The sequence below is a fragment of the Pseudorasbora parva genome, chromosome 10, assembly GCF_024679245.1.
Source record: "Pseudorasbora parva isolate DD20220531a chromosome 10, ASM2467924v1, whole genome shotgun sequence".
NCBI classification, from domain to species: Eukaryota; Metazoa; Chordata; class Actinopteri; order Cypriniformes; family Gobionidae; genus Pseudorasbora; species Pseudorasbora parva.
Window position 1 is genome coordinate 15,449,672 of NC_090181.1, and position 72,089 is coordinate 15,521,760.

The window sequence follows — 72,089 nt, forward strand, 5'->3', positions numbered from 1 at the left end:
TGCTGCCACCTACTGGTGGTTTAATAAAACATACTCTCATTTATTATTTTGTTATTTAAAATACAAATCTCATAACATTATTTAATACAGTTTTAATTTTTCAGTTTTAATTATTTAATTTGATTGGCAATAGCCCTATAGTGTCTTATTCTAATTTAATCAAATTTAAGAATATAATATGAAACTTGAAGCACAGCCTATATTTAATACGATTAGGGAAAAATGCTCTTAATAAAAGGTAAAAATATTACAAATATGCAGATTTAAATATTTTATATTAAAATTTAATTTTAAATATATATATTTAACCCTCTATGGTACCGCGTTGTCAATGATGTGCTGTTTTAAAGTCACATGACAGTTGAATGTCTCTTTCCCTGAATTAACCTCATTTCTCATCATCTCTTCTCAAGAGGGATTTTTTTTTTGCAGCATCTTTGAAAAGCAAATTAGATATTTTTATCCACAAGTTAACTCCGTCTAGCATAGTTTTACAGTAAATTGGTAATATATCAATGTTTCCATAAGCCAGCGCTGTACACAGTGGAATCACAGTCGTGTTTTTCCCCATTGGGGTTTTATAGTAGCATCAACAATATAATTGCAGTTATTTATTTATTTAAAGGGTTTATTGTAGTATAAAGTGACATAATTATTTCTTCTTTTCAGAAAATGAAAGGGCAATAGGAAGAGTGCAGTTAGCCAAATGGGAACAATAGGGATTAAATTATACTTATTTTGGTTTCCATAAGTCACAAGTAGGCCTTTATAAATCTATCAATTTCTAAAAGAAATGTGAATTTAAATAGAAAAGAAAATCATAATTTTATACAAAAACTACCTTTTTTTCCTTTACCATTTTCCATTATGATACAGCAAGTATTTAAAAAAATGTTTTTTGGTTTGTATGATTGAAGCTATTTCATAGAATACAAACTTATTTGAAATAATATTTCATGGTTAAAAAATAATTAGTATTGTTTTGTTTTTTAAGGTAATAACCCCTCTGGACATCAATTTTAGCCACTAGGCTACTGCAAGTTATATGTAACATTATAGACAAAAGCGACTAACAACCACAGAATTATTAGCAGCAAAGAAAAAAAACAGCATTATTTTTAAACATGAATAGAAAAAAGTTCAATTTTCAGTCTTTATGACTATTATTAGTTATTAATCACATGTTATTTCTGCTCCAGTGTGTGTGTGTCTTACCCGTCGGCCGGTTCTCCTCCGCGGACACTACGCAGCTGCTCCAGACCTCCACGGACTCCATCGCGGGACAAACGGAGAAGGGTATTCCTGCACAACCGGAGGCTGCAGTTTCAGGACCCCAGTTCTAGGACCCTAGTTTTTTGTGACAGCACCACCTACCACCGAATCACCAAAACACTAATTTAAGATGGACGATGGACACCGATCAGACTGTGAGTACTGATATTCAATCAAGTTTTATTTTATAACGTTTAAACGAAACAAAAGAGCCAAAGTGAGAGCTGCTAACTATGAATTAATAATTAATTCAGACGAATTAGGAATTTGTGTGCTAGTTTTATTAACTACTTTGATGTTCTTGATCGTGGCGTGGCTGAGATTTATTAAATCCTTTTTGATTTTTAATGACTATAATACATCTAGCCAGCTGCCAGCACATTAATTAAACTTAAAAAGATGACAAAAGCATGTTGTTGTAAAGGGTGTGTACGATTACCTGTAGCTACTGTATTAGAGGGCAAACTTGCTGAACACTCATTGTTTTTCCATAGTTAAGAATAAAATATTATAACTGCGCTGACTGCCTGGTTGCACTATTAGTCTGTCTAAATGATGCATAATGTTTGACAAGTTCAGCCATTTACACTTTGGCTACGTTTTTATAGCCTGTACTGATATATTTTTGCTGTGAAGGATTAAAACGATTAAAATTAATCCTTTATTTGTTTTTTTTACATTTCTGTATGAATCTTGCACAAATGTTTTTTATATCCTTGGAGCTATACTCAAAAGACTGGGCATAATATTGCAGTGATTAATAAATGCATATTTAGCCTCTCCAAACAAATATTATTATATTCCATGTAAATTTCATAATGTAACCGAGATGGCAATGGATTTTGACATGTATGTTACCTTTTTTTTTTTTTTTGCTTTTAGGGATTGCCACGCCATCACTGTGGAAATGACTGCGGGATAAAGTCTCAGTGTTTTTTTGTTTTGTTGTTTTTACTGTTTTTTGTTTTTTTTGCCAAGTATATGCTAATATAGTATCTGTCAATGTCACACATCTTTCAGATGGACATGCCTTTCATTAGAAAGTGGTGGTGTCTTCTTCTGATGGAGCGCTTCAAAATAGAAGGGTATTATAACAATATATATTTGTATTCATCTCTGTAACAGTTGCTGGTTTTTATAAATTGTGCAGTTTTTTTATTAATTTTTCAGTTACAATTTATCTACAGTTAATTTTGTGTCATGTCTCATTTATCAAAATCACCATGTTCACCAGATTAGTATAATGACTGTCAGTCATCATCCATTTAGCTAAGTAAGGTATATAGGAAATGTTTACAGTAGTTGCCTTATGCTTTATGCATCTTCAACTGTAAAGTACCATGGTCTCCATTGGTGGATATTGCTCTTATATACTTACAAATGTGGAGTTTGGAATTAGACATGAGTAACATTAATATTCTGTTTGACTTTCTCTCTCTACAACTCCAACAGTGCACAAGTGTTAAATCTGATATATCCATTCCGTCTGTGCAGCAACTGATGAAAAAGGGGTATTTTTGGTGCTGTTGTTATTGCAAAAATGACATAAATATATATTCTTCAATCATTCTTGAGTCTTGTCTTGCCTCTCTACAACCTTTAAAATATCTGACTGTAATTTAGTGACTGCATATACTGATTCCATCTTTATTTTACCTGATTATGAACTAATTAGTTAAACTTAAGGAGGTTAATCAATATACAGTATAATTCAAGAAATTAAGATTTAAGGTACTCAACTTTTTTTTAAAGATTGATATACATTTTTCATTTATATTTTGTGTAAATTAATTTGTTTAAATTTTAAATTGTGCATCAAAGCAGGTATGACACACTTTGTAGTTAACCTCTGATGCATTTTGAATTTAAAAAATCACATAAAATATAGTCCTGAGATGAAATATCTTGATACTATGTAGGCTACTAACTAAACCACCTGGGTCATAGAACTGAGGTCCTGAAACTGCAGCACACCGCTGTATCATCCAGTTCTGTAGGTGGCGCTGTCACAAAAAACGAGGGTCCTAGAATTTCGGTCCTGAAACTGGGGTCCTGAAACTGCAGCCTCCGGTTGTGCAGGAATATACTACTGGACAAACGCGTGACAACAAACGGTCAAACTTTCTGCGAGTGTGTTGGCGTGTGGATAATATCGCTGTCAAACTTCAGTGTGTGTGTTTTCAGTGTGTGTGTGTTGTCGTGTGGATATAAAATAAAGCTGTACCGCTGTCAAACTCAATGGTTTCTGCTCAGGTGAGAGTCGTCGATTCTGACTAAACTAAAGCGACCGTTCTTACAACGCGCTCTGTGACGTAGTCTCTCCAGTGTGACGTCACAATCGATGCACTACTCTACGTTCGACACAATCGAAAACCCCTTTTTAATAAATGCCATCAAGGCATTTGGTTTTGGAAGCCCTTTCATCAACATTGTCAGCATGTTCTACAAAGATATAAATAGTTCTGTTATAATTAATCAAAATACTTCTCCACGATTTTAGATTAATAGGGGGGTCAGGCAGGGGTGCAATATTTCTCCCTTTTTATTTATCTTAGTAACCGAACTACTATCTATACACTTAGTTAAGGAAGCTCATTTTGAAGGAATAAAGATTTTTGTAAAAGAAATAAAGATCTCACAGCTGGCGGACGACACCACCATTTTTCTGAACAGGACCAGTTGAGCATTGTCTTTAAACTGGTGGAGAAATTCTCTTATGCGTCTGGTTTAAAGCTTAATTGATCCAAGTGTGAGCTGTTGCCACTTCATTGTTGTGGTGATTCTACTATTCATAACATTCCAGTTAAACAGAATGTAAAATATTTAGGTATACATGTATGTAAAAATATTATAGTTAAACAGAACTTAAATTTTTCAAAAAGGATACAGAAAACCAAATTAATTTTCGACTGCTGGCTACAAAGAGACTTGTCCGCCTTGGGAAGAGTATTACTCTCCAAGGCAGAAGGACTTTCTCGCTTCGTTTACCCTTCTTTGTATCTATTCTATTTGTAAAGGACTGAACTGCTAATCAAGTCAACAAGACTTTCTTAGATTTCATTTGGAAGAACAAATCTCACAGGCTTAAAAAGAATGTTCTCTCTAACCCAAAAGAAAAAGGAGGTCTAGAGGTTTTGGATTTTATAGATGTGGTCAACACATTCAAAATTAATTGGTTAAAAAGGTGCATTCGAAATCCTGATTCTATTTTTTTCTTCATTCCGAACTTTATTTTTAATAAGCTGGGTGGGCTCTCATTTCTTCTAAAGTGCAATTTTCTACCAAATAAACTACCTATCAAACTGTCCAACTTCCATCAACAGTCCCTCTTGGCCTGGAAATTATCCTTCAGTCACAACTTCTCACCACACAAATCTCAAAATCACAAAAAAAAAATTAGGGGCACAGTCAAAATTGTAGGAGCACTTTCTAAACAATAACACACATTCCAATTATAACTTTCCCATAACAGGATGATATGGGGACTTGAGACTTGGTGACTTGGATTCGAGTCGACTCGAGTCTCTATTTTTATGATTTGTGACTTGACAAAAAAGAAAATACTTGAGACTTATGGAAGGCCGTTTCAGCATAAAAACGTTCCAGCATTACTCGTCGTAATTATATTTTTACTAGTAGCAATTAAATTAAAGACCTCTATAATTTAATTTGTACTAGTAACAATTACAATTATAGAGCTCTATAATTCAATTTGTACTAGTAAGGATTCAATTGTAGAGCTCTATAATTGTATTATTACTAGTAACAATTATGATTATAGAGCTCTGTAATTGAATTGTTACTAGTAACAATTGAATTAGAGAGCTCTATAATTTAATTATTACTAGTAACAATTGCAATTAGAGAGCTCTACAATTGAATCCTTACTAGTACAAATTGAATTACAGAGCTCTACAATAGCAATTCTTACTAGTAACAATTGCATTACAGAGCTCTGTATTCGGAGACATATTATGCTAATCGTGCCTTATGCATATTCAACTGGGATACACAGTAAAATTGGCAGCGTCAAATTTGCAGCGTTAAAAGTTGTTTATTCCCAAATAGTTAAATTAACAATATAGAGTGTTAAAGAGTACTCCTCTTTAGTGTAATTATGGTGTTCTACATAGTGTACATTTTATTTTTACACTGAAAGTGCAAAAGTATGCTTGACTCCGCCCTTCGATGACTGCTGCCTCACCAGACGACGACGCCATTTTATATTCATGCAACCGAGCCGGTAGGTTGAATAGCTTTTCTCTTTTTTAAATGAAATAGTAAATACATTTGTTAATATTTTAGTCAAATGTGATGGTGAAAACATTTATAAATGATTAACGGCGCGTTTTGTCAGGAATAAGGAAGCTCTTCGAGTTCATGAGATGCCGAGATGTACAGAAGAATGTGAAAGTTTTTCATGCCGATTTGATTTCCTGGATGAAGGTGATTTTACGTTTAAAATAAACTTGTTGGAATGTGCTAATAATTTGTTATATATACACGTTTAGCGTTTTATGAAGTTGTTCTCGCATCCAGTCACGCAGAGGCCTGGTTTAACGCTGACTGAAGTTGACGAGGAGGTCTGAAGCAGCCCCGTTTGGTCTTTTTTCTCCGCAGGTGAGATAATTCTTTGAATTTGTTTTGAAAGCATAACGTGTGGCGTTACGTTGTGTTCTTTCATCGAAAACGGTAAAAGTGCCTCTGTTATAGTACATTAACGCGTAAAGAACAACGTTTTTGTGACACATGCACATTATTAACAGTGTGTTTAAGTGTCTTGTATCGCGCAGTTCAAACAACAAATGCAGTCTTTTTGCAGACTGAGGAGGGGAAGCGTTTAAAAACGTTTTATTCGCCCTAAGTTTAAGTGTGAATAACTTAATCTGTACGTTGCTTGTTCTTGCTTGTGCACTGAATATCGTCTGTCATGTCGTCATATCTGCGTCAAGAAAACAAACGCGGTAACGTTGCCAGCCGTTCAGTTATGACCGTTCAGTTCAAACATTGTGAAAGTGTAAATAAAATAATTTCCTAAATATTTAATCTCTCTATGTTTTATTAATATAAATCTCTATTTTCTGTTCTCATTATAAATACCATTAGTTAATAATGGTGAAATAAATTCTAGTCTAATGTAGTACACCAAGTTAATTTTAAGATCCCCTATTACTCACAATAATCATTTAAATTATATAAGTTTAATTAATAATCAGATGAAATAAATATTTAAACTTAAATATAAATATTAATTTTACAACTTGACACCCATGCCTTATAGACAGCTCTCAGCATAATCAAAATTAAGGGTAATTACAAAATATTTTACTAATTTAAATTGTAGTGCATTACTGAAATTTCGAAATATTTTAAATCCCTTTTCAATAGAATTGACCCAGACCCCTGCAGTGTCAAGTGATGGAAGCTCCTCTCGTGAGATGGCAAACTGTGAGTCTGATGACACTGTTCTTCTGAGGGATGGAAGCCCTTCAGGAAAGCAACGGAATGCTGAAGATGAATTCAGAATTGTAAGTGTCGTTATATATTATTCTATGTGCAGTACAAATTTTAAAACAAATTAACATGAAATATTAACACATTACTGGGCAACCACACAATATCTGCCTTTGTTTAGACCTGGAATTGACATGTCTTGGGTGATTGATTGTGTGTCTTGATTCATGATGACACAAAAATCACTTCTGTGTTCAGGGTCCCCGCGGAGTCTTAAAAAGTCTTAAATTTCAAAATCAAAATATAAGGCCTTAAAAAGTCTTAAATTCGTGAAAGCACTGCATTCTAGGTCGTGTTTGTGTGTGTGTGTGTTTTCCGTGGTGTTTGTAGTTCTTTCTTTCGCTAGACCAACTATTGTTCACTCTATTACAACTACAAATTAGACAAGCATGCCACTTATATTGCAGCCAATCAGCTTTCGTGTTATTGGCACGAGCCTCTTTCTGATCGTACCCCACAGACAGACGCATAAAACGGATTTTATTCTTCAGCTGAGTCTGACGGTTCTTCTAGTTTCGCGATCGTGAACGCGAAGGCGAATCTTTCACACCATCTTGCTTAATGACCAAATAAAAGTATAATATACCCGATTGCACTAAATAGAGTTAATAACAGTGATGTAAACTCCGAACTCTGATGTCAGGTTGCGTGTGTTTGCTGCCTGTCAGCGCTCGCGCGAGTGTACTGAATGTGTTATTTCTAGGCTCATTAGCCTAACGTTACTCTTGAACGATCAAATACACACATTATGCATATATCTATATCCTGATTTGAGTTAAAAAGTTTGGGACGTGTCAGTAAAGTACTGGATCTGCGCATTAGTAAGTTCTCAAAGTGAAAGCAAACTAATATAGCTTAACAACAACACAAACGGGGAAAGCACCACTTACACTTAAATTAACTTTTTTAGAAATAGGGCTTATTCAACTTTGCTACATTTAGATATGTGGGGGAAAGGCATTTTAAGCTAAGCTAGCAGCGACCCTGCCAAACTAAAACAATGCATGCACTGAGACAAACGCATTTGCCCAAATATCTAAATGTCTAAAGAAGTTGAATAAGCCCTAATTCTAAAAACGGTGGAGTGTTCCTCTTTGGAGATATGCATCTTTGTTGTATTTATTTGTCCTATTGTCATTTGTTTATAAGTATACATTTTATTACTGACCGATTACTTGATTACGTAATACTTGAAAACTTTGTACTTATATTAAGTAATTTTTGCTGTGGCTTACTTTTAAGATGTTGGTCATATTTCCCACCCCAAGCGATTGTGTTATTAAAGATAGATAGCACACCACTGAACCAGCCTTTTTTGTTTTTGTAATACCAAACAAGATTCATGCATTTTGTCAGTTTTATTGCCATGTGTGACTATTGTGCATCTAACATAATAATATGGTTAATGTTGCATCCTAATTATATCAAAAAATGTTTGCAAATCTATGGAAGTGACCACCTCAAAATAAAAACTAATTTTGGTCAATTTTATATATATACACAGGGAGTGCAGAATTATTAGGCAAGTTGTATTTTTGAGGATTAATTTTATTATTGAACAACAACCATGTTCTCAATGAACACACAATCTCATTAATATCAAAGCTGAATATTTTTGGAAGTTTTAGTTTTTAGTTTTAGCTATTTTAGCTATATCTGTGTGTGCAGGTGACTATTACTGTGCATAATTATTAGGCAACTTAACAAAAAACAAATTTATACCCATTTCAATTATTTATTTTTACCAGTGAAACCAATATAACATCTCAACATTCACAAATATACATTTCTGACATTCAAAAACCAAACAAAAACAAATCAGTGACCAATATAGCCACCTTTCTTTGCAAGGACACTCAAAAGCCTGCCATCCATGAATTCTATCAGTGTTTTGATCTGTTCACCGTCAACATTGCGTGCAGCAGCAACCACAGCCTCCCAGACACTGTTCAGAGAGGTGTACTGTTTTCCCTCCTTGTAAATCGCACATTTGATGATGGACCACTTGTGTCTTGTTCAGTGGTGGTCGACTTTCTGCCTTTCTTATCTTGGCCATGTCTCTGAGTGTTGCACACCTTGTGCTTTTGGGCACTCCAGTGATGTTGCAGCTCTGAAATATGGACAAACTGGTGGCAAGTGGCATCTTGGCAGCTGCACGCTTGACTTTTCTCAGTTCACGGGCAGTTATTTTGAGCCTTGGTTTTTCCACACGCTTCTTGCGACCCTGCTGACTATTTTGAATGAAACGCTTGATTGTTCGATGATCATGCTTCAGAAGCTTGGCTATTTTAAGACTGCTGCATCCCTCTGGAATATATCTCACTATTTTTGACTTTTCTGAGCCTGTCAAGTCCTTCTTTTGACCCATTTTGCCAAAGGAAAGGAAGTTGCCTAATAATTATGCACACCTGATATAGAGGGCCCTATCTTGCACCCAGCACAATTGACTTTGTACACCAACGCATGTGTCATTCCTATTTTGCACCCGCGCAGAGCGCGCTTTTCCCTCCACAGAAGCACGTCGCTAAACTAGTGAATGAACTTTCGCTCCCTGGGCGGTTCAGCGCAAAAAAGGAGGCGTGTTCCGGTGCAAACAATCCCTGGTGCTATTTTGCTGTTCCATTAAACAATTGCGCCACTGACCAGAAAAAACCTAGTCTAAAGTCAGTGGCGCGTTGCGCGTTGTTCATTATGCTATTTTAAGGGCGCATGCTTGACCATAATGTATAGCGTGCACAACGCGCATATTTGCTCATGTAATCTACACAGATGCAACAGTTATTTTTGGAAATCATAAATTGTTACACTAAAAAAAATATATTAACACATTGTGGTGTGCCATGAAGATGTGAAAAAATAGGAATAAAACTAGCTTACAAATTATTCAGGCTAATTGTAGTAATTAAGGATCAGACCTGTTTGCCCAAGTGGCAAGACATATACGTATATAAGGACATCTGACAAATTGGTTTGTCCGTCAAGAACCAGGAAAAAATAATAATAAATCGACTGAAAAACTGAAAACATTTTGGGTGGGTTTCTCCCATCCCCATACAACACAACTTATCTGTCTTTCACTCCCTTATGAAAGGAAAATATATTTACCAATATATTACTTTAAATATATTTTAATATATTGTAAATATATGAAATAATATATTGATGGTATTATAAAATATATTATATATTCATGTAATATATTGCAAAATATACAAATTACAAATTATATAATCGCTAGATTAATCATTTAAAAAATAATCGTTATCCCAGCCCTAATATATATATATATATATATATATATATATATATATATATATATATATATATATATATATATATATATATATATATATATATATATATATATATATATATGCTAATCCTGGTGGGATTGAGCTATGAATAATAAGTTTACGACGTTGTTCAATTTAAATAAATTAAATGAAGTTTAAGTAGCCTAATTGAGTGATTCTGCATTTCCTATGCATGTTTTTTTTATTGCGTGATATTGGTCTTAAATTTTATTCATAATGGTCTTAAAAAGGTCTTAAAAAGTCTTACATTTGACTTGGTAAAACCTGCAGATACCCTGTTACAGGAACTTTTCTTCCCCCCAGACCTGCAACTGTCTGCGTTTCCACCGCTTAATAAAGTTCCGTGAAGATTAGGCAAATTAGTCTGCTCGTGACTGCTCCTCCAAGTCAGTGACGGACAGTAATCATTTTTGCGTGTACCGATTGAAAGATTTAGTGGACTGTTTTAGGGCTGGGACAACGCGTCGACGTCATCGATGACGTCGACGCAAAAAATACGTCGACGCAAAATATGCACGTCGATTCGTCAGACTCAAAATAAAGATGGCGGCGCCGGAGAGTAGTAGCAACCATAGATGTACATAATAAAGTATATTATGTAATTAAGTATATTATTTATTATGTATATCTATGGTAGCAACACGAGTGGCTCCTCAGACTTTCAGAAGTGCAAGGCTTGCGGGTTGGCCACAGTCTATGGGGTTGGCGCGCGGTGCGCACGGAGCATCGCAGGCATGCGCGCACGCGTTTTGTTGTCACGGCTACATAAACAAATTTCTGCACACAGGAAGACAGATGTTTTGGTAATATTTGATGTATTTTAATCACAAAAACAAACGTTTGCATCAAGTGAAAGCATCGGACACATTGGCTACGTTACCTACATAATAAGCTGTTTTAAATTTAAAATGTTCAATGTCTAATCGCGCTGATGTGACCGAGGGTATCCATCCTCTAAGTGAGCAGTTTCATCCCAGGACTATTCCGGTTTTAAACGGAATATTGGCGCCCATAATGCACGCTGTATGTAACTTTTTTCACTGTCATGCCGCGGATGCGCGTGGCGTTTCTGTTGCGGGTCAGCCACGGGGCTGCGTGGCGTTTTCCCTGCCTTTGCACACTAGAAGCGTGTCTGACGCGGCGCTGCTGCTGCTATTGATGCGGAGGGAAGCCCTATTCCTAATGTTAAACATAAATAGCCTACTGATACAGCAAAGACAACGTCGGGAGTAGCATGGTATTGACGGCAAAATAGGCTACAGAATATTTCGTTCTGTATTGACAGTTGCAATATTTCAAAATCGATAATTGTTGTTCCCTTTCGGGGAACTCGAGCTGCGTCGAAACGCTGTGAGAACGCCTCTGCGTTAATGCGTCGTGAAGCGCCTGTAGAACCATTCCATCGGAAAAAAGATCGATCGTCGGCGTGATGACGTCATCGACCGGAAGCTATAAAACGTCCGTGAAAACAAACAGGAACTAGCTTCTGTGCCTTCAGTAAGCGATCTGTGTGAACCTGTCTGTCTATTTGGTGTTTTTGTCTGTCTATTGAAAGAGTTTTTCCACCCTTTGTTAAATATTCCATATATATTTACAAAAAAGAGAAAATAAAATAGATAGAGAAATGGCGAGCGAAAGCAGTAACTTTAAGAGGTGTGTTCATCCCTGCCCACGCTACATCACGAGTGGGGATACACACTCTCTTTGTGTTGCCTGCTTGGGAGCGCAGCATGCCCAGGCAGCCCTCGAGGGGGCTGCTTGCGAGCACTGTGAGCGTATGCCACTGAGAACGCTGCGCTCCCGCCGGGCACTCTTCGAGGAGGGTGCCTCGGCTCGTGTTCCCCGCGGCTCTGGTCCCGCTGCTGCCGAGGCAGAGCGGAGGCTGCAGTCGTGGGGTTCACAATTGGATGTTGCGGAGGGGTTTGAGACGGGCGCTGCCTTATCTCTGCCCTCACCCGCTCCATCCAGCGGTTCTTCTCGGGGCTTGGAAGCACGCATTGCGGTTTCTTCCCCCCCGAGAGAGCCGCCGGTGCTCCAGCTATCCAGCTCCGAGGAGGTGGACGTTGAGAGCATCGCGACTGAAGATTCGCCACTTCAGTCCCCTGCGAGTGATGAGCTCGTTGAGGTTCTAACGCGAGCCGTGGCCAGATTAAATATTGACTGGCCCGTAGAGAGATCTGAGGCAGGAAAGAGACGATCTAGTAAATTAGATGAAAGATTCCTGCCCGCTCGCGCTTCAGAACCTCAGCGGCGGGGCCTGCCATTCTTCCATGATTTGCACACCGAGGTGGCAACATCATGGAGGAGACCGGCATCATACCGTGTGTTCAGCCCTCAGACTACGGTCTATAGCAACATCATGGGGCTGAAGCACTACGGTTATGGGGCGATGCCAAAGGTAGAAGAGACGCTTGCGAGCCATCTCTCGCCTTCCTCGGCATCGTCCCTAAAGGCCCCGACTTTGCCCACCAGACCATTGAAAACAACGTCGGCACTGGTGGGCAAAGCGTACTCGGCGGCAGGTCAGGCTGCTGCATGCCTTCACACCATGGCAATTATGCAGGCTTATCAGGCTGACCTGCTCAGGGATCTAGATGGACGCGATGAAGTGGGGGGTGACGTCATAAATGAGCTCAGAACAGCAGCCGATCTAACTCTCCGGGCCACCAAAGAGACGGCCAGATGTGTTGGCCGCTCGATGGCAGCATTGGTGGCTACGGAGAGACATTTATGGCTCAACCCCACCGAAATCAAAGAGAGGGAGAAGAGCTTTCTGCTCGACGCGCCGCTGTCTCCTGGTGGCCTCTTCGGTGACGCAGTACACACTGTCACCGAGAGGTTCCAGGAGTCAAAGAAACAAGCTGCGGCGCTAAAGCAGTTTCTCCCTCTCCGAGTCCAGGTCCCTGGGGCTGCCGCTGACATCAGGCAGCCCAAGCCGAGTACGAGCTCAGCTCACAGGGCACAACAAAAGCAGAGCGTCGCCGCTCGGGCTCCCCCTCAGCGCGGGGACGAGGGGCGGCGCTCTCAGACGAGGCCTTCGAGGGGCAGGGCTGATCTGCGGACAGTCCTGATCGCCAAGAAGGCCTCGTCGAAGCGTTCCTGACGCCAGAAGCGTCAGGACGCTGAGGGTGGTTCCCCCCGTAGGGAAACGGTGTCTACCCCTGCCTACGGTACCCGTTTCCCTGCGGCACCCTCGGGGGGCCGCGCTGCCAACCCTGCCGCAATGCCGGGGCGCAGTCGGTCTCCGCGGGCCACCCGAGGGTGGTCCGCACCCCCTTCGGGGGGTCCCCGAGCAGTCAAGTCAGTCGTTCCCTGCCGGTCCGCCGCTTCAGGGCACTGCATTTGTTGCTCGAAGAACACCAGAGGCCAGCCTCGAGAGGCTGGTTCCCTTAGTAGATTTTCTAGACGAATGGAAACGTCTATCAAATATATCTCATTGGGTCCTGCAGATAGTAGAAAGGGGGTATGCCATTCAATTCAGAAGTCGGCCACCTCCTTTCTGCGGTGTCCTACCTACAGAGGTGGGCCCGGAGCAGGCTCTGGTAATGGCACAGGAAGTAGAGACACTCCTGCAAAAAGGGGCTATAGAGAGGGTTTCCCCTCCCAGCAGGGAGTCTGGCTTTTACAGCCGTTACTTCATCGTGCCGAAGAAGGATGGGGGCTTACGCCCGATATTAGATCTGCGGCTATTGAATCGCTCGGTGGCCAAGCTCAAATTCAAGATGCTTACACTCAGACAGATTGTAGCGCAGGTCAGATCGGAGGATTGGTTTGTCACCATAGACCTCAAAGATGCGTATTTTCATGTCTCCATCCTTCCACATCACAGGAAGTTCCTGAGGTTTGCCTTCGGGGGAGAGGCATACCAATATCGTGTACTTCCCTTCGGTCTAGCACTGTCACCCCGCACGTTCACCAAGTGTGTGGATGCAGCTCTGGCGCCGCTGCGTCTTCAGGGCATCCGCATACTGAACTACATCGACGACTGGCTGATTCTAGCGAATACAGAGCAGATGGCGGTTCAGCATCGAGATGCTGTTCTCGCCCATATGTCGAAGCTGGGGTTGAGGCTGAACGCCAAGAAGAGTGTGCTTTCTCCGGCTCAGAGAACCACTTTTCTAGGTGTGAACTGGGACTCGATAATTATGCGGGCGCAATTATCGCCAACACGCATAGCGTCGATCCTGGCAGCCGCCAAAGAACAGAAGCTAGGCCGAGCCGTCACTGTGAAACAGTTCCAGAAACTGTTAGGTCTCATGGCAGCAGCGTCCAACGTAATACCTCTTGGCCTACTGTACATGAGGCCACTGCAGTGCAAGGTTATTTTCGTAAACGAAAACTGAAACTAAGACTAAAACTATTGGTCAAAAAACATTTTCGTAAACTGAAATAAAATTTAAAAATCTGAATAAATAAAAAACTAAAACTAAACGAAACTAACTACTCTTACTAAAAAACTAACTGAAATAAAATAATAATTAGCAAAAATAAATATTCGTTTTCGTTGTTAATAAGCTCTCTTTAATGTGGTGGAAAATCTGACTGCGGCGGTTGAGGGAGTGTCTATTGCGCAACTGCGCGTGAAGTGATCTCTGAGGAGATTAACCGCTGTCCTGTGACAGACGCGTGCAGACAGGCAACACATCGCCACTCCTAATATAAACGGGAGTTCACAAAGAATCAATGCGTCCGTGGCAGTGAAAGGGGAAAACACAAGGTAATGAGATGCACGTTGAACTTCTTTTAAGCTCACTGTTTTAGAATGCCGTTTCTTACTTGACGAGAGACGCAGGCGCAAAATTCAGCAACTATATTAGCAAATAACGTTACTAGCCTACTGTGCGTTTGAGATTTCATGTTTGCATAATATTGACAGGCTCAAAGGTGTTATCATAATCATTTACTACTAATAATATTATTATCTGTGTGGAGACATTTCCCCACAAAGTAGGGAATACCAGGACACACACACACACACAGGTTTGTTTCACTATATAAGTGAGGACATTGCATGGACTTCCATTGATTTTATATCAGGTTAATTATATTTTATATCCCCTAACTCAATTCCTATCCCTAAACCTACCCATCCCAAGAACGTGCAAAACAATAGATTTAAATAAAAACATGTTTTGGCCGATTTATAAGCCTTTTTAACTAGTGAGGACCAGTCAAATGTCCTTACTAGTCAGTTATCATAATATTTTACTAGATAAGTGAGGACATTGGTCCCCTTTACAATTATAGCACAACAAACAAACACACACACACACACACACACACACACACACACACACACACACACACACACACACACGCACACACACATGTCTGGTGCGCTATCTTTGTGGGGACTTGCCATATAGACAGTTTTTATACCATACAAACCATATATTCTATCCCCCTACACTGCCCCTGCCCCTAAACCTACCCATCACAGGAAACTTTCTACATTTTTACATTTTCAAAAGAACTCATTATGTATGATTTATAAGCTTTTGTACCCATGGGGACCTCAATTTAGGTCCCCACGGTAACACGAGTCCCCATGAGTCTGTGTGCATTCAGTTTGAAGTCCTCACCAGGCTAGAAAAACATGTACACACACACACACACACACACAGAGCAAAACAGTGTGTAGACACTGCTAGCCTACATTGTACTACTGAAGAAGTTAAAATAAGCTTTTAATTGTTTAACAATATTTCATCTGTTATGAGTGAGTTTGTCTGGAATTTATAATTTTTACTTTTATATTTTATGTTGCATCTATTTTGTTCTTTAAGATAGATCCTCTGAGTATTAGCCTATGTCAAAAATATCAAATATCATTTTTTAATATCAAAATATAATTTCTTTCATTTTTAATCTCCAGATCGTTGTTTGTATAGGTCATAGTTTGACTCAAGCTTTTTTGCTCAAAGGTGAATACCCAACTTTACTGCATGTTTGGTAAGACCGTCCTGGGTTTAAACAATAATGCTCGTTTATAAAGTTATTTCACTTAAGGATGTTTAATAAGATTAAACTAATCTGTTAATTAAACTTTGCTGAAATTAAAAACCTTGATTTGGTCTCTACACTTCATTATGGTAACTCTGCTAAACTATAATTACTAGAACTAAAACTGAAACTAAATAAATAAAAACTAAATAGAAATGTATTTGCAAAATAAAAACTAAACTAAAACTAGCAAAACCATTTGTAAAACTAACTAAAACTAAACTGAAATTTGTAGCAAAATTGAAAACGATAATAAAATAAAAACTAATTTAAAAAAGCAAAACTATAATAACCTTGCTGCAGTGGTGGCTCAAAACACAAGGGTTCTCCCCGAGGGGAAATCCGCTCCGCACGATCAAAGTCACGCGGCGATGCCTACGTGCTCTGGTCATGTGGAAAAACCCGGGGTTTCTATCTCAGGGTCCCGTGTTGGGGGCTCATGTTCGTCGCGTAACGCTAACGACAGACGCCTCCCTCACGGGCTGGGGGGCGACCATGAGTGGTCGCTCATCCCAGGGTCTATGGCAGGAACATCAGCGGCACTGGCACATAAATCGGCTAGAGATGCTCGCAGTGTTTCTTGCATTGAAACAGTTCCTGCCCGACCTCAGGGGCCACCACGTACTAGTCAGAACAGACAACACGTCCGTGGTGGCCTATATAAATCACCAGGGGGGTCTGAGGTCTCGTCCGTTGGACAAATTGGCACATCGGATCCTCCTGTGGGCCCAAGGGAAATTGCTGTCAATCAAGGCAGTATATATCCCGGGGGCCCTAAACCAGGAAGCAGACAACCTGTCGAGACAGGGGCCGAGGCCCGGGGAATGGAGACTCCACCCAGAGGTGGTGGAGCTCCTATGGAAGGTTTATGGGAAAGCAGAGATAGACCTGTTCGCTTCGGCGGAGAACTCTCACTGCCCGCGGTGGTTTTCTCTGACCCATCCGGCTCCGCTGGGGCTGGATGCCATGGTACAGGAGTGGCCGAGGCTGCCTCTGTACGCCTTCCCCCCGATTGTTCTGCTTCCAGGAGTTCTGGAGAGGGTACGCCGGGACGGGGCCCAGGTACTCCTAGTGGCCCCGAACTGGCCGACCCGAGTATGGTTTTCGGACCTGATATCTCTCCTGGAAGGCTCTCCGATGGAGATTCCGACCAGGAGGGATCTACTCTCTCAGGCGGGCGGGAGATTCCTGCACCCACGCCCGGAGATGTGGAAACTGTGGGCCTGGCCTCTGAGGGGGCTAGGCTCATAGAGGAGGGTCTCTCGGCCGAGGTCGTAGAGACCATCCTACACTCCAGAGCTCCGTCCACGAGGAAGCTGTACGCTTTGAAATGGAGACTTTTCTCAGCTTGGTGCAGAGAACGCCAGTGGGATCCAGTTAACTGCCCGGTTGGTACAGTGCTGGAGTTCCTGCAGGAAAGGTTCTCTGCAGGGTTGACCCCCTCCACACTTAAGGTGTACGTGGCGGCCTTGGGCGCTGTCCACGTCCCTTGCAGTGGAGTGTCTTTGGGAAGACACCCTCTAATTACACGCTTCCTTCGTGGCACATTAAGGTTGAGGCCAGTTATGCACTCGAGGGTCCCGGCATGGGACTTGGCCATTGTTTTGAGGGGCTTGTCCGGACCTCCGTTCGAACCTTTGGAGGAGGTTTTGGATAAGTTCCTCACCCTGAAAACTATCTTCCTTTTGGCCATTTCATCTCTTAAAAGGATAGGAGATATTCAGTCCCTGTGAGTAGGGCCCTCATGTCTAGAGTTCGCGCCTGGGATGGTGAAAGCATTTCTGCATCCCAGGCCGGGTTATGTCCCCAAGGTTCCTACGAGCCCACGGGGCCCCATCACTCTACAAGCCTTCTGTCCTCCTCCATTCTTGACGTCAGACCAGGAAAGATTAAATCTGCTGTGTCCGGTGAGGGCACTGGATACTTATGTCCACAGAGCTGCCCTGTGGAGAAAAACTGAACAATTGTTTGTTTGCTTCGGACCCCCTAAGAAGGGGGCTCCTGTATCCAAGCAGAGGATGAGCAAGTGGGTGGCCGAGGCCATTTCACTTGCTTATGAAGCTACCGGGCAGCCATCTCCTTTGGCTGTCCGGGCACATTCTACCAGGGGTATGGCTGCTTCTAAAGCACTTTTGTCGGGGGCTTCCCTCCATGATATATGTAACGCGGCCGGATGGTCGTCTCCTTCTACCTTCGTCAGGTTCTACGAGCTAGACCTGGCATCTACAGTAGGGGCACAGGTTCTCTCGTAACCGTGTGCGCTTCGGTTTCACACATACGAGACACTTGGTCCTATGGCGATGTGGGTATAAGCGTTCTCACAGCGTTTCGACGCAGCTCGAGTTCCCCGAAAGGGAACGTCTCAGGTTACGTATGTAACCCTAGTTCCCTGAGGGAACGAGACGCTGCGTCGCTCTGCCATACTCCCGGCGTGTCCGTGATCACTTACTTCAGGCTTTATCAGAAGTTAGTTCCTGTTTGTTTTCACGGACGTTTTATAGCTTCCGGTCGATGACGTCATCACGCCGACGATCGATCTTTTTTCCGATGGAATGGTTCTACAGGCGCTTCACGACGCATTAACGCAGAGGCGTTCTCACAGCGTTTCGACGCAGCGTCTCGTTCCCTCAGGGAACTAGGGTTACATACGTAACCTGAGACGTTTTTTATTATTAAAATTAAGCCTATATCTGCATTTATGTAAACCTACAGACTTTCAAACATGAAAATGTAATTTAATAATATGTATTCGTGTCAAAATGATATATAAACATCTTTTCCTATTCTATTTTGCCTGGAGACGCGTGAAAAATAGTGCGCTTCTATTTCCAGCATGCACGCGCTTTCCGCGCGTCACAGTCAGTGTGCAAACGCCAACCTGTTAACATGGGAGCCGAAACAAAAACAGACACGCCACGCAGCCAAAACGCTCACGCTTGCAGTGTGTCCCCGGATTTGATTAACCAACTTGTTGATATTTAATCGATGGGCATAGCTTGTAGGCTGAGTTGCATACATAGAAAAATCGTATAATATGTTTCTTTGTTGTAGGTTAATACTTATTTATTTGCAGCCTTCTTTATGTTTTCAAGGTTTTATTGAATGCATTGCTCTTGTATAGTCTTACTTTGGAATTTTAAGAGCAATAAACATATATTGCAATGTTAAGGAATTCGTTTTTTCATTCAGATAATTAAATCAACATGTATAAATTGCTATTAGGCAATTAATGGGGAGATAATCGGTAATCGAATCGAATCGTAACCGAATCGGACAGGAAAAATTAATCGTTAGATTAATCGATGCATCGAAAAAAATAATCGCTAGATTAATCGTTTAAAAAATAATCGTTTATCCCAGCCCTAGACTGTTTACATGAGACGTTATCTAAACCGATCTGGTGTTTACATGTGATGACTTTTAATCGCAATCATTTTGTCACATGCAGTTTGTCAGCTGCATCAAAAATGTCAACCAGCAGCTGGAATGTGTTAACTGTAGCCATAGCAACTCTTAACGGCCACCAGGACTAATACAGTATTATATAATAAGCTATTTGTCTGTTGTAAAGTGTAATAATTATCTCAGAAAAAAAAAATGTATTCTATCAGGCGCAGTTAAAGTAAAAACTGCCTGGGGCAATATACGCTGTGTCATTATTCCTACATTATCTTCATAACTTACGAAATAAAAAGTTTACCCCTCAGAAAAATTTGCTTTCCTCTCGTCAACTGCGCTCTGTCACGTCATGTAAGGACGCATACTTAAAAGTAATCGGTCAGGTCGTTTACATGGTGAAAAATAGACTGTAAAAAAATTAATAACGAGTATGGAAGAGATTCAAGCTGTGCTGGTTTACTAAAGAGGTAATTAACAACGACAGAAAAGAGCAGCATATTCAGAAAACTTGTTAGATTTACATTATTAGTTACAGATTATTAGTTACAGAATATAAATGTACAAAAATAGAAAGTAAAATAAATCTAATTCTGAACACTTTTTTCCATTACCCTCCCATAATCCCAAGGTGACTAGGCCCCCCCCCCATCCAGTGAGCCCATGCAAGAGAGTGTGGAGGTTTCCAACGTAATGCAAGCATTTTTTTAGCTGCAGTGAGTCCACAGAAAAATATTTTTTTTCTGAGCAAGAGAGAATGTGTAAGATGAATCATCATTAAGAAGTAAAAGTCTCTGAGAGCAAGATACCTCAAACTCCAAAATGTCCTTCAGCGTCTTGGAGATCTGTCTCCAAAACTCGTTAACTTCAGGGCAGTCCCAGAACATGTGAATGTATGTACCTATGCACCCATTAGAGCAAAAGTTACATGTAGGAGTGTTGGAAAGCTTCATTAAATGACGCTTCCTAGGAGTGAGATACATCCTCTTAAATCATCTTAAAGTGATTCAATTGATGATTAGGGTTTTTAGAGACATGTTTGAGGTTAGCCCATATCGAATCCCAACATATGTTATTACTGTCCTCTGGGCCAGCCCCATAAACATCACTGTACCAACTGTCCACAACTGGTAATTTTTAATTTTTGGAGGCTTCCAAAAAAAACATGTACAGTGAAGAAACCATACCCCTTGTGATTCCACATGACGTGAGCAATTTATGCAAAGAAAGACAGGGAATATTAGAGCCCCAAGGAACCCCATATGCACGCATGGAAGATCTCAAGCGCAAATAAAAGAAAAAAGAGGTGTCTGGTAAATTATACTCTGCACGTAAATCATTGAAAAGCAGTAAACCATTGTCCCCCCAAACATCACCCAGAACATGAATCCCTCTGTCACTCCAATCTGAAAAAATAAAAGGTTTATTTCCTGAAAGAAGATTATGATTATGAAATAATGGAGAGTGGGAATGCCATTTATGGTCATTATGGGTAAACTTTGAAGCCGCTCGCCAAGTAGAGAGAAGATATGCTATTATTGGGCCGAAATGATTTTGTGCACTCTTCAATGGAACGTTGCAATAAATTAAATCCTGTAGTCTATAAGGTAAAACCAGATTAAGTTCAATCGGATGCCAAGATACAGCAGAGCCAGAATTCAACCACACTGTAAGAGGTCTTAAGATGAAAGCCCAGTGGTAAAGCTTAAAGTCAGGTAGTGCAAGACCGCCGGCATCTTTGCAACGCTGTAGTGTTGAGTACTTAATGCGGGGGGGACTTGCCATTCCAAATGAATTTAGAAATAAATCTTTGCAATTTAGACCAGTAATCTGAAGGTGGCGACAGAGGTACCATAGCCGGAAAAAAAATTATTCGAGGTAGAATATCCATTTTAACCACAGAAATCCGAGCTTGCAAAGATAAAGGGAGTGTTGACCAGCGAGTCATGCCCATCTCAACCCGATTATATATACCCTGGAAATTTTTCAGAGCTGTTGTGTACCCACGGCAGTTCCTTGATTATTATGCAGGAATGAATGTATAGTTCCCAGCCATATCGGTATAAATCTCTCCCTTTCTTACTTACATACATACATACATACATACATACATACATACATACATACATATATCATTTGTAACATTATTAATAACTTTACTGGCACTTTTGATCCATCTTTGCATCTTTGCTGACTTAAGAAGAATTAATTAATTTAAAAACAAATAATAATAATGTATTCACTTTAAAATATAATTTATATATATTATTTTTATATATATATATATATATATATATATATATATATATATATATATATATAAACATTATATATATATATAAAAATTATATATATATATATATATATATATATATATATATATATATTGCGCGTTGTCCCATATATATAATTTTTACAATTTAGTGTTTCTTTATGGGCCTTATATAATCAGACCCAGTTGAGCCTCGAGACAAGACCAGAGGAGACCATCCCTGTGTCCATCCCTGTTTTCTCACTCAAATTGCTGCTACTTCTAAATGCTTTTAGAGGGAAAAGCTGCCCATAACTGCTGGTCTAGGACCTATTTTCTTTGTAATAATAGCATATTAGCGAAACTGAGTTGACAAACGATCCAGTGCTTATCTTTGTTTGCACTTGTCCCAGCAAAATATAAGTGCCTCACCAAGTAGTGTGTACTGCCACCGGGCATGCCTCAACCATCATATAGTGAACTATAAATAACTCCACATTTTTTTCCAATGAGTTTTCAAGAATATAGGTCAAGATGAGCAATGTTTTATGTTTTACCAGTTCTCTCAGACACAAAACGTTTAGTTCAAGTCTACAGCTATAGGGCTTGAACTGTTGCCCTGTCAATCAAGTGTCAAAGTGAGTGTGCGAGAAAAGGGTTTTTCCATGCAGGTACTGAGGTTATCCGTATAAGGCCAGGATGGATCTACATTAGCCATGTTTCCACTGTCTGGCCAAAAGCAAGTTTGCTAGTTTGTACAAGGGCCAGTGGCATTTTTACTATCATTTGCGGGGTTTGATCGTGCCTCATGGGGGCTTCCTGAGGGCCAACGGCCAAGGGTTTTTGACCCGCCAAATACTTTGGTCCAAAGCAGGCCAACTGGTCATGAACAAAGGCGGAGATTATCTGAGTCCGGAAAGGAGCAACTGCACTGCTCATTTCCCATGTTTTCAGGCTACCAACTAACCTCAACATTTAATTTAAAACATTTTCAGTTTCAACTCACTTTCAGACACCAGCAAGTTTTTAAAATAACATCCCATGTGATCCGATAGGCATTCGGATCACCGTTTTGTGGTAGAAATATATGCGATGCTTAAGCTACTTCAGTGCGATAATAAAAATACATATGATTATGGAAAATACCAGACTGCTTGAACTTCAATTATGATCATAATCATGTATTTATTTGATTAATGTTTCATCTGTCTCTTCCCAGTGCCTACATTTGTTGATGCCGGACTTAAACTTACGCTAAATTTGGAACCACGTACTAGTCGTACTACTTTTACAATATCTTTCTATGAAAGAAATAGTAGGTTTAGCATTCGGTTCAGAATTCACTATGAGACTTGTCATAAATTATACTTCAGTTAACTGTTTTGTGTTCAACTTAATTTTACCGTTGTTTTTTCTGTCATTTTCAGCCATTAACTCAGACATTTAGAGCTGAAATGTCAAGTTTCAAGAAAAGAGAAAGCATTGACAGGAAGGAGGGAATAAAAAACCTAGTTATTGGGAAAACAATCCAGAATCTATCCACAAATCCTTTGTCACCACATGTGATTTTTTACAGGCCTTTCAGTATTTCACCCAATTGAGTACAAACAAGTGCTGTGAATGGGAATGGATTAGGACAAGAATGTTAGCAAACAACATAATGGGTTTTTTGTGTGTGGAAGAAGGAAGAACAGGCTACTTAATACCCTTCTTGGCCTATATTTTAACAATTTAAGTGTCAGACTTCCCACAGGTATAAAACAAGCACATTGATTTTTTTTCTCTTAAAGCTAGTATAGTTCATCACACATAATATCAACTATTAAGACAACAACAAATGTGTAAAACACTATCTTTATAGATTCAGCTCTGTCAGCTCTAAAAAAAATAAAAAATAAAAATAAAAATGTTGCTCTCTGCAACTTAAATTTAACTAAACTGGGTTGTAGGTTATGTAGGGTTACACAACTATGTAGTCAACTGTTTCCTGAAAGATTAAAGGGGGGGTGAAACACTCAGTTTCAGTCAATCAGTTTCGTATCGTGTGGGCGGAGCTAAAGAATGGCGAATGTGCACAAAGCGGTGATGTCCTCAAGCGTGGAGAAACCCATTGCTATCTCAGCTAATACAGATATTGATCCACAATCAAATCTGAGGCTGAAATAAATTGAACAGGAGAAACGGCAACATCAGGATGTCCGTCTCTGTGGTATGTACTGTATTTAGGGGCCTTTGTGTGTCAGCGCTGCCTTCCCGGAATGCTGTGCTGAAGCGTTGAAGTCGCTCGACGTCACCCATAGGAATAAAGCGGCGCGTCATAAGTGTTCACGGACGACTGGATCTGCACCTGAGAGACTGTTTACGGCGTGCATTTCCTCTCTCTCCCTCTAGTTACGCGCGCGCGCACCCTTCCGGGAGAAGAGCCCGTACAGCCCATACAAGGACCTTCCGATCTATTTAACGTCAAGTAGACCCATACTCGAAAAAAACTCCCCGAAACTTGTGAGAAACCGGAAGGAGTATTTTTAACACAGAAATACTCCATCAAACGTCCAACATTAGTTTTTGAAACTTTGTCTATGTTTAGGATGGGAATCCAAGTCTTTAAAGTTGTAAAAAGCTCAGTATGCATGAAACAGCATTTCACCCCCCCTTTAATGTCGCAATTTTGTAGTTTGATCAGCCACTAATGTCACTAATGTCTTAGTATTCCTTTTTGAGATCTTTTCTTATTTATCTTTTCTTATTTCAGAATTTTTGCTTTATTTCCATATTCAATCACAGGCTCCTTAGGTACTAGATCATGTTTGCACATACTCTTCTAGACTTTTAATCACGTCACAAACTAAAAGATGTGAATTTAATTTGTTATATTCTAAATAAAAGATTGTACTGAATGTCAGCTTGCTTATTTTGCTCAAGATAAGGATTTATTAAATCCACATGTCATACAAACAAGAATCTGCATGTGTTTTTAACCACAGGTCCAGATCTATCGTTCCAAATACTTGGTTTTGGGAAACACAGACCAAACTATGCTGATAATGACAACTTGAGCCCAACCCACGGGCTCTGTATTATCTTGCACTGATAAGGAACTGTAAAATACAGAAACAAATTAACATTTGTGGAAATAATGTGGATAGAAATACTATAAACTCGTGAAATCTCCCCCCCCCCCCCCCCAAAAAAAAAAAATAATAATTAAAGATTAAAACAATATGTAACACGTTTATGTGCACATAATACAAAAACAAACTCAAAACATACCATGGAATCACAAGGAAACCTGGGGCCTGTACCATGAAGCTGGTTTAGCTGGCTAGCCAGATTTGTTTAAGCTTGGTTTGTGCCAATCCTGGGTTTTAGGTACCATTAAGGTTTTAGGTTTGGCTTTTAGCTGTGTTCATTGCCATAGTAACTTATGCTCCACGGCTAACCTGCTCTGGGGCTGCTTATGTTCTGGATAAGAGATCTCAAACTGAAATTGGACCGATCAGCTGTGAGTAAAGTGACACACTTCTAATGCAATAAAGTCACTCCCCCTGTTTCTGCTCCAAATTAAAGGTCACTACATAGCAAATGGTTTTTAAAGACTAAAGCGTCTGGCTTTTAACAATGCTTATTTATAATATTAATAATAATTTTGAATGATTTAGATATAACTGGTGTAACAACAACGACTCATGAGTTTAATGTCTCGGGGAATAATTAACTCAAAAGGGATTTAATATTCAATATTCATGAATTTATGAATATGATTTGCCAGTTGTTCATTACGTATTAAAATTTTCCAATAGGGAAAATTGTTTAATTAAATACAAGTAACCCTTTATGAAATTGCTTGAAATTATCCTACTAAGTTTGTCCTGCAAATTAGTTATAGACTTTTCAAATCAATTCTCAATAAAGGGATTACTGCTTTACGAGCGCATAAGAAACATTAACTTTACTGATCAGGATAAGTTCAATATTTCAAATGGTCATACAGTTTACTTTACTAACATAGTAGCATAAGCAGTTAGGTAACGTTTAGATCGCAAGTTTCATTGACTTTGTGTATGTGGCAGAATAACAGATTCAACTCATTAAATGTCTTTTGAAGGTTTAATAAACACAGACTAAAAATAACACTACAATTCACACAGAAAGTACATACTAAATATGCATCAAGAGAGTAGAAGTATAGATATTAACGAAAGAATACATAAAAGAGAATAATGAATAGACTGAAGTTAGAGAGAGATAAAAGAGAGAGAGAGAGACAAAGAGAGGGAGAGAGAGAGAGACAAAGAGAGTGGGGGAGGGTAAGAAACAGCTTTCCTTCAGTTCAACCAAAACGACCTTCACGGAGTTAATTTATCCCAACGGGAAAATAACACACCCTCTTTACAGCAGTAAGAATAAGAATACTTGCATTCTTTTTGGTTTCGTTTTGGCTTCTCGCTTGTGTGTGTGTCTCTGCGTGTCCGGCGGTCCTTTCCGAGGTTGGGAGGGTACACTGTAAAAAATTATATGTTCAATAAGTTATGACAACATATGTTTTTACATTGGTTTAACTCATCAAAATAAGTTAAGCAATGTTAAACTTGTTTTTATTAGTTATACAAGATGTAACTCATTTTTTAAAGTCAGTTTAACATAATTTAAGTTGAAATAACTTAAACATCCAAGTCAATTGTACTGCAAAAGTTCAAAATTTGCCTTTTTTTTACAGTGTAGCGGCTGTTTGCTTTAGCGATGCTTCGTGTTCTTGAAGATCGGATTGTAGAAGAGAAGATTTTTGGAAGGGCTGAGGCCTGCTTGGAGGGCCTGCATTGGTGGCCTGGCTCAAGGGCCAGCCACGATGACGTGTTGGTTCAGCCAGAGAGAGAAGAGAGAGCGAGGGGGAGGGCATCCGAGCACCTCTTTTAAGGTCTGGGAGTAGTCCCACCCTCTGGGGTTAGACTTAACCAATGAGAGTGTTGGGATTTCCCGGCGGGAAATTCCTCAGCAGATTTTATTGTCCTTTGTTTGAAAGTTCGACTCAGTGGGTCTCTGAGTCTTCATACTATAATTAATGCAACAAACACACACTGCATTTTCTGAATAAGTGATATACATGGAAGTGTAAGTCGTGAAGTGAGCATTAATTTGATAGGAGACATGACATATATGAGGTTATCTGAACTAGTACTTTGTTAAGACAAAGATAAAAAAGATGCAAAATACCATACAGAAGAAACATTTTACAAAACAGTTATGTGTTTACATATAATGTCCTGGGGTGCATGTTCATTTATAGATGGTTTGTCTATAATTTGAGGCAAAAGCTCTGTGTCTTAAACTCTTTGTGTATAAGACTTCATGTGGCCACATTCTTTCCGGCCATAAAAACACCTTATCAGATGGTTTCCAGGGTGACTGAAGAATCTCCCTCTGTTGTGTTGGGGGAAGGTCTGTCCATCAGCACAACTTTCAAAACAGATTTGTTAAATGTAACTGGCGATTGTGTGTTTGATTCGCCTGAGTCGCTACACTGGTGTAATTATTATACCCTTAATCAATATAAATCAATATTTTTTTAATATAAAAAGCCTACTTAAAGTCATACAAATAAGCTTTAAAATCAATAAATACAACTATTAAAAAAATTAGCTTACTGATCTTAAATGTTCAATTTTCTCTATATATCAGCTAAACTAACTTCATAACTTTTACTTGAATTGACATATACCATTTTGTCTTTAAGTTGTCCTCTTAAGACAGCTTTTCTTCTTGCTGTGTATTTTTTATTTATTTTTTAATTCTTAATATTTTTCAATCATTCAATATTCTGCAGAAGAGAGAAATAAATCTCACTGCTTCTCTCACGAGAAGTGAATCTCAGCTCCACAGCGTGTGATTGGCTGTTCAATGCTGATGTCACAGCTAAACTCCCTAAACATACCCATACCACCACACCTGTCCCTAACACTACCTGTATCCCACCTCAATATCAGCAAAAGTGTTTTGTTTTACAATATGAACAAAATAAGTATATTGTACTTATTTTTGATGTAAGTACATAGTAGTTAATGCCACCCATAAAGTGGGGCCAAATAAACAAAAGGAATAAAAAAAGTAAGTTGTATGTATATAAATATAAAAAAATAATTGAAGCTGGAATATATATTTGTATACATATACCTCTGAAGGAGTCCAGTGGTATCTGGCACCAAGACATTAGCAACAGAACCTTTAAATCCTGCAAGTTGCAAGCTCGGGCCTTCACAGATTTTGTTAGTCCATCATGTCCTATGCCAAGGCAACACCTTGAACTCTTTGTCATGTTCCTCAAATAAAAAAATGTTTTTTCCCAACGTGGCAGGGCGCATTATCCGACTGAAAGAGGTCACTGCCTTCAGGGAACACCATTGCCATGAAGGGGTGTACGTGGTCTGCAACAATGCTTATGTCGGCGTTACGTGTCAAGGTAACATCCACATGGATGCTAGGCCCCAAGGTTTTGTAGCAGAACATTGCCCAAAGCATCACACTGCCTCTGCCGGCCTGTTGCCTTGTCATTTTGCACCCTTGGACTTCTCTTTAGATAAACGGCTCACACGGACACGGCCATCCATGTGATCTGAAAAAAAAACGTGATACATCAGACCAGGCCACCTTCTTCCATTGCTTTGTGGTCCAGTTCTGATGTGCGCTGGACAAGAGTCATCATGGGCTCTCTGACTTGTCTGCGGCTACACAGCTCCATACACAGCAAAATGTGATGAACTGTGTTATCTGTGACCTTTCTATCAAGGGCAGCATTAAGGTTTTCAGCTATTTTAGTTACAGTAGCTCTTCTGTTTGATCGGACCAGGCGGGCCAGCCTTCGCTCCCCACATGCATCAATGTGCCTTCAGCGCCCATGACCCTGGTTGTCGTCCTTTCTTGCACCAATTTTGCTATGCACTAACCACTGCATAGTGGGAACACCCCAAAAGACATGCCGTTTTCAAGATGCTCTGACCCAATCTTCAAGCAATCACTATTTGGCCCATGTCAAAGTAAGATCTTTTCATTTGCCAATTTGTCCTGTTTCATGACATGACAGGAATTTGGAACCGCATACTATTCTTTCTATTTCTGCCATAGAAAGATATGCTGAAAATAGTAAGAGCTGTATACTAGTAAGCGGCTCCGAATTCAGCAACCGACTGTTCACTTGCTGGCCAATAACCCACCTCTTGATAGGTGCCATTGTAACAATATAATCAATGTTGTTTACTTCTACTGTTAAAGTTGTATATTATATATTCACTCATGTTTCAGAGTATTGTACATGTATCATTCCAAAATAGTGTTAGTGATATTAATATATATTTGTGCATTACATGTCATCTGGTTCCTCCCTGAGGAAGAGTGATTATTTTCTTCAAGAGCGAACTTAAAGGAGGTAAACTGAGGCTGAGAGGGTATTTGAGGCCACTTCTGATTCAAGACACTCTCTATTTAGCTAGCCACTTCCTGTCCACCAGACAGATGGGCTATTGGAGCACAGCCTGTTTCTATGACAACTGCTTTGGATAGCTTGCTGAAAACCACAGAACACTCACAGAGCCAAATAAAATGCACAGTCCCAAGTGGCTTTTATTGGAGCTTAACATGTGTATTTGATACAAAAAGAAACTAACATGTTTGACTAACAGTTAACAAGTAAAGGAAAATAATATCTTTTCAACACTTAAAAATGCACATTAAAACCAAATCAGACATTAATAACAAACTAAAAAAAATTCCCATTTGCATAAATAGATCATTTAGAATGATTTCATTTTAAAATAAAAAAAGATACTTTAGAAAACTGACTTTTTGCTATAGTTATAAAAAACTCCCATCCCAGCAATAAATATATACACAATAAATGATAGAAAAGAGTGTATCAGTTATTTAGAAAACATTTAGAAGCAAAATGATTTAAAACCTGTACATTTCATCAGCGAAAACAGAAAGGATGAATATCTGCTCCTCTCATACAATAAAAGTAACAGCAGTTTATGGGGCATCATATAATGGTTACAGGGTAACCTAATAAGCAAAATGCAATACTACTTATTTGATGCGCGCATGCACATCTATTATTTTTTTGGAGGCAAAACTGATATAGGAACTTTATCCGATCGCAAATTTCTGCTATAAATGTGTAGAGTTTCTTGGCATGTTTGTAGAGCATTATAGTTAATTCACCAACAATAAAGAATAATGTTTATAAATCTGTATTGTAAAAAAAAGAAGAAGAAGATTATACTGATTTTCTGTAGATCACATTTTGAAAATACCTCCTGAAGGATTCATCAGAGGGCCTGATGTATGGACCTTATTTGTTCATGAATGCCAGGCTTTGGGGAAAGTCTGAGACCATGGTGAAATGGCCATTGTTGATTAAAAAAAAAAAAAGGTTGTTATTCCACTACATTTATAAATTGTAATGCGAGTACACACACACACACACACACACACATACATACACGCTGGTCTATGTGGTTTACAGGGACTCTCCATAGACGTAATGGTTTTTATACTGTACAAACTGTATTTTCTATCCCCTTACACTGCCCCTGCCCCTAAACCTACCCATCACAGGAAACATTCAGCATTTTTACTTTCTCAAAAAACTCATCCTGTATGATTTAAAAGCCTTTTGAAAAGTGGGGACCCCTGGCTGGTTCCCACAATGTAGGTAATCTCAGGTTTTACTATCCTAATGGGGACATTTGGTCCACATAATGTAATATAAACAAGGGCACACACACACACACACACACACACAAACAGTGCTTGTGGCACCTCATGGAGTTGCTGAGCAAGGGATAATATACTGTACTCACTAAATACTGCTCAGGGTATTTGTATCAATACAGCAAAGCAAATAGGATTCCCCAAACCCATTTTACTACAGAAGTAACACCCTGTTCATTCGTCCATTTTAGAGATTAGTGTCTCCAGTGCTATGACTTTAAATAAGAGAACAAAGAGTAAATTGTTATTGTTCTCTTTTAGAATCACAAAACAAATGAGAAAATAATAAAAGGCCACAGCTGTTTGCTTATACTGAAGAAAATTAGAAAATATGGCTCAAAACCTTTAAGGTGGTTGGAAGAAACTCTTGAAAGAGATACTCTACATTAGGCTATTTCACTCTCAATTCACAAAGTACTTAAGGCTTGTATACTTCACCCAAAAACTGTTCATTAGACTATACTAAAAGATGACAGCGAGTTGCTGAGGGATCTCTTGTATCCTTATAGAGTAGGAGGAAGGGTATTTGGACTTGTGTAAACCAGTCTGTAGGATGACTCAAAAATAACTCTCAAATCTCTGTCAGTGTGAGCTTAATCATTCCTCCCATTTCCTCCATCTGGATCTGGAAGGTGTCCTCGTTGGAGTAGTGCTTGATGATGTTATCATCCATGTTTACCATGATCCTGAAACAAAGTAGAGACGATGATGGATTTACCTCTGACTGACTGTAGTTTCAGTGACTAATAAAAGGAAATTTAAATTGAAAATGTATTTGGATTTAATGTATGGACACACTTAAGACTATAGCCTCAATATACTCATAATCACTGCTTATAATAATTAGTAGGGTAGTTGATAACTTGTTAATAGTCAGAATTTGTTCAGCATATATAGTTATAGTTCAGCACATCCCACAATGCTCGATTGGATTGAGATCTGGGGAATTTGTCGGCCAAGTCAACACCTCAAACTCGATATTGTGCTCCTCAAACCATTCCTGGACCATTTTTGCTTTGTGTCAGGACGCATTATCCTGCTGAAAGAGGCCACAGCCACTAGGGAATATTGTTTCCAAGAAAGGGTGTACATGGTCTGCAACAATGCTTAGGTGGATGGTACGTGTCAAAGTAACATCCACATGGTGATTGCACAAAGCATCACACTGCCTCTGCTGGCTTGCCTTCTTCCCACAGTGCATCCTGGTGCCATGTGTTCCCCAGGTAAACGACACACACACACACACCAAGCCATCCATGTGATGTAAATCAAAATGGGATTCATCAGATTAGGCCACCTTTTTCCACTGCTCCGTGGTCCATTTCTGATGTTCACATGTCATGCCCACTGTTGGATGCCCTGTGTATTCTGACACCTTTCTATTAGAACCAGCATTAACTTCTTGAGCTACAGTAGCTTGTCTGTTTGATTGGACCACATGGGCCGGCCTTTGCCCCCACGTGCATTAATGAGCCTTATCCGCCGTGACCCTGTTACTCGGTTCACAACTGTTCATTCCTTGGAGCAATTTTAATACTGACCACTGCAGACAGGGAACACCCCACAAGAGCTTCAGTTTCGGAGATGCTCTGACCCAGTCATCTAGCCCTCACAATTTGGCCCTTGTCAAACTCACTCAAATCCTTATGCTTGGCCATTTTCTTCTCACATTAACATTGGGGACAAAATGTTCACTTGCTGCCTAATATCCCACCCACTAACAGGTGCAGTGATATCAGTGTTATTGACTTGATACCTGTCAGTGGTCATAATGTTATGCCTGATCAGTGTGTGTATATATATATATATATATATATATATATATATATATATATATATATATATATATATATATATATAATATTAATATATATTAAATATTATATTAGTAATAAATGAATTTTTTTGCAAATGATGCTCTCTGCAATGTAATCGATTGACTGCCTTAGTTTAAAGAAATCTCTTACCCTTTCTTGCATTTCTTGAAGACTTTTCCCATCTTCTCAAGAGGAACTTCATATTTCTCTGAAATCTGGTGGAGAGCAAATCCATTAGCAGGTGCAAGAAGTAGCACTTTATATTACTGCGTCCTATCTGACATACAAGTTATTGTATTAGAGTACATAGCAATGGATCATTTTAAGCAACTCAGCACAATAATTATGAAGTGTTTTTGTATTTCTTTGCTAGTACACTTGCTAGTCAATGTAATGACACTTGGAAAGGCCAAAATAATCACCGAGACTCAAAACAAGCAGGTCACAATAAAACATCCAGGAACTCTTTCTTGAAAAGCATGGGCCAATTTCAAAAGATGATATTTTGAAGAATATTAATTAAACAGCTCTGGTTACTATTGCTGTTACTTTCATTGCAAATGGGGGGAAAATATTTTCCACAAAATATCAAAATATCTTCTTTTGTGTTCCAGGTTTGGAATAATATGAGGTGATTAAATGATGACAGAATTTACATTTTTGGTGAACTATCCTTTTATGTAGTATGCAACCGTTTATGCACTCATTAAATTGAGCATCCTTAACTCACCTTCAAGTTGTTTCAAACCTGTATGAATTTCTTTCTTCAGCTGAACACAAGGGAAAATATTTTGAAGAATGTCAGTGACCAAACAGTTAACTGGAGCCATTGACTTCCATAGTATTTTTTTTTCCTACTATAGAAGTCAGTGGATCCAGTTAACAGTTTGGTTACTGACATTCTTCAAAATATCTTCCCTTTGTATTGAGCTGAAGAAAGAAATTCATACAGGTTTGAAACAACTTGAGGGTGAGTAAAGGAGGACAGAATTTTCATTTTAAAGTAAACTATCACTTTAAGTAAGATTTCAAGCCAACTAGTATCAAAGTTCTTATTTCAGGATACGAGTGGTTCAGCTTAATGTTTTCCCAAACCCCCACCCCCTGACGTTATCCTAACATTCCCTTTCTTCATTCTCATAGCTGGCTGAAAGTGTTGCAATGCTTGGAAATCATTCTGTTACGCACACCACACAAAAACACGCACACTTTCTTGTACCTGTTGGAAGACCCTGTACAGCCCATGCTAGTATTTGTCTTTATTAGCTGTTTGTGTTTTTGAGGCAGTGTGAATCATTATGGCCTCCTGCTACGTTTTAATGCAGATGGCCTGTTGACAGTCAATCTCCTGCTACGTAACTCCATGTCCCTATTAAATCACCCTGCTTCAGGCTCTAATTTCAGGGACTTTTCTGCACTGACCACATGCTCTTACTGCACTTCTCTGGCTCTGTTTTTCGTTTATTTTTTTTCTCTTTTCTCTGGGAGGTGTCGTGCTGCATTAGAAACGTAGCTGTAGGTTTGGATGGGATTTGTTATTTTTGGGTGGGAACTCTCTTGGTGTTATTGTCTGTTTGTGTGGTGCAATTAAAGGAAGCATTACTAAACAAAATTATACTGTTACAATGTTTAGAACATGTTTTTCTCAATTCTTTCTGTGACCATGCCCTTTAATAAACCCCTCTAAAGGAATTGGGATCTTAGAATTGTATTAGTTGCTTTTATTAGTAGTGTTATTTGCTGAGGTACTCTTTTAGCTGTGTCTTTAGCTCACTTGTTTGCATCATCATTCAGGGGAAAATTCTAAGACTAATTGTTTCAAAATGTGACAGCACGTCTTCTATCAAGACTCATGATTTGCCTTGACCAGCAATTGATTTCAACAGAGTAGGCATCCTCAAAATAGTTGACCTGTGTATAGTCCTTCTTTTGGATGAGACATTAAGCTGAGGTCCTGACTCGCTGTGGTCATTAAAATCTTTAAAGAGTAGGGGTGGAACCCCGGCATCCTTGCCAAATTTGCCCATTGTGCCTCTTTCTGTCATGGAATCCTAATCATCCCCATATACTGATTGGCTTCTTCACTTGGTCTCATCTCCACCATCAGCTGGTGTGTGTTGGGCATATTGGCACAATATGGCTGCCGTCGCATCATTGGTGGTGGTTGAGGAGATTCCCCCCTTCTACATGTAAAGCCTTTTGAGTACCCAGAAAAGCACTATTTAAATGTAACTTATTTTTATTGTTATGATATTTGGATAGTTTTCAACATCCTCTATTCTGGATTTATTTTTTAGACTCCTTTACCCATATGAGCAAAGTGATAGTGATGCTTGTCTTAGCAGACTGCACTAATAATGTTGAATGTGGACATTCGGGGAAAGAGAAGTGAACTCACCGCTTCCACTAGACCTTTTACTGTAGGAGTTTTCAGCATGAGAGCGTCAAACACTTCCTCTGTCTCCTTGCGCACATACAGCAAAACTGCAAAAGCAGAGAAATGTGGTCAGCTATATGGTCACTCATGCACAAACTGCAAGCCCAGCGTTCTTGAAAGTGAGGTCAGATTTGCAAACCAAAATGAACCAGAAAGTAAAGTCTTCCATGTGGCAGATGCATGCTTTTAATGACTTTGTATCTCACATGCTGTTCCCTGAGTTGCTGATCAAATCTATAAACACTAACTTGTGATCTCTCTCTCCCCCCTTCCCTTTCACCTAAAAACCCCCAAAGGACTGGGCTGCATCCCAAGCCAGCCATTACTGGGAACACTATGCTTACAGCAAGGGAGTAATGTGGACAGTCCAGAGTACACAGATTACAAATATTACATCCTATTCCAAAGCCAATGTATTTTTTTTTATAGATACAAACACACACACACCCACACAAACCCACACATGGCTGGCCATGACTGCTATTCAACAGGCAAACAAGCAGAGGTTGGCCAGAGAGAGACAACAAGGCATTGTGTCGGGAGGTTTAGCAGCCTCCAGTGACCTGCAACTTTCCATTCTTTTTTTTTTACAGAATCCCACAGATGTTTGTCTCTACATCCTGTTGAAGTGATCTAAGCAGCAATGATTGCCTCTGAAATGCTGAGACACACTGCTCTATAATTAGGACCTATCAGGGAACAAACAATATTTATGCTCCAAAACCTATAGTCAGCTGCCTCACTTCTACCACCTACATAGGCAATCCTGGAACCTCAAAAGTGTTCATCTGGAACGCTTGGTAGAGTGAATGTGTTGTTGTTCCAAACCTATGAGTTTCTTTTTTCTGCTGAACACAAAATAAGATATTCCAAAGAATGTTTGTAACAAAGCAGATAGTAGCTGTGTCTCATTCTGTTAAATTTTGAAGGCTGCGTCCTCCGGAGGACAGATCCTTTGTAGGATGCAGTATATGGAGTGTCCTCAATCAGAATTAAACGAGACGTCCTTCGTAGGACACACAGGCAGGAAGTATCACGTTGCTATGCCAACACGTTCAACCTCGTTGCGCTCTCACGCCAGTTATATGAATGAAAAGTATTTATAACTTGAAAATTACTATGAAATGTTTCTTGTCTTGACAGCAATGTACAATTCTAAACATTTAAAAAAGCACTAAACAGTTGTAATCCTGTTAACCACAACTATCTTTTGGAGGTAAAAGAGCTTTAAAAAAAACAAGCTTAGACTACTTAAACACCACACCTACGCTTGGATGTATTTCTGGCGGTGGTGCCATTTTTTCATATAATATAAAAAAAATGGACATTTGTTAACGGCGACGCAAAGAATTGTGGGTTATCTCCAGCTGTGAAGGATACACCTCATGCACACTCCGAATTCCTGTGAAAGAAGGATGCATTCGAAGGTCGCATTTGGGGAATTTTTTTTTTTAATGAGACGCATGCAGCCTTCAAATGCGACCTCCGGAGGATGCAGCCTTCTGAAATGAGACACAGCTAGTATAGTTTTACCAGCAGACCACAGTATTTTTCCCTACTATGGTAGTCAATGGTTGCTCTTTCTGCTTGGTTACAAACATTCTTCAAAATATCTTCTTTTGTGCTCAGCAGAAAAAAGAAACTCATACAGGGTTTGGAACAACATGAGGGTGAGTAAATTATGACAGAATTTAAATTTTGGGGGGAACTATCCCTATAATTCATTATTGAATTGAATATTAATAAATGTTACATACTATTTTATGGATACTTTTCAGTTCTGAACAAAGTATACTTAAAGGGTTAGTTTTACCAATAATTTAAAATTCTGTCATTAATTACTCCACCTCATGTCATTCAAAAAACCTTTATACCTTCACAACACAAATTAAGATATTTTAATTAAGGACATAATTATATATATAAGGTGAATAACCCTTTAAATTCAACTGTCCGCAATCTTTTTTTTTTTTTTTTACTGAGTTTGTAAAAGTGCATTGTGGGATTGCCTTCTCCTTTAATGATACATGTGATGCTGCTTTGAATTGGTCTAAAACATGGCATCTTATGAGGTATCCACCATAGGAAGCCCACTAGGTTTTGAAACAGAGCAAATGTGTTTTGAATTAGGGTGTTTTTGTGTGCGGTTACTCGCCAGCAACCAAATGGCATTGCACCATAACTGATACTATAACACCAGCGATTCTGAAATAAACACAGAAATACCCAAAAAATATGCCTTATCCACAGCAGGGACAAAACAAATGACACACAACCCAGTTCCAGTTAAAACACACCTTTTTTGGGCTCATCCATCCTTGCCAGCTTATTGGGAGGTGATCCAAACTCCTCCTCGGAATAAGGTAATCTCTTCATAGCTGAACTGAAGAACATGATGGAAAGAGGAAGAGTGAGGAGACGAGGAAGGAGATGCAGCAGATGAGTGTATTCTGAGAAAACCACTATCCCAATAGAAAAAAAGGAGGTGCTAACGAGTACATCAATGGCACAAACAGCACCTGCTCATTTCCTGGAAAAGCTATCCGGGGCAAAGCTAAAGGCTGTTTGCTATAATGCACATTTTGAATCCCCCCTCTGTCTTGAACAAGCATTGCTAAATGAGCACTAAGAGAAACTTACCCTTCCTCTGAGTCCTCCGGTGAGAAAGGCTTTAATGAGAAAAGACAATACAGCATTATCAAACAATATTTTAAACAGGTAATTTAACATTTTTTAACAAATACCTTTATTATTTTAGAATAAGGAGGTATTGTAGAGTTGTGTTCCGTGGCATAAAGAGACAGATAATAATATTGGAATAATAACAGAATATATATACACACTCAACATTCAAAAGTTCAAGGTCAGTAAGATTATTGTTCTATTTTTTTTTTAAAAAGGACATTAAATTTACCAAAAGTGGCAGAAAATACTGTTACATTGCTACAAATTTCCAATAAATTTACCAAAGAATCCTTTTCCACAAAAATATTAAGCAGCACAACTGTTTTCAACATTGATAATAATAAGAAATATATTTAAGCATCAAATCAAAATATTATAATGATTTCTGAAAGATCATGTGACACTGAGGACTGAGTAATGATTCTGAAAATGCAGTTTTGCATCAAAGGAATACATAAAAATGTTGATGATATATTACTGTATATTTAATTAAATAAATGCAGCCTTGATGAGCATTAGAGACTCTTTAAAAATAAAAAGCATACACTTACGGACCCCAAACTTTTAAACAATAAAAGTTTATTTTTTTCTACTGTGTTTATTTACACGAAGCTCACATTGGAATGTCTTTAAAATGTTGCATTTGAATTTTACTTAATACATTTTAATGTGGAAAATTAAACATTCAGCAGAACTTTAGTTTTTAAACTTCTTTGTTTAATTCATCACAACAATCTGTTTGAGATGAAACAATAACCCCCTGCGCGACCACCGCTGAAGATCACTGGATTAGACCATTAACACATGCTAATACATTTAACCATCAACCTTTTTTATTTATTTGTTTTACTTCAGGTCCTGCATACTGCAATTGTAAACTCAATACAAAAGCTGTTAGACCCCCATAAAGCAGACCATTCAGAACACTTGAATCAACACAGGTGCAGTGCATAAGAACATAAAAGCACATTAGCATCCTTCCATGGCTCTACACTTGCTTCGTTTGTGCGACACTAAAAAAGTATGGCAAAGTTCACATTTCTTTTCCAGTTTTGTGTGTGTGATTTTAGTGAAGAGTAACTAGCCAGAAGGTTTATTTTTGGCTCTAGATACACTCATCAATGTCACACAGCTACTGATGATCAAAGGTCATGTTTAAGGACAGTGTCTAACATTTGCTTTCCTACAAAATGAGGATTCATGTTTTTTAGCCGTATCGGTGAACAGGTTTCTGAGTCGAAGGTGAAGTTAAAGGAAAGGTTCTACTAAGAAACTGATTTAAAAATAACCTCCAGGTCTAAGAACTTTATGTTTAAAGACATGTGAGTCAGTGATGGGGCTAAATCCACATTTGACTCCATTTTCTTTTAAACCACTACATGGTTCAAAATTCTGCTCAGCACTTTTCTTAAAAACCGCTTTTGATGATGCATGTGGAAATTTGGCTGATCCTAAACATGATCACGTACAGCAATGCAAAGTTGATTTGGTGCTAATTTGATCTAATACTCATGTTTTTTGTTAACACAATGTTAAAAAATTAAAGCAACACATTTTCAATTACTGAAGAATGTTAGAGAATGTTATTTGGTGTAAAAGGTGCACCTGCCTTTCGGCCCAACAATGAACATGATAATAAACAGCCGGCTGACTTTAACAATTGTTGACATGATATGGTTGGAATTCAGATGGTAAATATTATATAGTATGTTGGGTGTCCACCTTAGCGATAATCAACATATTTATAATGAAATCATCATATTTAAAAACATGATATTAATATCATATAATAAAATATCATATAAAAGCTATTATGGGATCTCATTGAATGCATTCAGAATCTTTACATTTGTAAATAATTTAGTTTCTGTTTGTTTGTACCCTACTATTGATGTATATGGTAGCCTATATTGGTAACCCAAATGGTGCTCTGAACAAAGCTGGCAGGACAAATTAGGCATGTTTTGATGCGTTAAGAAAGCCTGTGTGGGCTTAAGATGTGATTCCTTGCCAAGAACCCTCTGATAACAGCCAAACCCATGCCATAAATTCCAGATTTCATAACCATGAGAAACGACTATATTCCTTCCAGCTGACTGCATCATTCCGGTCACCGTGACCCAACAGCAATCTGCCTTTTCTGTGAAATATTAGTCTGCTCTCACACATGCAATAAAGAGCACTGAAATTATATCAATATGCTTTTACTCAAAGCCATATATGTGGATGATAAAGGGGAACTGAAATTATTCTGTTAGGGTATTACTGACATATAGATCATTAATCTTTTCGCCAAGAAACCACATATTGGAACTAAAATTTAAAATCATAAGGTAGATAGAAGGTTTCACTAGGTCAGATAAAAACATTATTGATGAGAAAAATGTAATTACTAAAAAAATACTTATTCATAATTACATTGTCATTTTGTAAATTGTAATTATATAATATATTTATAATGCTTATTTTGTACATGGTGGAACTGGTTCAATGGGGGAGAGGGGGGTGGGGGTGGAGTGGAGTCGGTGAACCTGATTTCACCAAGTACAACATGTTCCTGGATTAACATCTTTGTTGATCCTGGAATAACATTTCAATCAACCAATCAGATGTGAGGGACAAGTTTACAGTTTATGTCAAGTTTAGGCTTACAACCAGGGTTTGGTGCTTCTACGTCAGTGTTATTCACAGTATAATTTCTGTCTGATTTTAAGGAAACGTTATGAGGGTTAGCACAAATTTTCGGACAGGAATGTTGTTCCAGGATCAGCAAAATATGTTGACCAGGAACATGTCAGCATGTTCGAAAATCACGGTGATGGCTTAGCACCTGCAAAATGCCATTCTTTAAAGGGTTAGTTTACCCAAAAATGAAAATGAATTTACTCACCCTCATCAAAAGCAGATAGTATTCATCAAAAATATATGAATTTGTGTTCCAAAGATGAACCAAGGTCTTACGAGTTTGGAACGACCTGATGGTGATTCATTAATTACAGAAATGTCATTTTTGGATGAACTAACCCCTTTAAATACATCTTTTAATTATTAATAGATTGACTGATCTCTCAACAATCTTTTGTTCTAATACACTGAGTGCATTTTCATACATTTCTGTCAGGACCACAATCGTCAAAGATGATTGATTGACTATTAGCATAGTTTAGATTGCCGGTATGGTTCTATTATTGGCAAGAACTCCCTGTCTATCCATGCAGCATGGATAAGAGCAGGGAGAGCAGCAATAATCCCCCTTAAGGTAAACAGAACAGAACCAACATAATGTATTGCAGATATCATTAATGTTGATATTAAATGTACAAAATAATTCAGGAATTTAGTCTGATTCAAGGGGAATTAGAATACCAAATCCTGACTGACAAGAGGAGGAGTTGAGAATGGAGGAGGGTTGATAAGCTCGGGAAAAACGTGATAGCTACTGATAGTACTGAGGAGCTATATATATGTATGCTGTGACAGATGTCATATTCCTATAGGTAGACGTGATCAGACAGAACTGATGCTGGATTTTTACATTGTTTAATAACCATATTAAAGTTGTAAACACCTAAAGCAGAGTACTTCTTTTTGGAAAATTTCATAAACTGTTTAAACAAAAGCCAATTTGCTCTGTGGATTTTTGCCAATCAGCCCGTTCTCGCACCCGCATTCTGGTGTCATTCATTTTTCCCCTGAATGGACCACCGTGGGTAAGCCTAACAGATACGATTCAGGGGTCGCTAATTGCAGAGTTAATGAGGTCAAAATCATTATAAACTATATGACTGTGCTGCTCACATGCTGCAAAAATGTACATGATCGTACATTCTCCTATCTTTGAATCTTATCTCCAGTGTCATAACACACACACACACACACACTGCATAATCTGCATGTCACCTGTAGAGCACAGTGCATTTGAGTTTCATAAGTCTGACAATGATGTACGCCTAAATGTTGAAAAGCTGCGAATATATATCATAATCTTGCCCCTTTTTTGAGTCTATAAAACCTGATATGCACATATTGACCCCCAAAGAGGCCATCTCAAACTGGAACTTATCTGATATGTCTAAACGTGAAACATGAAAAAGTTTTGCAAACAATGTTCAAGATCTGTACTCACATGGCGCTGGAAGGTGGCGAAGTGGATGTCAGGGATAAAAAGAACAGGCTGCGTCTCGAACTCTGACATTGCCTTGAAGACAGTGATGTCGCTGCGCTTGTGCATGAGGGGCACCTTGACATCTGGTCCAACTGAGAAAAATGGGGCAAGGATAGATAGATTTTTTAGAAAAAAACAGGTCTCTCCGGAGCTCTAGTTTCAACTATATCAGGTCAGTTAGAATCTATGCATCTAAGTAAAAACCTGAAGCTGTGCTTACAGTTTCCCAAAGGAGGGTTGACGTCAGGGCACTTGACCTTCCTACGGGACTGTTTCCTCTCCTCATCACGGATCTTGCGTTCTGCACCCTTGTCGCAGAAGACCTTAATCTGGCAGTATGCGCGGTGGATGGGCTTATTACTGCGGTTGTTGTAGCTGTAGGTGTCGATCTGCAGGTTGAGCGGTAGGCCCTTCACTCCCTTCTGTGAGGAAAAGTCTGTGCTCAGACAATTCACTGAGATGAAGATCTAAAGAGGGAAGAGAGGGAACAATTCATGTTACGATGTTTCTTACATCATTTGTTAAAAATTGTTGTGGCCAATAAAATGATATCACCGAATAAGATGCCTACATTTCCAATTGCCTTTAAATATATTTAGATTTTCTTGCAAGAAATGGTCAGCAGTCATACAGAGAGTCCCGACAGAGTGGAACAGTGAAGTGAGGGCATTCTTCCTCTTTTATAACGTCATCTGTCAGAATATTATCTCTTTAGTCTAGCCCAATGATGGTACATTCTTAGACTTGTTCATCATATTTTACCTTTGAGCCCTACGTACCAACAACCTTATACTCATATGCAACGAATATTTAAAAATATATTAGAAAATCCATTACAAACTACGCAAACATAACACAATGTTGCATAAATATGACACATATTTGACTGTTGGTGATTTGGCTTGATCTCGGATTGTTTGGTTCTTTGAAGCTCATCCTGGTCCATAAGGTTAAACTTGCTCGGGAGCAGCTTATTTCTCTCAATCAAGTGACTGTGTCTATATTATACACAATTTTTTACACAACATTAAAATATTATTTTCAATGAAGTCTTGTAATAAAGTAGCAGTGGCTGGGACAAATTTTAAGTTTCAGCGCAAGATGCAATCTAATCCTGTTTACATGAAATAAGCTGCTCCCGAGCAGGTTTAAGCTTATGGACTTGTTGCTATGACAGCAAGGCCAGGATGGGCTTCGAAGAACCAAACAATCCGAGATCAAGCCAAACCGTGAAGAGTAAAATCCAGCTAACTGAGTAAGCGACGTACGAAGAACGAGCCCGGGGCTCCAGACTGTCATTCCATTATGTGTATTATATGTCGCCCTCTTTTGGTAACAAAATAGAATCACAGCACAAAGTTTTTTAAGACTGGGTTAAATTCGAGGATTCTGGAAGTGCTCCTCGATGTGTCTGTCTATTGAAAGACATATTAGTTTATATATGATTAAATAAATATACGTTTAATACAACAACTATGGCATTTCAAACATCAATTATTAATGTTTCATCATCTATATAGCATCCTGCTTGTTAATTCAAAATCAGACACAAAACTGGAATTTAAAAATTAATTCTTATATCAAATCGGAATGATGCACAACCTCACAGTTTAGAATCTAGAATACAGTAAAAACAACAATATTGTGAAATATTATTACAATGTAATATATTAATAATGTAAATTGCTTTAAAAAAAAGAAGTAGTTTATTCCTGTGGAGGTGAAGCTAATATTTCTGAAGCCATTACTTTAGTAGTAGCCTACTCTAGGTTTGCTGCTCAAGAAACATTTCTTATTATTATTATCAGAGTTGAAAACAGTTGTGCTATTAAGTATTTTTTGTTGGAAACGGTGACACATTTTTCTCTCTGGGATTCTTTGATGAATGGAAAGTTCCAAGGAACAGCATTTACTTGAAATGTAAACAATATAGGCTAAACATATTTAGTGTAAGTTTGATCAACTTAATGCATCTTTGCTGAAAAAAGTATTCATGTCTTTAAAAAATTATACAAAATACTGACCCCCAAACTTTTGAACTTTTGAGTATATGTATAACTCTTGATCAGATCGTCATCTGTTTATTCTCACTACCACTGTATCAGCGAAACAAAATATACTTAACTTTCTCAGACAACAATACACCACTTTACGTAATAATGGATTATAAACAAAAGGCCTGAGACAAAATGAGATTTAGAGTTACAAACAAATAGACATTCAACTAATCATCAAATATTTGCACAAGCGTTCCCTCAATGGGTGTAATTTCTCAAAAAATCCGCTAGGGCCCGCCACAAGACCATTCCAGCCATCCTTTTTCAAACCTATAAGGGGTTTGCCCTGTTCTCTCTCTTCACATTCTGTTTTTCACCCAGGCTCACAGAATCAAAACCACACCCACATACTACACTGCCAACATTCGGCACACTGTAGACTGTGCACACGGATGAGTATCCTACAGCGCAGGCCTATCTTATGATCTGCATCCTGGTTTTAGGACAACACTGCTCACAGGAAAATACTCAATTTCATTCTTTAAACTATGAATTGTTTACTTGAATGGGATTCAAATGACAATTATAATTACATCGATACACAAATGTACGTGACTATTCCTTTAACAGCCTGCTTGGATCCTTCAACTTAGAACACAACAGAAAAATCAAAACTAATCAGACAGAGGTAGAAGATTTGAACCAAAATCTGTTCGTCATTTGCTGACGGGTTTAACCCGAACAGTCTCGACACACTCGTCGAACAGGATTCCATACCTGTCACAATTCACACTGCACCCCCATTACCGTTTCCTCATTCTTAACGCCATTGTTGGGCGTGCCCTCATTAACACGCCACTTTAGAACAAATTAGGGCAGTCAGGCCTAATGATCTGATAACAAATCCTACACTAAAACTTTCAGCATTCGCAAAGTCAGATTGCTAGTTTTAGTGAACAACAAATAGCTTCATCAGTCCAGCATCTACATCTGAAGACAACTGATCTAACAGCATTGGTCAATGTTGGAAAACACCAACAACCAGCTCAAGTAACCAAGCTTGACAAAAATAACCTTCTTCACACTTTCCTGGGATTTTTCTGAATGACACCTTATATTTCTAGGGTCAAAGCACACTTTGTGTGTGTGTTTCCTGAATAAACCTTTTGTTGTGAGCATCATGTCTGTTGAGTGTAAATCTCCATGTCAGTCATATTTTCCCTAAAAGATCATGTCTATTTTAAGATTCTTTATACCAAAATATATACCAAGAATTCTAACAGAAGGAAACGTTGCTATTATTCAACCTTTTAATAAATCTAAAGCCTTTTTCAACAGATAGCCGTTTTTCACTAATCTCATATTAATTTATAACAAGAGGCGAATCAAATAAAAAGAACAATAATGTTGTTTATGGATTAAAAAAAAGAAAATGAAACAAAAATGTCTTTACCTTTGCTTCCTCGCTGATGTCCCATGTAAATGAAATGGCGTTATATGAAATCTCCTCAATATTACTGATGGTGTTGAAACTTTCTTTGTAGTCCGCTTTGAGAGACAAAAGAGGGTTGATTAATGAATATTTACATTAATGGATTCACATTTTGTAAATGAAGGTGGTAAATGGGGGAAAACATATTTTGGTTGTATCATATTTTTATATCTCAGACTGCAGAATCAGGTCAAACTGATTATAGTAGACTGAATTTATGTTTATGACAGTTAAAGATAATGAATTCAACATATGCTGGAAAGACTTTTGTAAAACAAATTTGGTATTTATATATCAGGAGGTATTTCTCCCTTAGAAGTCGACTTTCATTGAAAGCATGATAATGCTGTGTACCCTTTCAAGCTTTACAATGCTCATCTTTCATTTGTTGTGTCATTGATGGCTCTCCCCTTGACCTATTGTCTTGTCCCCACCTGCAGCCCCCCTTCCCTGTGTCCAGTGTGTCTGTATGTGTGTTTGCTATCTGTACTCGTTATTCCACCCTGAACTACACTGAACCCAAAGCAAAGAGAACTGAAAGTGGGACAAAGATCCGTGAGATCAGAGGTGTACTGATATCCCATCACAAAGACTCCTCACCAATATCAATGCATCTCTGTTTGGCCGTGTGCTGTCTTGAGTGCCAGTATTTCCAGTGCTTGAGCTGGTCATCTCTGGTTTTCTCCTCTCCAAACACTACCATCACAACACTCTGAAAAACAACGTGGTGTTATTGCTTTGCTCATTCAGTGGTCCAAAAAGTATTTACACACTTAAATCACACTACTAGCTTCACTGAAAAGTAACTGGACACACAATAATCTACGCACAATAATTTATGAATGTCACTAGACTAGGAAATATCAAGTGGCATCTGCAAACAAATGATACTAGAGTTTGTAGAAAAGAGCATTTTTTTTTAATTAATAAAAAATAAATAAACTAGAGAATGTGTCCAAATACACCTTTTAACAACATTTTCTCATTAAAAAAACTTATTAATCATACACATTTTTTTTTTAAACTGTATAAATGTAGAAGGTTCTCTATGAGGGTAGTGTTTAGGGTTATGGGATACAGTTTGTACAGTATCAAAATCATTATGTCTGTTTTGGACATTTGTGTGTGTGTGTGTGGGGGGGGGGCAACTATATATAAAAAAAAAAAAGATAAAATATAATATAAAAAACTCATACTCATCTTACCCTGACTTTACAGATGGGGCCGTGCATCATTTTGCCATTGTCAGTTTCCCTGAGGGTGATGGGATAGAACTGGCCCTTGTTGAGGTACGTCATTGTGCCATCACCAGACTTCTGTCTGAGAGACTTGGAGGCTTCTAATGTGTATTCAAAATTATTACTGTTGACAAAACACAAAAAGGGGTCATCACATAATACATATTTGCACCATCAGACCAAATACACCCATGACAATTTCCCTGTTTGCTGAAGGCTGTTTATAGGCTGACATTCATTTACCCATGGGCAATGTGCACCTGCCAGGACCCTATTCTGTTTGCACACACTCAGAATCTGCTAACTCCCGGGAGACTCTTAAAGGGATACTTCACCGCTTTTTCTTATTAAACTATGTTATTCCCTTAACTAAAACGAGTTGATACATACCTCTCTCGTCTCAGTGCATGCACTTAATGAGAGTATTTGAGTTGTACTGAAAAATCCTCCCTCACATCTCCACCTCACTCTGACAGAAATGAGTTCTGTCAATAGGGGGGAGGGGGAGATGTGAGGGAGGATGTTTCAGCCGGTACTTTTTACTGCGCCGAGTCGAAGTACTCTTAGAAGTGCTATTACGCCATACATTATAGTTCTTCTTTTTAATCCGCTTAGAAAAGCGGCACATTTTATTTTGTGCCACTATACTTGATCGTTCAACTATTCGTGTAACTGTATTTAAATAGAGAAAACGTGGAGGTGTTGGGTCGCTTCTAACTTGATCTCTGTTTGGTACCATAGTGAATGAACTGGGCTTAGTGGGCTAAGCTAAATGCTATCAGATCGTCTCCGCACGTCAGAGAGATTAAGTGTACGCACTGAGACGAGAGAGGGATGTATCAACTCGTTTTAGTTAAGGGAATAACATATGAAAAAGCGGTGGAGTATCCCTTTAAAGTGAATGAGGTTTTTCTCTGGGGTTCTGGCTTTGGCAGCAAGCGTCCGCTTACCTTGACACTGTGTCAAAAGTGCCGTAGTCCTCTTGCGTGATGGAACTCATGCGTAACGGGAGATCCCCTGGGAATGAGAACACCTGTAGCGCACAAAAGAGGGGCGAGAGGGCCTGGCATTAGCGCAAACAACCACCACACTGCCACGCATTCAGTCAGTGAGAGAAAGCTAATAGCTAAACCAAAGATAAAACAAACAGCTCTCCCAGTTCCCTGTGTGTGCAAGGTTTTTGTGGAACTATCATTTCTAAGGAAATCCTCCCTCCAGGTTTAAAAAAAGAGAAAGTAGAGAGAGGGAGCGGGAGCGGGAATGAGAGCAGGCAAGAGAGTGAGAGAGAGAGAATAGGCCCTGGCTATTATGTTAGAGGAAAATACAGCACTTTATTGTGTAAGAGAGACAATGGCATAATGACATGCTAGCTGCTATTTTGGCATGTTCAAATAAAAATAGGGAGGGGGCTCAATACAATGTCTTTAGAGTCGCCAGGTAAATGAAGTATTGTTTGAGGGTGGGAGACAGGAGATGTGTGTGAGTGTGTGTGAGCTCACATCTGAGGTCTCTGGGAAGGTTGAGTCTGGGGTGCGTGGTTGCGTGTTCGGGCTAAACTGGTTGTGGGGGGGCTGACGGTCAAATACCACTGTGTGACTGTCTGATTCTGAGCAGTGGGGGTTGGGGACTGTGACTGAGAAACCGTGTGATGAACCTTCGGTCTTCACTGAATAGTTCGGCACAGCCGCAATGGACACCGTCACCGTAGTATCAGGTGTGGAGAAAAGGCCTCTCTTGTCCTGGGTGAGCTGGTTCCCTGGAAGGACGATATTTAGGGGTACTCCTTTTAGAACCTGGATTCTGTTCTCCGAAGGCATTGACATCTCTTGGAGAGGGGTCAGCATGTTCCTGTTAAAATGTAAATGTACTTAACAAAATGTACAATATAAATGTTTGAAAGAAGAAAAAAAAGCTTGATAAACACATGCGCGTCTACATGCTTAAGTATAAAGTTTAACAATGACTCTCGCTTGTTTTGTTATTTTAAGAAATGTAATGTGAATATTTGCTTGGCTTTTTTGTTGTTGTTGAAGAAATGTGAATATTTGCTTGGCTTTAAACAAGATTAAAATACAGAACATAGATAATAATATTTCTGTGCAAGGCAAGCACATTAGGCAAGCGTCACTATCAAATCAACACAGATTGATCTACTTTTTTTTAGAATGTTGCAGTAATTATATTATTATTATTATTATTATTATAAAGGATTTATCTTTGGACATCATTTTTTATGTCCCCTCCCTCGCGCAGCAACATCTCTTCTCTTCTCTGATGACGTTTACTGGCGCGAGAGACAACCTGTCATATCACAGCTATATCTAACCATACCACAGCCAGCTAACAGGGAAGAAATGCATGCTGTCAAGACAGTGCAGCAACATTAAACGCTATGCGCATGATATTTGAAGCATTTAATATAAGAGCTTGGAACAGTTTAGTTTATGCACATTTCTGCTACTTTAATGTCACTGACCCAGACCAGACAAATCAATCATGTAAATGGTTGTCGATTATTTTCTTAATCGATTATTATTGACTGTAATTGCATTCCTAATAGAGAATAATAAAAAGAACAGTCTTATCTTCTCAGTATGGGAAAACGGCATTCATTATTGCATCTTTGATGAGCGCTTCACCTTTTGTTGGGATCCACATCAGAGCCGAGGACGTCAGTCTTTGGCTGGGATATTGTTCTCTTTTCCCGTGGCACCTGGGGAAAGTAAACACACTCTGTGTAAGTCTGACCACATTCAATAGCATCAGCTTTACCCATTATATCTGCCAGTGAACATATTTAACAGACTAGGTGGAATTTTGTGAAGTAGAAGGATGTCAGATATTATTCAATTCTTTTTTAGTTATGTAGAACTCAAATAATTATACTCATATATGCATTAAATAAGGTTAGTTTTATGTTGTTGTCTGAAGTTTCTCCATCCTTCCATCTGTAAAAGAATCATTCTATGATGTTTCATTTTGTCTGTTTTAAGATATGACTAAAAACAAGTTTTTAAATAATTAATAAGGTTACAGTTACTTGTTACAGTGTAATTATAAATACTTATAAAATATATTTTAGCATGTGCTTACAAATTGGGGTTGGGGCTTGTTTATTTACTGTAAGTTGCTTGTAATCATACATCATTTACTGTTATTACAATGATAAGTACATGCAAGATGTGTAACAGGGACACCTTAAAATTAAATGAACAAGTGGAACTTAAAATGTAACACTTCATTTTAACAGTGTCCTTGTTACACGTTATGTACTTCCTAATTATGCATTTACTAACCCTCAAACAAATACTAATCCTACCCTTTAGTAAGTACATTTAGTTAATTAATATTACTCAGTACTTAAATATATAATTATGATGTTACAATGACACCTAAAAAGTGTAACCAAATAAAGTGTTACCAATAATCATTTATTAATTAAAATTAATGGAATATATAATGATTCTGTCTGTTTATTTAACCTGATATTATGTTCAGTATAAGACTGAATTTGATTTAGTTAATATTTAATGCTTATTTTCCTACTGGTACTTTGGGTTTTTAGAAAAGAACCAATGAATTGTATTATTATTACTATTACTGGTGTTAATATTTTCTTCTTCTTACCTTGTAGTAGTCATATAGCAAACCCAGAGCTGCGGCGCTGTCCTCATCTCCATTGATGCTCATCATGGCCTTGGTGGCGGCAGTGAGAGGATTCTCCAGGAATGACTTCCAGGCCTCATCCTCGCTTGTGAAAGGCCGGCGCTGGTTGTAAGCCGGATCATTTGGTAGCACGAGCACCGGCCGCTTACTGTGAGGAACAGTTCAGAAAGAGCCATCATTACTAGACTAACAGCTAAATTAATCTTCAGGCAGAGGAACAATCGAAACAGTCAAAGGGAACAAAAAGATGGATGTTGAGCTTAAACAATCTGAAGATGTTTTGGCATTATTGCTGGTGACAACGTTGACAGAAGGGCAGGTTCTTGTGAAAGGCCTTCTTTATCTCAGGATCTGTGACAAAACCGGACCAAACAACAAATCTCTGCACAGACCGCAGCTTCCCGTTTGACAGCATGTTTCACTGGCTCTTCCAGTAAGACGGCCAGTAAAGTGTCAGAAGGAGATCTGGTGACTTTTCACTGACTGTGACAAAGTTCATTAAGAAAACCGGTTAGGGCCTCTGCGCTTTTGCGTCATCATCATGTCTTTCTTATGAGTAGCTACCATCCTCTATTATCTATTCTAGACAAAGGTGGCTTACAAAGATTGGATATTTATTCAATCTAAAAAACTGTTTATACAGCGGTTATTTCAGGTCTTTGAATCTGATTGGCTGAGATGTCTTTCCAGCCATGGGAAATTGTACCAGTTTCATCACAGGTACCATTTCACCATTTGGTGATGCAAAGTGTCATGACGAACGAGCAAACCCACCATGTTTTAACAAATACTACTGTTGTTGTATCAATATTATGTGTAATTAATTTTGGGTAGGCTACATCAAACTGGCAATCTTTGCTCTTATTAATCTAGTTAGACTACTTGTTCCAGATGAAATCGATTTGGCTTAGGGTAAAGTTAAGTTTCATAAATTATTTAACTGAAATCCTGTACTAACTAGAGTACTGCTTTTGTAGCCTACTTTTGACTGAACTGTTTGCATGTGTTTATTTCCTATTTTATATAAAACTTCTTATACTTTTATAATGGCTATTATTGTTCATTTAAATATAGATCAATAAATAATATTTAATTGTATATAAATAATAGGCCATATTTAAGGGTCTATAATAGTGATTGTGATTTCGGCTTCAGTTAAAGAAGATCTTTACGAGTCAGTAGCAAAGACTTTTATATTGAAAGGGACTGACACAAGGACGTTATTTATAATTTTTTTACGTCTTATAAAAGTGCTGTCACTGGGAATCTCTTGTTAAATGGAGACAAATACATTGACTTCATTGGCGGACATTCAAACTTGTTTTGTTGTTTTTGAATATAGTTTTATATTGAATATAGTTTTAGAATTAGTAGGGCCTTTAAAGACATTAACATTAACCTGAAGAATATAAGATTGAGGTAATAAACTTAGTCGATGTCTCTCTTATAATACAACTCCTTTGATGCTAAGACATTTTTTGAATTTTAGAACGTTTTAGAGTAGGGCCTTTAAAGGGTTAGTTCACCCAAAAATGAAATTTATGTCATTAATGACTCACCCTAATGTTGTTACACACCTGTAAGAACTCCGTTCATCTTCGGAACACAGTTTAAGATATTTTATTTTTAGTCTGTGAGCAAGTGTATGCACACTATACTGTCCATTTCCAGAAAGGTAATAAAAACATCATCAAAGTAGTCCATATGTAGTCCATCTGTTAGTTAATTAGAATCTCTTGAACCATCAAAAATATATTTTGTACCAAAAATCACAAAAACTACGACTTTATTCAGCTTTGTCTTCTCTTCCTGTTTCGTTTTCAAACCTTAAATAAAGATTCAAACGGATTACACTTGCATACGCTCTCGGACTAAATTTAGAACATCTTAAACTGTTTTCCGAAGATGAACGGAGGTCTTACGTGTGTGGAACGACATTAGGTCATTAATGACATAAATTTCATTTTTGGGTGAACTAACCCTTTAATAATGGAATGAATCCATAGCCTATAGAGTTGCTATGACAAAACTTTGCATCCAGATCGGTTAAAGCAAACGGATTATGGGTAATTTGATAACTAATTGTACCATTCTTTCTCCTTGTTTGATTTTAGCATTGCAACCCGATAGATCTGTTATCCTGGGACAATAAAACCTTGTGGACACGCAATCCCACTTCTAAAACAAAAGAGGCGACCAAGCGCAAAATTACTAATGATGCGTTTGTGGGCACATCCGCCAAACTCCAAACACTAACTAAGGAGAGTTTTACCTTCAGGATTCACAGATACAAGGTCTCACATTTCTTACACTATGGTGATGGTCGTCAACAAAGTTCTGTTTGCATGTGCACAGGCTCACCAATGGGCAAATATTTTGGGTATATACTTGTTGTTTGGTCTCTTTAGAACAGTTGAACCAGTTCCAAGAATAAAAAAATAAAAAAAACTTTTCGTAAAAAGTTGCAGGCGATTTGCATGCTTTAAACAATGTACAACAGGCTTAAACACAGTTCCTGAGAAGAAATTGCCAACACCTAGTTTCAATCAACTCTTATTACAAAAGGAAATTTGACAAAAATGTAACCTGATCAATCATAAAATACAGTAATACAATCCATAAAATTATTGTTAAAATATTCATACAATTACTGCAAACACAACATGTTGAATTATCTAAAAACCTTACAATTTTAGCCAATGTGTGTCATCAGTTATTACCTTTTCTAAAAACACAGATGTTGCTTCCAGCTGTATCTACATTAGCAGCCTCATAATAAATGCTTACAAACATGCCAAGCTTTCGCAAGTTTCCCATTTAGACTCAATGTCATTTCTCTCCAAACAAGACAAATGAACGCACAAAAAAATCAAATAACACGCAAATCTGACAAACGGAGTTCTGTGCTCGTAACTCCCGCGGCAGGTGCAGATACACCTGTGACTGGAGCAGGTCTGAACATGACAGGTGAACTGAAGAGCCCAAACAGCACAACTGTGTAGCGGAATCGGCTCTCGGCTGTCAGACCGACTCCTCGTGGTAAGCCACATATTTTCCAGAATTACTGAGACAAGTCAGAGTAGAGAAGCTAATCTTTGTCTATCCCAGCAAATAAACCAGTATTAAGCAGTAAATAGTGTGTGATATTTCAATCATCCTTTTCTGTTGATCATCCCTCGGTAGACTATGGACCTACAGTGGTGAACTTACTTGTCATGATCCTGTGACATCTCTTATGGTCTAACTGGACTTTCTAGTTGGTACTGTAAATCCGATCCTTCTTCTTGTATGGAGCAACGTTTTCAGAATGGGATGAGGGCTGCGTTAGAATTGCGTGTATGAGAACGGGTTTTGTTGGCTTTTCTCGCTTTTTTGGATATACTGTGAAATTGGGGCCGGTTTTACCTGTGACAGAGCACTGGATTGGATTACACCTGAGAGGAGGAGCTTAATATTCAGCAATGCTCATTGCTTATGGTCCTGCATGTTTAACCTAAAACAAAATCTAATGAAATGAACAGTGTAGTGTAATACATTATCAGTATAGTTAAGACTGTATAATGACAACATTTGCATGAAAATTCGTTAAAAAAAAATTCACAGAAGTGTCACAGAAATCATGGAACTATTTAAACTGCTGTTTTGTCACTCAGATGAGTCTGAGTTTGGTGAAAAACAAGCAGTTGTTGAAACCAGCTGTATGAGGTTTTATGAAGGAAACTCAAATGTATGTAGAATTTTACTTAAAATATATGTAGGCCTAAACTGTTGAAAGTGAGAAAAAGATGGGAAGTGTTCATGTTGTAAATCTTAAGCAGCAGGTCGGCAGCATTTCTATTCACGTGTATTCGCGTGTCTTTAGTTGCCTGTGATTTGTGTGCATAACAATATTAGGTGTTGCCATTACAACATTAAGTCCCCTGTGTTCATTTAGCATATTAGGATCTGCCCAATTCAAACTGCTGTGAACACCCACACCAACCCAAAACTGAAGATTAGAGCTAACTGAAAAAAGCCTTTAATACATATATATTTATTAAATCAGGTATAAACTGCTTTATATAATACTAACTAAATAATTATATAAAAATAATGCTCCATGCTTACTAGGTAAATGTTCAAGAGAAAAAAGGACTTTATCCCTATCTAATGTTAAGCAAAATGTGAACAGTAATCTTCTGAAAAATCATTTGATTTGTTTATGAACTAAACACTGATTTGTGTTTATTTGCATGCCATTTGACTTTATAGGCTACAAAGGCAGAAGGGAGATGTATAAATTGCTTGTGTTTGCTAAATTCCAAGACATTTGCCATTTTTTTCATATGCAAATCATCCAACTATGAAACTAATTTTCCCCTCAGTTCCTGCGACATCTTTCACTCTAAAGGATAATTAATATCCCCATGTCAGTGTTGAGAGTTGTTCTCGCTACTGGCTAAGTGGGTTTAGACAGTTAAGTGGAGATAATTCCTAAAAAGATACAAGGATCAGAAAATAAACAGCACTTCTCCTTAGTGAGAGAAGGCTTTAGAGATGTTATCATTCAGTTTTTAGTTTATACTTTCCCCCCTTCCATACACACACACACCCACCAACACACTTCTGCTCAGAGTCCTGCAGTGTTTGTTTACCCTAATGCTAGACTCCTGCTTAAACACACTGTTTATATTTGCTGTCATGGCCTTGAATGTGTGCTGAGGCAGGAACTTATTAGAGACTGTATATGCAAGTTGAATCAACAACCATTGGTCGCTGACAATTGTCTAAACCCAATTTAGTCAGAATTGTGAGATTAATAGTCGCAATTACAAAACAACTTTGAAATGTTTTATTCAGTGGGGGAAACAAGCTTCCGTACATAATGTTACAGTATATGATCATGCTCTCATTCATTCAAGTGATTTTAAAGTATTTATATAAAAATGCCCAATTTTCGTATCTTCGTAACCAAAATCTAAAATGATTTAAAAAGTCTTAAAGCTACACTGTGTGATATTTTTCCCCCATCTAGCGGTGTAAAGGTATATGACCATCCAGTGAATATTAGTTTCTGTTCCTCTGAATTCTGATTTCGTTTCAACTCATACGGTGGCGGATTTAGTCCAAGATTAACATGGCCATCCCCCTCTTGACATTCGACACAGTGCCATCGAGTGTTAAAACGCGAAAGGCGAAGCTTGAATTTACGGGTATGTCCCTCTTTGGCTAATGCACTTTCAAGATGGAGGGGCAACATGGCGACCAGCATTCGAACCCCTCACCCGTATGTATTTTCAATGGCATATTATAAACTTACAAGAATACTTTACTACTTGAAAGAAGTAAATATACATTAATGAGTACCTATATTTTTGAAAGAACTAAGTGTTTGTAGCTAAGAATAAATTAAAAAAGTTACACAGTGTAGCTTTAAATGAGAAAAAAGGTCTTAAAGGTAGGTATAGGCAATCTTTTTTTTAAACCCTTTTTGTTATACTGGTTTAAACTTTCGCATCCAGATAGCAATCAATAATAAAACATTTACGTACAGTGCAGAAAGGTATTCACAGCCTTTCATTTTGTCCATATTTTGTTGTTACAGCCTTATACCAAAATGGATTTAATTCATTATTTCCCTCAAAATTCTACAAGTTAGCTAAGTTTTAAACTACTTTTAAACAGTAAGCACTCAATGTCTTCAATCATTTTCATTCACTCCTTCAAGTTGACTATATTAGTGGACTAATGTAGAGAATAGTGAAAGATTTCGAACACAGTCAGACAGACACTGAGCAGCTAACGGCGCTAAAAGCAGCCAACTCTAAAATTTCCTCCTACAATGAGCTTATTTATGCTGCTTTCACACCATGTTGTAATTACCGTAATTAAGACTATTCTGTGCTGTTCTTCTGAGTCAGAATTATGCTTTTCATCGCGACCCTCAATGCCGAAATGAATCTGCAGCAGTCAGTTCAGTCAGGCAGTCAGAGATCTAATTATTATTATAATATACTATGTGCTTTGAGGCATTAGGAAATTGAATGCAATAGTGACACTTTGAAGACTCTGCTCTGGCTGTGTGTATTTATGTGTTTTAGAGGAAGTGTTGCTTTGGAGAACACTGCAGGGAGGGTGCATGGGATCTTATGCTTTTTTATAAAGCTTGCTTGCTATTGCTAAAAAAGCAGCCTAATATACTCTGCATAAATGTCTTTATTCAGTCATTAATGTTTATTAAAGAAAATTACTCACTGCTCTTAACTGAATACAATTTGTAGCTTTAATAAGGATTAATCTTCAATTTTTAGTTTATGTGATTATGTTATTTTTAAAAGCCTATTTAATGTTAAAAATCATGACTTTCATTCATACGGTAATGTTAAATGGCCATAATTCATAGATAAAATTTGAGAGAAAAAATCATTTAATAGAGACCAGTAGCAGTATTGGTATGCGATACTGGCCTTCGTGTGTGTGTGTGTGTGTGTGTGTGTGTGTGTGTGTGTGTGTGTGTGTGTGTGTGTGTGTGTGTGTGTGTGTGTGTGTATACAGATGCCATTAGTCAAGTCAAGTCAACTTTATTTATATAGTGCTTTTACAATGACAATAGTTTCAAAGCAGCTTCACAGTGTTAAACAGGAAAATATTGTAACAAAATTTGATTCGGCTGTTCTGGAGAAAACGGTGATTTTATCAGCTGATTTCAATTTATCATATAGCGATAATTTGGGTAGATTAGTAATATAGTTTATACAGTTAATTTAGTATTCAATTTTATTTGTATATTTAGTTTTAAAAAATTAGAACAAAATTTTAGTGTCTCCAACTAAGCAAGTCAAACGCCAAAGGCGACAGTGGCAAGGAACCAAAACTCCATTTTGGACTCCATTAAACAAATATCATTATGTTGGTTCTTCATTAATTTGGGGAGTCATTGTGAAATTATTACAATATAAAAATATACAGCTTATTGCTTGGCAGTTTCTTAAGCAATGGTGTCCTAAAAGTTTGAAGAATGAGACATGATTGTACACATGAAACTAACTTAATAAAGATTTATTTGCTTGCTCATAGCAAAACAACTGAACCAACACCCATTGAAGAACACCCTACAAAACTATGCATTCAAAGAAAATCCTTAAAAGCCTGGAGCAAAATTATTGTCAACCATGCAGTTTTTTTTTGTTGTTGTTTTTTTTACAAAATTATTTTTTATTTAGTTTCAAAGAGATCTTGTAATATTTCTTGTGATCGTGTCACATATTCCTTGTTTAAACGTCATTGGTTAACCAGATGAATACTGTACATGGAAGAAACTATATTATATTGAAAGGATCAACAAGGAAGTACAGCAGACTGTATAGTCATGGCTGGAATAAAACAGATTAGAGCTGCTTGAATAAGAGTTAATTAGCACATGACAAACAGATGATGCAAACTTCAGCACAAGTTTATGCATCGCTCTAGATTTTGGTCACAAGTGAAAATGAGGCTAGTAAAATTCTGGCAAAATGTTAGCGTTGAAGAATAATTTCAAATGATTTCATATTAATAAATAATATCAAAACAATTCTTGAGGGTGCAACAAAATAAAATATTTACATAACAGCACACTTTCAGGGTCTAGCGGAGTCCATGTCTCGACGGGTCAGGGCTGTTTTGGCAGCAAAAGGGGGACCAACACAATATTAGAAAGGTGGTCATAATGTTCTGCTATATAATCGGTATATATATATATATATATATATATATATATATATATATATATATACCGTATATACCGTTTATACAGCAGAACATTATGACCACCTTTCTAATATTGTATATATATATATATATATATATATATACTTTGAGCACTGAAATTATATTGATTAACATATTTCTTAGGAGGAAGTTAATGGATTTGCTTGAGTCTATATACAGTTCCCCCAGGATGTGGTGCCTGATTCCTTTCTGTTTGTGTTCTCTCTCTCCTCACTACTTCTCTTGACAGTTATATGCCAGTTTCAGTCATAAGTCTCAATGGCGTGCACCAGGATGTGAGGGTAATAAGATGCAAATGCAGACCACCTTTTAGACTTGCCAGGACTCATCCTGACTGCATGTATCTAGAGTCTAGTGTTTCTCATCCAGTACCAATAAAGTAGTGCTGATATTCATTACATCCAAGCCACATCCTATTTGCTCAGAGTAACGGCTGCTCTCTTCTTCATTGCCATTTGACCAGTTACTGCCTCGAGACAAAAGTGGAATGTTAAATAAATAAAATAAAAATACTGAAGGATCTCCATGATGTGCTGAATTGGACATGCCTAAACGACTAACTGCTTTTTGCGTTTTCCTAATAAACAGACCAGCGGTGAAGGTTGCTGGGATAAGCTCTGGTGTTTTGGAGAAACTATTAGGAAGATGTTATCAAGCTGTCTTATGTGCTTACAGTGCAAACACAGCGAGAGGGTGAGGGTAGGGTTGGCCCCTATGCTCTATCCCTGTCCTTTCATGTCTGATATATCCTTGAGGTCAGCAGAAAGGACGGGTTTTGGGACATCAGCAGACTGGCTGTTTTATTTTGCAGATTTTAAAAAATGCTCTGAAAATATATTGCTAATAATCGCTGGATTATTGCCAAATAAGAGTTATCACATTAAAGATAAGGAGAAAATCCAATTTAAGAAATGTACTCTGTATTTGTTTAACTTGTTTTTGAAAAAGTTATCATTTAATAATTTAATGACTCTTAAAATGTCCTCCTTTTTAATATAGTTATATGTATATTATACACAGATCAGGCATAACATTAAACATACAGGTAAAGTAAATAACACTCATTATCTCTTCATCACCGCACCTGTTAGTGGGTGGGATATATTAGGACACCTGATATATTAGGCAGCAAGTGAACATTTCACCCTCAAAACTGACATGTTAGAAGCAAGAAAAATTTGTACGAATTTTCGTAAGAATTTGAGACAAATTGTGATGGCTGGGTCAGAGCATCTCCAAAACTGCAGCTCTTGTTTCTGGTCTGCAGTGGTCAGTATCTATCAAACGTGGTCCAAGGAAGGAGAAGTGGTGAACCGGCGACAGGGTCATGGGCGGCCAAGGCTCATTTGATGCATGTGGGGAGCAAAGGCTGACCATGCCATCTGATCAAACAGACGAGCAACTGCTTATGCAGAAGTTAATGCTGGTTCTGATAGAAAGGTGTGAGAATACACAGTGCATCGCGATTCGCAGTTTGATGCATATTGGGTTGTATAGCTGCAGAGCAGTCAAGGTGCACATGCTGACCCCTATTCACCAGCGAAAGCACCAACAGTGTGCACGTGAGCATCTGAACTGGACCACGGAGCAATGGAAGAAGGTGGCCTGGTCTGATGAATCATACTTTCTTTTACATTTCGTGGATGGCCGGGTGCGTGTGCTTTGCTTACCTGGGGAACACATGGCACCAGGATGCACTATGGCAAGCCAGCAGAGGCAGTGTGATACTTTGGGCAATGTTCTGCTGGGAAACCTTGGATGTGTAGGTTACTTTGACAAGCTCCACCTCCCTTAGCATTGTTGCAGACCATGTACATCCTTTCATGGAAACAGTATTCCCTGATGGCTGCAGCCTCTTTCAGCAGAATAATGCGCCCTGACAATAAGCAAAAATGGTTCAGGAATGGTTTAAAGAGCATACCAACGAGTTTGAGGTGTTGACTTGGCCTCCGAATTCCCCAGATCTCAATCCAATCGAGCATCTGTGGGATGTGCTGAACAAACAAGTCCGATCCATGGAGGTCCCACCTCACAAGTTACAGGACTTTAATGGATCAGCTGCTAACATCTTGTTGCCAGATAACACAGCACACCTTCAGGGTCTAGCGGAGTCCATGTCTCGACGGGTCAGGGCTGTTTTGGCAGCAAAAGGGGGACCAGCACAATACACTATTAGGAAGGTGGTCATAATGTTCTCTCTCACACACACACACACACACACACACACACACACACACAAACAAACACAACATAGCATAGCATGCGTTATTAACAATATTGATGAATATTACTATGTTTTGGAGGTTGTAACACAACATGACATTTTACAACACAAACTAACCTTGTCATAAAACCATCATGATAGTCATGATATTCTTTCACAAGTTCACACTTAGCCTACATCATGATTATGTGTATTTGGCGTGCGGTCCGGGAAAGGGCTCCAGGCTCTAAATTTTGGCCCAAACTCAGAGTATCCCCCCTGTAATAGGTGGAGATATACAGATAGTCTAGGACTAGACTGTGTTGTATTATGGATTGTGTTGATGTCTTATAACGTTTATTAATTCAAAGTGAAGAGATGGGGTGGTGGAGGGATGCTAAGAAAGTGTCAACGAAAAGAAGGTAAATCTGCGGTATATACAGGCCTACCCCTTTTATCGTTAATTAGATTGATTACCTTTGTGTGCTCCACTCGTGTTTATCGGTAATTAGGTTTCATTATGTGACATGATCCACCTGTGTTTAATTAGGTTTAATTATCTGAATGTGCTCCTCGCATAATTTGTTAATACATTTGTTTTGTTGTTTCTGTTGGTTGGTTGTAGCAGACCATTTTTGCAGACATTTCTGATGTCAAGACAGCAGTATTGCCCTAATATTTCTTAATTGAATCCCGCCAGAATATATCAAAAATGATTATAGTTCAGAAATGAAAACATTGTCTCATAGAAGTCATTGTATATTTTGTATTCTTCCTATTCTAGTTTGAGCAATATCCGTAACGTTGTATTTTAAGCTCTTTCTTTGCCCTTTAATCGCTTGCTTTTATTCCTCATTTGTAAGACACTTTGGATAAAAGCATCTGCAAAATGAATAAATGTAAATGTAATGTATTCTTGAATTATTTAATTCAGATCACATCACTGACCAGTTGTTACAGCTGGACTTTCTTCCTGTTCACAGCTCAACTTTTTTGTCCCTTAATTGAAATCCAAATAATAAACAATATAATTTCCATAGGCAACTTAAGTTTCATGTCACAACAGGCTGGCAGTAAACGCGTACTCATGTTATAGCCAAGGTTTTGCCCATTAAGGTTAGGTGACAGCTAATTTATATAACAATAGATGGTGGGATGTGTTCCGTTGTGAAGATGTTGCGAGACGTCTGATTGGCTTGAGCTTTCAACTGTCAAGACTGAAAAACTGACCCTTTTCTCACAACAGTTTCACTCACTTATAATTGTCTTTCCTTATGTTGAAATATGCAGGTTGAAACATGCTTGAAGCACAGACTAGAGCAATGCTTCAGCACGCCCTTCTGAAAAAAAAATGACATAAGGTTTATTTGATAAGCAGACACTCACAGCCTCACTAAATATACACAAAAAATAAGAAAACTGCAAACTGCATGACACTGTCCTTGGAGAAAATAAATGAAATACAGTATTGTTTAAAGCAGTTTTTCCTTACCAAGATAATTGCTGAATGACAACACTAATCACTAAAGCAAACAGCCAGACTTGTGGTTTTTTTTATATGTGCATATATTTTTCATATTGTATACATCATATATTTTCTTAGAAGACACAATACTGAGTTCAGTTGAAAATATCAACATTGTCTCATTAAAAAAAAGAAATAAAAATAGACAACTGAGACAATTGTTTTTGTTTTTTGCAGTATATAAAAATAAAATACATTGAATTGAAGATCATTTGACCTTGAATGATTTTGACGAGGAAAGTTTGAGTTCATGTTGAAAACTTTTGAATGCATGTCATGTGTGCATTAGTGATCATAGTAAATTTCCGGGAACACATTCAGGTTTGTTGTTTACTGGTACTTTAACAGGAACTGAACAGGAATGTTGATGAACAGAACTTTCTGCATTCCATTTAATTCCAGAAGTCAAAAGAAGCCTCCAAAAAATCACTTTTAAGATTTCAAATAGTTTTAGTTGGCATGTCCTTCGCCACCGACATTGACAGTAGCTTAGATCATTGACATCATTAGATCCATGATGATGTTAACCCTTGTGAAAAAGAAGTACACTTAGGCATGTAATTAAAAATTATTCTAAAATATAAAAAGGATGAACTGAATGTGATGTTTTAGGACACTTATTTATGCTAATTGCAATTAAATGAAAATGCATTATAGTTTACATTTATACTGAACATTAATGTTTTTTGTCTTATCTTTATCCCCTAGATTCACAAACAGGCTAAAACTAAAATACTAAAACTGATGCAAATATCTGTCAGTGCCATTGTTTTGTCTCAAGAAGCACACCAAGTTTTCTAAGGCACGTTTTTAAAAGCTATGTCCCATTTGAACTAAAGCCTAATCCTGGCTTAATCTAAGCCCTCTGTGACAATTATGTGATGATAACATTACTACCGTTGTCTGCCGAATACTTTGACAAGCATTTATATAAGCGACAATATACTTAAATGTTGTTTCTCTTATATGTCTGTATACAGTGTTCTTTCGGTTTGTTCCAGTGCATAGTAGGCAGTGGCTAAAGGCTGCAAGAAATCAAATACATGGAGAGGACATTGGACATCAGAAAAATCTAAAAAACCTCCATGTTTGTAGTCAACATTGGATGAACACCGTGTTTTAGGCCAAACAGAGGGGGGGAAAGAAATTGTCATTCCGGCATCAAAGCGCTGTTGCGTACAGGTAAAAAAGGTATAATGCTGTTTAAAAAGTAGGCATATATGATAGTTGTCAGTGATAAACGCAGTGACAATAATAATAATAATAATAATAATGATAATAATAATAATAATAAACATTTATTTGTATAGCACTTTTCATACATGAAATGCAACTCAAAGTGCTTCCCAAGCGTAAAACAAATAATACAAATTCACACAAAGATAGTAACCAACAGACAAAATATAAAATAAAGTAATTTGCAATATATCAACTCAGTATCAGTAAAGAAAGCTTCACATCATATTATTCTGATAAGCAACTTTAAAAAGATATGCCTTAACCCGCTTTTTTAAAAATATAAATGCTTGGAGCCTCTTTCACTTCATTAGGTAGAGAATTCCAAATATTTGGAGCATAGTGGCTAAAAGAAGAACCACCAGGTCGTTTATGAACTACTGTATATTAAACAGTAAATATTCTGTTAATAACCCTCTGTCGACTGTCCTTTGACACAAAAGAACAATACAAAGGTGCGGAAATATTATCTGTAGTTTTCATGAAAGCTCTGGACAAAGCCAAATGAAGGCAAACCTCCAAGGTTAGCACAAAAAAAGTGTAACGGCTGCTACACTCCGGTGTGCAGGAAAAGCAGGACACGGTAATTTTTTTTTTTTTTTAATGGATGTCAGGAGGAGAGGCTTCACTATGCTGAATAAATAAATAAATGGTTATCATTTAATGACAGCCTATTGGCTAATCTTCTACATGTTTGCTCTTAAATATTCATTTTTGATTTATCTTTACAGTTTAGAAGTCTGTTTTATAAAAGAAACCATGGCACAACATGATTCAGTTTTATGGCACTTCTCACTCATTCATAGTACCTACAAACAGCTGACTGACTGTCACACAACTTCGAAATTCAATAAAGCCAAAACTCAGTCCTTCCAGAAAAACGTGATTTTGCGATCGCAGAATTCAGCGCATAATCAACCAAAGTCTGCATTTTTTCAAATATGTCACATGCCTGTCCTGTCTTGTGTGCACATGTGGGTTCTGTCATGTCTTGCATGTGCTACTGTCAACCCCGCCCTTCTTGTTATCTGATTATTGGTTTATTTGCCCCACCTGTTCTCCCTCATTATCTGCCTTGTTTGTTCCCTTTATAATCTCCTTGTGTTTGTCAGTCTGTGTTGGATCCTTGTGTAATGTCTGCGTCTCCCGTTCTCCCTGTGATTCTGTTGGTTTGTTTAAGTTATATTTTATTATTCTATTGTGTGTTTTTCCCCCTCGTGGGTTTTGTTTTGAGTTTATATTTTATTTGTTATAAATAAATATATCCTTTTCTGCACTTGAGTCCTCGCACCATTTCCTTTGTGTGTACGTGACAGAAGGATCCAACCGTAGAGGACTCAGCAAGAGGATTGTTTATCTTTGTTTGTTTGCTCTTTGGACTATGGAGCTAACCAGGCACATACAGGTGATGCGGCAGGTGAACTCTAAATACATCCGCCAACAGGGGGCGGGTGTAAGAGAGTTCGCCTGCCAATTCCTTATTGAGGTGCATCACCTGTACCTCAATGAGACAGAGAAGGCAGAGGTGTTTAACCTCTGCCTGGACATGCCTCTCAGCCCCATGGAGGTTGAGCGAATGGGAACCCCGGACTTTTGGGAGTTTGTGGAACAGCTGGACTCCAGTCCCTCTAGGACCAGGGGCTGGATAGCTCCGGTGGTTCCTGTTCCAGTGGCCCCAGTTCCAGTGGCCCAAGCTCCGGTGGTCTCTAAGAGGAGGAGGAGGAGAAGGAAGGCTCCCTCCGTGCCTGTTCTTGTGGTCCCAGTTCCAGTGGTCCCTGTGCCGGTGGTCCCAGTACCGGCGGATCGTGTTCCGGTGGTCCCGATTCCGGTGGTCCCAGTACCGGCGGATCGTGTTCCAGTGGTCCTGAAAAGGAGGAGGAGAAGGAAGTCTCCCTCCGTGCCTGTTCCGGTGGTCCCAGTTCCAGTGGTCCCTGTGCCGGTGGTCCCACTGCCGGCGGATCGTGTTCTGGTGGTCCCACTGCCGGCGGATCGTGTTCCGGTGGTCCCACTGCCAGCGGATCGTGTTCTGGTGGTCCCAATGCTGGCGGATCGTATTCCGGTGGTCCCAGTGCCGGCGGATCGTGTTCCGGTGGTCCCAATTCTGGCGGATCGTGTTTCGGGTGTCCCTGTGCCGGTGGATCGTGTTCCGGTGGTCCCTGTGCCGGTGGATCGTGTTCCGGTGGTCCCTGTGCCGGTGGTCCCTGTGCCGGTGGATCGTGTTCCGGTGGTCCCTGTGCCGGTGGATTGTGTTCCGGTGGTCCCTGTGCCGGTGGATCGTGTTCCGGTGGTCCCTGTGCCGGTGGATCGTGTTCCGGTTGTCCCTGTGCCGGTGGATCGTGTTCCGGTGGTCCCTGTGCTGGTGGATTGTGTTCCGGTGGTCCCAGTTCCGGTTGTCCCTATGCCGGTGGACTCTGTTCCGGTGGACGCTGCTGGGCAGGAGATGCCTCCCAGGCGCCCTGCTCTCACCGCGCCTCCCAGGCGCCCTGCTCTCACCGCGCCTCCCAGGCGCCCTGCTCTCACCGCGCCTCCCAGGCGCCCTGCTCTCACCGCGCCTCCCAGGCGCCCTGCTCTCACCGCGCCTCCCAGGCGTCCAGCTCTCACCGCGCCTCCCAGGCGTCCAGCTCTCACCGCGCCTCCCAGGCGTCCAGCTCTCACCGCGCCTCCCAGGCGTCCAGCTCTCACCGCGCCTCCCAGGCGTCCAGCTCTCACCGCGCCTCCCAGGCGTCCAGCTCTCACCGCGCCTCCCAGGCGTCCAGCTCTCACCGCGCCGCTGAGGCGTCCTGCTCTCCGTGCGCCCCTGAGGCGTCCTGCTCTCCGTGCGCCCCTGAGGCGTCCTGCTCTCCGTGCGCCGCTGAGGCGTCCTGCTCTCCGTGCGCCGCTGAGGCGTCCTGCTCTCCGTGCGCCGCTGAGGCGTCCTGCTCTCCGTGCGCCGCTGAGGCGTCCTGCTCTCCGTGCGCCGCTGAGGCGTCCTGCTCTCCGTGCGCCGCTGAGGCGTCCTGCTCTCCGTGCGCCGCTGAGGCGTCCTGCTCTCCCTGCGCCGCTGAGGCGTCCTGCTCTCCCTGCGCCGCCCTGGGTGCCTGAACTTTTTGTTTTCCTCATGTGTCCCTTGTTGACCCCTCCCTTGTCTGTTCCTTCCTTGTCTGTTTCTCCTGTCCCTCCCGTGCCCCCCTGGTCTGTCCCTCCCGTGCCCCCCTGGTCTGTCCCTCCCGTGCCCCCCTGGTCTGTCCCGCCCGTCCCGCCCTGGTCTGTCCCGCCCGTCCCGCCCTGGTCTGTCCCTCCCGTCCCGCCCTGGTCTCTCCCTCCCGTCCCGCCCTGGTCTGTCCCTCCCGCCCCGCCCCGCCCTGTCCCTCCCGCCCCGCCCTGGTCTGTCCCTCCCGTCCCTCCCTGGTCTGTCCCGCCCGTCCCTAGTGGAGCGTCTGGTAGCCGCTCCTTAAGGAGGGGGTAATGTCACATGCCTGTCCTGTCTTGTGTGCACATGTGGGTTCTGTCATGTCTTGCATGTGCTACTGTCAACCCCGCCCTTCTTGTTATCTGATTATTGGTTTATTTGCCCCACCTGTTCTCCCTCATTATCTGCCTTGTTTGTTCCCTTTATAATCTCCTTGTGTTTGTCAGTCTGTGTTGGATCCTTGTGTAATGTCTGCGTCTCCCGTTCTCCCTGTGATTCTGTTGGTTTGTTTAAGTTATATTTTATTATTCTATTGTGTGTTTTTCCCCCTCGTGGGTTTTGTTTTGAGTTTATATTTTATTTGTTATAAATAAATATATCCTTTTCTGCACTTGAGTCCTCGCACCATTTCCTTTGTGTGTACGTGACAAAATAGCCTACGCTGCATTTCAGCGTGCAAAAAATGCGGGGCTTGCATGATTTCAGAATCCCCGTATTTTCTTTACAATAAAATTCACTGATTCAAAAGACTGCCGTTCGCCAGCTTCTGTGTTTATTAGAAGCACGCAAGTGCAACTCTGCCATCATTATGTTAAGCCCCGCCCACCGACTCTATACATGATGTGATTGGCCCGACTAGAGTTTGCCATTTACAGCTCAGACGTGTATTGAGAGTTGCTAGACGACACAAATTAGATTTGCTGCTGCAAGGGTGGGTCTAGATTTCTAGGCTAGTTGCGTAATTACACGACTTGAACATCATCGAAAAGCTGCAAACCCTGCCAGTTAGCTACGCAGTAGGCGGAATCCTTCAAATTTTAAGTTCATTGAAATTATAAATTTTTTAAAATTTATTTATCAATTTTTGTATGTGGTTCAGATACAATAATATTTTGAGTTTCTATTTATTAAATCAATTTACTTCATTTCAAGAAACTAAAATTTTGAAGGCAACCAGGTTACTTATTTTTTAAAGCTAAACCAACAATATTTTTTCACAGTGTGGTGTCCAAAACCATAGTGGATGTTATCGAGTGCATATCCCACGTAAGCACAACGGCTGTCCGACTTCACGCACTCGTTTTTTGTTCACGCCTTCAAGTGAACTGTATTAGTGGACTAACGTAAGGAATCATGATTGAGGTTCTGGGGGGCAATTTCGGATTCAACCCATTTGCATTTTAACGTACTAGTTATGCTTAAAAAAAACCTTACAGTTGTAAATTAGTAGTTAATTAGTAGGCTAGTATGTAAATTTACATTACAGTAAAAGATTGCACTTTGTGCATCGGAAGCACTTAATTAAACAGATGTCTGTTTAGCTACCTCTGTAAAACAGGAAGCACACGTTCTTTTCTCAAAATATTTTATTTATTCATGTTTATAGAAGTTGTAGCATATTCCTTTTGTAAAGCTATAGAACGTGTTTGACTCATCAATGTTTTGTAAGTTTGAGCCATGTGTTTGAGCTAAGTCTGAAATAAAACAAGATGAGAACAAATTTTTTTCCAGCCCATGTATGCTTGCGCATCATTGGAGGTAACAAGAAATGATTCTTTACATTAAGGTAGTAGCCTAGTGAGAACAGGGTGTTGAGGGAATCATTTTTTTCCTCTTTTTTATCAAACCACAGTTTTTGCAAGTTTTCGCAATTTCATTGCATTAATATGCAGCATATTCCATCACATTTTTTAAGAAAACGTGCCACATAATTAGGGATTAATAAGGATTTTTGCCTACAACAATCACAACAATTAGCCGTTCTACTTTCTCCAGCGGTAGAGTCTAGGACTATTGTATCTCCCAATCTCTGCCCTGGAGCGATCAAAAATCTGCCGGATGATTGCTGACAAATAAACGTCTTTCTCTGTCCAGGTAACGCAAAACAAATGAGTAAACATTGTTAATTTACACTACTACTGTCATTGTACTAATAGTATTGCAAAGTTACACCTCTTTTTCACAAGGGACTATTTATCCCCTCCTTCACTTTGTCCCCAATCGACACATAGAGGAGTGTATATTTGCAGAACTGATGCAGTGTAGTGGCCAAGAAATCTAGACGCACCTGCGGCAGCAAATCTAATTTGCCGCGAGTGTCATCTAGCAACTCTCAATTCACTTCTGAGCTGTAAACGCCAAACGATTGTCGGGCCAATCACATCGTGTATAGAGTCGTGGGCGGGGCTTAATATAATGACGGCAGAGTTGCGCTTGCATGCTTCTAGTAAGCACAGAAACTGGCAAAAGGACCACGAGTCTGGAAGACTTGGAGTTAAAGGTCCACTGAAATCAAAATTTACGTTTTTTAGCTTTTAGTATGACTGTGTTAGCCTTAAAGTTATGAATAAGCTGGTATGTTCCAAAACTATGACAAAATTTGCATTTAGGATATATTAGCATTCAAAATTTACAGTCTCCCACTTCCGTTAAAAAGAATCTCAGAATTTGGTGACATCATCAATCTTCAATCATCTTTCTCGTCAAATCTTCTGTCTAATCAAAATGCTCTCTAGAATCTAAAGCCCGCCCCTACACTGCCGAAGCTAAGGCTGAAATCGGTCATGAGTTGTTAACGCACATTTACTAATTTCTACATGGTGAAAGGCACATAACATATCGAACACATTTGAATTCTGCACAGAATGCTGCATTTCAAAGCGATATGGAGGAGATTATGATGATAAACGGTGTTAGAGGAAACTGGCTTTAGCAAACAGAGAAAGGTCAGCTCTTGCACTCTAGTCAAACTGTATATTAACGAAACGCTATTGGCTGTTTCAAAAAAGGGGAGGAGCTGCTAACAGCTGAAGCCGTTTCAGGGGAAATTACGTCAACACATTGAATAATGCGGCGCGTTTCAAGGCACTTCAGTGGACCTTTAAGCTTTTCTCTGAGAAAAGAACAAAGAACGGCACTGAAGTCATTCTTAAGAAGGGAAGATGTGTTCAGAGTTTTGCCAACCAGGCGAAAGTTTAATCTGTCAACGAGCTCTGCTTCACCTTCGTTGCTCTGGTTGGTGTACCGCTATCCTATTGCGTGCAGAGGGAGTTTGAAAGACAACCGTTTATCCCGCCCCTCAGATTGAGCCCTGTCTATGGTGAGTTTCCAGACCAAACATCTTGATGTGGGTCTTGCTTGTCAGGCTAGCAGTGTAGCTTATTTTTGAGATATCATGATCACCTGTTATATTGACATTAATCTTTTAAAAAATGTATTAATTGATTTATATAATTTCTCAATAGGCCTACTCATTAATTAGAGGCACTTTAATTGAAATGCACTTTGCTTAGACTCTCGAATTGTGATGGAAACGGCTGCAGTTTCCCAGAATGTTGCATGGATGAATGAGTACCTCTCACCTTTGTTTTCAGGTCATAAGACAGGCAAGCGTGACACACTCACACATACACACCCTTATGGATAGTCACAGTACAGTTGCATGCATGCACACACAAAACTGCGCTCGGTCCATAGCGAAACACACATAAATCTATGCAAGCAATGACAGATGACATGAGTGCAAAATGAGAAGAGCAAATTTCATGAGCCGTGCTATGAAATGATCTCAGGTCATCAAGAGGTCAAGTAGCATTTCTCTTTCCTTCTTTACGGCACGCCACTGCATTTGACACCGCAAAGATTTTCATAAGATGACACCTGATGCTCAAAGATACAGGGACAGGAGCTTGATACGAGAAGAACCTTTAAACAAGCAAGTTAACACATGCGTATGTCACACCCAGAGCCTTCCTCTCGAAACAACAGCGATCGAACCTTCATTAGAGTGAAACGCTGCTGTGAATGTGGCCGTTATAAAGGGCGGTTTACATTGTGAAGAACTGAGATTAGGACCTGTAGAACAACCTCAAACTACAGAAGTTAAACGTGCTTCTCCGCCATACCCGGTTAGGCTTCTTTTACAGCTCTGTCAAGTTTTCAGCTATACTGTCAGGCTACTGTCAGACAGATTTCTTAGTGGATTTTATAAGAAAGAACTTCAACATTCTGTCTGACATTTTCTCTTCAGGTTATTTTAGTAATTGGTTCTGTAGACTACAATGGAAAATAAATTCCAGACAGACCTCTCTATCCCAGAATACTGTGAGCAAGAGAGCAGCATGAGTTAAATACACAGACAGTTTTTGAAAGAAAATGGAATGAAAAACAAACAGATTGTCTGTTCAGACAGTAAGACACACACAGTATGATTTTGGTGATTGAGGTAACATTCACTCTTTGCTGCAGTCAAGCACCGGGGCAGGTAGGAACAGGCAGGTTTCACTTGAGTCCAAGCCAAAGCCATTACGCTGAAAATATTACAGTCACCTCAGTCTCAGAACCATGAACAGCCCTGCACAGACAGCTGTCTCCCGTTACAATGCTCTGCCGCCCATGTTAGTGTCACATTGTGAAGGTCTGTCAAAGAAAACATGATCTTATACGAAGCTTTACAGAAAGCTGCTAACCGCTCATTTATCATAATATTAAAAAGACAGTGGCCGTAAAAAATAAAAATGTCACCTTTTTGCCCTAACTAAAAATGAGAACAAAAAGCTAAAAAAGGTGAGGATGATGATGATGATGATTATCATTATTATTATTATTAGTAGTAGTAGTAGTAGTAGTAGTAGTAGTATATAAATTATTTTAATACAATGATTTATGCACTGTACTTTGCAATATCTAAATGGAAAAGGTAAAAATTCAAAAATGAAAAAAATCTTTTGAACTTAAAATCTTAAACTGGACACAAAAATAATTTGGACAATTTAGCCTTATTAAAAAAAACATTGCAAAATACATATATCTTTGTGTTATATAATAAAATACACTACAATACAAAAGATTCAAAATTATTACAATTTAAAATAACTATTTAATGTCATTTTAAAGGGGTGGTTCTGTGGTATTACGTCTTAATACTTTTTTTTTTAACACCGTATTTTCTTATATTTGACCTTTAATATGTGTTTAATACGGATTTGTCTGTGCATTTTTATATTTTTTAAACTTTTTAAATGGTTGGAGATAAAAATCTGAACACATGAAAGTCACTGATATCTTGGATGTTTGGGTAAATTTTAGGGTGAACTATCCCTTTAATGATTAAATACACCTGCTGAATTGCGAATCGAAGAATGCGAATCCTGAATCGAGATCCTGCCTATATTTCTCAGAATTGCGAGTTTATATCCTGCAATTCAGACTTTTTTCCCCCACAGAATTGTGAGATCAAAATGTTATAGGTTTAAATATAACTGCATCCTTTTAACTGTAGGTCTAATGTATTCCCTTTATTAACTACATATGTGAATATCATGTATGTCTACTGTTTACGGCAAATTCATGCTTTAATAGTATAGGGTAACCGTTTCTCTTTTATCCTGAAAAGTGTCCCAGTTTTGATGAAACACCCCATGTTCCTGTTCACTTGGATACCATTTACACCATCAATCAAATTTAGAATTGATCTGATTTGATCATAGAAGCTCGACGTTATCCTTGAGGAACACCACATTTGCTTTCAAAAGATTCTTTTATGAACCGTCTCAGGTGGTGGTTTGCGTGGGTTGGAAGTGTCAGTTGTAGAGTGGAACAATGATGTCTTGGTTTATTTGATGTCCCACAAAAATGACAACAAGCTACTTCTGGGAAATCTGTTTCCGTAACACTCCCATATAGTTGTTTTTTCCTTCAAACAATGGTCCTAAGTCATTATATAAATTCCAATTTACATTGTACAAAAAAACATTTTAAGTACTTTATCATTCATTTATCTGTATTTTTGTGTCAGACTGATCTTCTGGGGAAAAAAAATAATTTACACTTTTCTTGAAATGACCAATAGAGGCTAAGAAATGCTTTGTGAGTCACCATAAATTTGAACTATAAACCACCTCATCATCTCATTTTGCCTGTGCTTTATCGAAATTACACTTTCAGTCATTATCCAGGGGTTTGGCACAACTAATAATCCT

The 72,089-nt window shown here is 38.9% G+C and overlaps 1 protein-coding gene across 1 annotated transcript; it reads right to left on the bottom strand.

Annotated features, from left to right (window-relative positions):
- Nucleotides 1–29,343: 29,343 nt before the first annotated feature.
- Nucleotides 29,344–53,366, bottom strand: grhl1 (grainyhead-like transcription factor 1). Its single transcript, XM_067455294.1, has 15 exons — nucleotides 53,218–53,366; nucleotides 49,969–50,155; nucleotides 48,981–49,054; nucleotides 47,841–48,189; nucleotides 47,292–47,374; nucleotides 46,309–46,465; nucleotides 45,704–45,815; nucleotides 45,065–45,159; nucleotides 41,835–42,081; nucleotides 41,576–41,706; nucleotides 37,405–37,433; nucleotides 37,062–37,147; nucleotides 34,726–34,811; nucleotides 32,478–32,542; nucleotides 29,344–31,196 (listed from the first exon to the last, which is right to left on the bottom strand). Exons 1-15 carry the CDS (start codon nucleotides 53,235–53,237, stop codon nucleotides 31,082–31,084), a joined length of 1,836 nt encoding a protein of 611 aa, XP_067311395.1. The 5' UTR covers nucleotides 53,238–53,366; the 3' UTR covers nucleotides 29,344–31,081.
- Nucleotides 53,367–72,089: the final 18,723 nt, after the last annotated feature.

Bases quoted from the DNA above. Each gene is read 5' to 3' on its own strand.
- grhl1 (XM_067455294.1), bottom strand. From the start codon at position 53,237: ATGTCACAGGATCATGACAA. The intron at 48,190-48,980 runs GTGAAGCGCTCA...ACATTTTAACAG, and splicing joins GATGTGGATCCCAACAAAAG to GAACATGCTGACCCCTCTCC. The intron at 41,707-41,834 runs GTAAGCACAGCT...CATTTTTCTCAG, and splicing joins CAACCCTCCTTTGGGAAACT to TTGGACCAGATGTCAAGGTG.